This window comes from Galendromus occidentalis, unplaced genomic scaffold (genome assembly GCF_000255335.2).
Source record: "Galendromus occidentalis unplaced genomic scaffold, Mocc_1.1 scf7180000077458, whole genome shotgun sequence".
Taxonomy (NCBI): Eukaryota; Metazoa; Arthropoda; class Arachnida; order Mesostigmata; family Phytoseiidae; genus Galendromus; species Galendromus occidentalis.
The window spans coordinates 299150-368930 of NW_003805446.1; the positions used below are offsets into that span (position 1 = coordinate 299150).

The following is a 69781-nucleotide window of genomic DNA, read 5'->3' on the forward strand; positions in this document are numbered from 1 at the left end:
TACGCGAAAACAGCGGAGGTTGAATGAGTTCGTTGATGTTTTCGTAGTGTTCCGGAACACGGGGGACCCTGTCTCCCGGTGGGACTCAGTCGAGCCCTCTCTGGGATGAGATCCTGGCTTGGCTCACACGTCACGGGCCTATCGCTTCTTGGTTTTTGCATTTTCAAGGACTGACGAGCACCTTCGACGATCTCGACGTTGTTCGGGGCTCGAAATCTAGGCTCGTCGCGTTGGAGTTCGAATCGTGATTGGATATTCAGACGATGAGGAGTTTGATCAAGCCGGTACAGTCTGACGATGGGTGGCGCAACTCATCGATCGTGAATCATCAGGAATTTCTGATCAGATTGATCGTGGAATGTCATGCGGAAACCTCTTTGCTTAAGACCTATGCCCAGCACGAAACAATTTGACCCATGCGTACCTCTTCCAACTCCTTCGCTCCGTCGAACTCTTCACCAGAGAATCGGTCGAGGGATCGATTGCTCGGATCCTTACCAACCTCCATGGTTCTGGAAATACCGGGTGCAGCGAATCCAAATGATAGAATGTTACCGAGGGAAGAATGCGAACAATATGAGTCACGACCAGGTATTTCGTTGATCGAGCCGCACTGCAGCAAAGTACAATGAATTCTCTAGACTTGAGCATGACACATTTTCTCTCTCAAGGCCTTCCTTCCGAGCCTCCTCGAGGGCACGCTCGACGGTCGGATTATAACGGCGGGTCCCCCACTCGTCTCTCAACGTCTCTCATTTTCCCCGCGAGCCTGTCTCGAGCTTCCCTCTGGCCATCGAGTTTCCGCTGTGCTCCAAGCCATGTCGTCATCAGCATCCATTAAAAGTGATGTTCCCCCATCGGGAAACAGCGATGCCGTCGTCGACGAGAATCACATATGAGAGTCCTCAGCTTTCTGGAAACTACGCTGTCGATCTGGCGCTCGCCGTGATTGATCAATTGATAAATATGCCCTGCTTCATTCCTCTGATCCGTTCCATCGATGACACGAATGTTCGTTGATATTTTGTGCGACTCTCCCGCGGGATCCAAGGTGCTCATGGTTGTCGGTCTCCTCCCTCGTCCCATAATTCCCTGTCTGCGCTGGGCCTCCTTCTGCGACACGGAGCGGATGAGTCGGTTCACGCCTCTCCCCAACCTGATCCGGGCGTAAGGACATGGGCGTAAGGAACGATTGAGAGCCGCCAGATCCACTGCGGAGAGTATCGGGATGAACGAAAGGTATCTCGGCCGGCTGAGCTGACAAGGATAAATTCGAGGCACGCAAGCGAGCAACCATATGAAGTCGAGGACGACGTCTGAGTCCCCTCGCGTTCACGCCGCAGCGTGCTATAAAGCGACGGTCTCGCCCGACTAATTGTGAGGCGTCATCAGAGATGCGACCCTGCGCGATCGATCTCATCAGCGAGCCATCTTGAGTCACGAGCGGAATGAATCTGCCCAGTAATGAGCTCGCTGCTCGATTTCGATCAAGAATATAAATTAGGGTCGAGTGCCTGGTCAGGGAATCTAATAGTTGGCGAAGCGCGAAGCTTCCGAACGATTTCCGCTCGGAGATCTCGTAGAGCTGTGCGGAGAGCTCAGCGATGTCCGGGTCGAGGCGCATCGCAAAATCACTGAGAGCAGTTGACCCAGTCCTATCTGGGACACCTTCCCCCATCAGTGAGCGGGATGCCTTCACGTCGAGGTTGAAAAAACTGCGACGCTCCTTCTCGTCTGGCCATCTAACTCAGTCGCTCTCTTGAATAAATTTTTATTCCAAGTCTCGAGCAGCGGCTGCTACGATTTGGCTCAGAGCCAGACGCACTTGAACAAGCTGACCGCCTGGCCACCCGGTCGCTCGCTTCTTTTGGATTTTCCTCTCAGTCGCCCGGATTGCCATCGCCGCCACCACAGCATTGGCAGCAGGAGCGGAGTGGCATACCCGGACTCGGTGGCCCTCCCCCCCGGCCTCCCTCACGAATCCCCATTCCTAGCTGTCTGTCTAGCTGTCGCCCTACTCGCGAAGATTCTTGACTTTTCTTCTTGACATCTTCGTCTCCAACGAGTGCCGCTGCTGCTGCTGCTGCCAGGGTGCAACATAGCTCACTCTGCGACGTTGTTGCCGGCGACGGCGGCGGGTGAGAAACGTGGGCTCAATTCCATTTATTCCTTGTTTTTGCCATTCTGTTTACCAGTCCGTCGTCCTGCTTCCTCCCGATGTCGTCACTCCGGCCGCCATTCCACGCAGCCCGCTCCTATCGGGAAACGAATGGCCTCCTTTCTAAATGAGACAGATTGTTCCTGCGAAAATTGTCAGCCCTTGGGGCTCTGCTCGTCTTCCTCGACTTGTTTCTGTACGCTCACTTGTGTTTCGTCTCGATTCGTTCGGGGGTAGTCATCCTCGGCTAGATGCCCTCGATCAGAGACTACAATTTATTTAGAGGGGTTGCAGGGCGATTCGTTGCTTGTTGGTGCTTGCTTCACCTCGGAATGATTTTCCTTCGGAAACACTTAATTCCAGGCGGACTGTGACCGTTGATGCTCAGGAATGAGAAAATATCGTCGAACGTTCTCCGGGCTTGTTCGACGATTGGGCCACCTCGTGAGGGGTGACTTGGAACCGTGGCGAAACTCCCAGAGACCTCACTGGTTCTCATCATATCTTACTTTTAGATTGGATTATGACCTGAACCATTCGAGTTGAACTCGGGCTCTGGGAAGAGAATTTCTCGGCTCTTGAAGGGTAACAGATGTTTGGCACTTTTCTCGACGTGGCTAAACGCTGCCGTTCTTCTCTAGGATATGCGGGGAGCAGATAGTGTTCGACGCTAGCGCAGAAATCGCCAAGTATTCGACGTCTCCGCTTCTTCATTGCGGAGACATCACGGATAGAGTAGAGTAAAGCGACACGAATGTGTGCATGCGAGAGGTCGCTGATCACCTTCACGACTCGAATCGGGTCTGATTGAATCTAGTGTCTCCGATCAAGATGCCTAACCGCGGGTTCGTTTCGTTCAATCATTTCGAATCGGAAGTATGTACTTCAGAATAAGTTCCCGGACAGGCGGTTCCTCCAAGACGGGCACGCTGCAATCGATGACGGTGAAACAATCCGAGAGAGTTTTCCCGTCGATATTCATTTGAAGAAAGGCTGTGTTTGAAATTCAGCACGATCGGTAGCCGGCTCGGCGCGCAACGTGAGGGCATGATCGGGGGGTCTCCCGAATCTTTCAGAGAATAGCGAGAACCAAGTGAGTTGGAAAAAACGAAGCGAGAGGAGCTTCAGTATAGCCCTCTCTATTCGGTTCCAGCCGTCTTTCCCGTTCGCATTCCCTTCTGTCCCTCGATTCCCTCTTCGCCGCTCTTCTCGCTGCCCATCCTGTATACCCAGGAAGTCCATCGGCGTTTCTCTGCATCTCCTATGCTTCTCCACATGTACCTCGGTGTCACCCCTCTATGTCTCTGCCCGAGAGCACCCTTGCGTTCCGATTTACCCCCGGTTGGTTCGACGTCTTCCTCGACAATTCCCCTCGAAGACCCCTAGGTTACCCGAGGCTCTTTTCGTGCCTCAACGCACCGGGCGAGAACTCCAGACCCTTGGCCCAACACCTCCACGTTGTTCTTTTTTTAGTGCTGCGAACGTTTTTCGCACGTCTTACTTAAAAGACATCCAAGCGGTTCTAATTAAGAGGAGGGACTTTTCGGAGCGCACCTTCTCGAATCATTTCTCGGAACTTGTCCTGTCTGGAACTAAGTCTCACCATTTTTGTATTACGCCGATCCGACAAAAAATTGAATCGGAACCGGAGTGTGGCACCATCCTCCTCTTCCTCTAGTTCGATGCGCCGATGAATGAACGAGGATCGGAGGTCAGAGGAGGATTCCGGTTCCTCATCATTCTCGTCCTCCTCCTGCCGTTCCGCTGATCGGATTGGCCGAGGAAAGAAATACTGGGACTTGATTTATCGATGCCAGAATACTATCTTTCAACAGCGGCGTCACCTCTGTACCGCCTCATGGAGTCTCCCGCACAAATTGCAGCTGATGCCAAGTGAACACGACACGAGAGAAGGGTCGTCTACACCTCAGCAAGGTCAAGTCATGGAATGGATCGGCTGTGAACGATGCTCGCAGCTCGTGGAGGCAGAAGGGAATCGGACGGGCTAGGAACGAGAGCAAATGAAGACGAACGGAATGCTGAAGTGGGCCAAGTTCCCAATTGATAAAGCTTTCCTCGCAAGGGTTGTACATTCAACGCTCGTACAAACAGCGCTTGATCTCTGCTTCGGAAAGCGGGCTGTCAATCGACAGGAAAAGGATGAAAACCAAGTACTGGGGACAAGCGGCTGCTTTTGAAACCTAAGTATAACGAAGTGCCGCGGTGTCTAGAGTTCTCTGTCCTCCTTGGAAATTCTATCCGAGCCCTCCTGTCGCCTGAGCGGCTCGTTGTGATGACGCGCGCATCGCCAACCATATGCGCATCGATTTCGGGCATCACCGTGAGGGTAACGTCGACGACTCGATATCCGGTGAAAGCCTGCGAACGTGACTTACTCCTCCCGAGCTATGGAACATAGACGATTTATAGAGATCCTGAGTTTCTGACAGTTTGCTTTTCCGATTCCCAGATGCGGGTTCACCTGAATGCGGTATCTCGACTTCCGATGGCTGAAAAAACTCATCAAAGCCTTTCAACTGGAGACGTGGTGGGCGTTCCTCGCTCTCGCGAATCGGATAGAGATCACATGTCCGTTTGGAGTTGATTACCTTCTCGAGTAATCAGTCAAGAAGACTCTGGAACCGGTGACGCGAGCTTCTCGAGCGGTATGCCTTCTCGGAGCTTCCGAGACCAGAAGCTTTTCCAGAGTGATACTCGTATAAGTTCTTGGGTGTGACTCCCGAACTTACGAGTATCGCCGACCATTATACCATCGACCATCAGTCATTTTCCGCCATACGACGGAGATGGGAGACTGAATCTGTTGACTATAAGAAAAGTTTGACATCCTGCTCAGACACCTTAATCCGTCTAGTGACTGCGACGCCCTCTTCGGGAGATCTCATGCAACGGATGCACTAGCATCGTGAATTTGCGAATGAGTTGAGATTTGACTGCGGGCAGCGGTACTACAGCTGACTAGGATACGACAGCTGACTGAGCCAATTCTCGCCCAGGCTCTCGAGGATCGTCAATGCCAATCCTAGCTCTCGAGCAGAGATGTAGAGGGACATCAGCTCAACAAGGTCATAGTGAGTCAATGAGATTATGATACCAACGAGGATGCAATAACGTCTGAGGAGTTTGTATTCCGCCGAACCGATCACAACCGAGCTCATTCGTCAGCTCGGGCTTCAATCAGCCTTCGAACCGCTCTGGTTCCGTGTTCGCCGGGGAAAAACGCTGCAGTGATCCTTCAGGCTCGTCGACATCAGTCTGATCGTATGCGATCACATGCTAGGTCGAAGTCACCACGCATCCGCTTCGAGGCAGCTTTCCACTTCGACTCATCAATACGGCCGAGAGCTAGGACAATTTTTGACTCTCGTCCCCGATGCCTTTGCCACTCGTCGCTTAAGGTAAGGAAAGGTTTCCCCTATAATTCCTCCGATGACGAGACACTGAATGATCCTCAGACTACTGTAGCGGAAATTCATCCTCATTCCATTGTGCGATTACTTGCCACCGTTGTCTCATTCTTCCTAGCGGTGAGATCAGATGCGACTTCAATCGCCCGACCGGGAGAAGAACAAAAACGTCTCTTCGATTATGACAACTGAAGTTTTGATCGGAAGGGAACTTTTTTCTATCGACGGCGTGGCCTAATCGTCGCCCGAATGACCGTCAAGCGGCCAGCATTCACAGACCGTTGCGGACACCGCGATGGTGACGGTAGGGTCAAAGTACAGCCGGGTCCGTCGGCGATCCACATCATCTGGCTTCGGCAGCTCGATCGTTTCGCTGTGTAATTGAATGAAATTAAGTCTCACTGTGATGATGAGCGCTTGTTCCAGGAGAGCCGGCGTACAACAGGGGCTCAGTGGCAGCATTTAATTTACAATGAACGGTTGCCCATTGTCTTAGGTGAGTCGGTTCTAGGCGCTTCCACAGGCTCGCGCTGCACAGGAGGGAAGCCCGGGGGCCTCAAAGTTCCAGGGTCTCTTCCTGGAAATTCGATTGTGGGTGGGAGCGAATCCTGGGAAGCCGTAGAGATCGATAGGAGCCGTATTCCTCGGATCCAAGGAAGGAACGGATTCTTTTCCGTCAAGGTCCGACTCCTTCGAATAATTCGAACTCAAGACCCCGCGGTCAGGATTCACCGAGTACGACTAGGCTTGATGCGGCAATCAGCAATGCGTTCGCGGCCGTTGCATTCCGTTCCGACTGCATGTTCATCGACGTGTCCTGCGTGTTGACTCTGGACGTGAACAACCATCCATAGGTCAGCAGGATTCCTCTTCCTTTCCCTACAGACAGTATGAAAAAAGTACTCCTGCATCGAGCTCTGCTCGGAGAACATAGGTCCGACCGATGCTGACGCATGGAAAAAGGTCGCGAGCACCTCCTGCGGACGTTTTTGAATCCTCGAATGACTCCCATTACATCAGCGGGGGGCGATGTGATCCGATGTTTCGCGGTCTTTTCGGTCGGCAAGCACAGGGACTCGATAGCTCCGTTGTGCCCGATATCACGAATCATTTGTGAGGACTCCGTAACGAATCCTCCGTTTTGACCTGGTGGGCCGTACTATCGAATGAGCCTTTGATCATGCCCACGACCTTGAATCGACTACGTCCACCTCTCGGGCCAGATGGGTTTACTAAATCACCCTGAACGATGATTAATGATTATTGATCGTCGCTTTTTTCCGTCACCGATATAGAAACATGACACGTGCGGGAACTTCGAGAGGCAAGATCTCCTCGAGCTCATTCGACAGGACTCAGTGAATCAGAAATTAGGAACGTACGACAGCTTCGAGGACATCGATTGAGCCTAGCAGGCATTTCCAAATATTCAGTCGCAGACAGTGTTCTCGAACCGAATTTTGCGAGCCTCCAAGGGAATTGGCTATCGCATTCCAAAGTCGGATATCGCTTCTGGTGTGAGCATGGGGCTAGGGCGGGCTCATTTACCCAGCATGATCGGCAAGGAATTCGGAGGACATCCCTGGCCCAAATCATTTGCGAAAACTGTGAAGGGATAGCAGAGATACCAACGAACACCTCCCCGCATATCGGAACCTAAGCGCTGGAATCCGCTCCGGAGCTCAGGACCAGAAAGGTGATTTGTTCCCCGAAACATTCTAAAGCTTGTGTCAAACTGTCTAGGGATGGGAAGAGGATCGAACCAAGCTCAGAGATTGACGGACCTGACAATCTGGAGGAAGACTCCGCGTACATATCCTTCGCACTCCTGTCCATGGAGTTCGCCGGAGTAGCTATCGTTTGCCTCGTGGTATCCGGGCTTGATACACCCAAAATTGCGGTAAGCGTCCATCGATCCAAACATTTCGACTCATTTCACCGATTGGTTTTCATACCAGGCGGATCTCGGACTTCTTTCTGGACCGGTTCCGGCGTACCATTGTGCGAGGCTATATGTAGATGTATATGATCCGCGAACATTTCCTTGAGCCGAGCGCTCTCATCGACAGCCGTATGACGACGTTCGACTCCTCCATCGATTTCGGTCCGAATATTTCTCTCGAAGCCGATCGAAGTGATGCGCGTCCTCCGTTACGCCCCAAATAGACTTGAACACCTAGCAGATATGATCCATTGTGAAGCCTTCGTGAAGCCCACTTCATCGTCTGCAGGAGCTCTAATCTGCATCGGTGCCCTTTTAGGAGTCGCTCGCGGGGACCCCACGGAGCTTCGTATTTGCCCAGGTCTTTCAATCCTCCGAGCTTGCCCTGGATTTCTCGAATCCGGTCCGGACTGCCGCTGCATCAACTGGAGCCGAGACTACGATGAATGATGATGAGCTCCCGTCTCGCCGAAGACGTCGGTCGATAGATGAGCACGTACCGAACCAATCTCTCCATGAGTCACAGACTTTCGTTTTTCACGTTTTCGCGCGGCAATGCGTCGGATACTAATTAGCTCGCTAATTCTCAGTGCTCATTTCTCCCAAATTATTTCCTCAGCTGCTGAACCCTTTTCTAAGAAGGGAAGCGTCTTTCCTGAGACGCGCGCGTTGTCTCAGACGTCCATTGTCTTACGCTTCGGAAGTACACAATAATTCAACATTATCATTTAGAAAATTCCTGCTCATCAGAGAAGCCATGAGTGTTAACGGACATGTTGTCTCAGCCGCAGACCTCGACTCTGGAAGGAAATGTGCTTTTTCGGCGGTCACGGAAGTTTTTTTGGAATGTCCGCGATTTGTGTGTTCTAAATTTCTCGACTGATGCTCCCGATTCTAATCAACGGGGACCTCCCTCCAATCATTACACTTCCCAAGCTTGACTCTACAAACCTTCGTTGATGCTCCTTACTTATAAGTCTCGGAATGCTTGGCAGACTAGTTGAGGTTTCGGAAAAAGGATAGGGACCTTACAAGCGAGCCTTATACCCTGGGAATAGTTGGTTCCGGTTCTACGTCGGATCTAGAGAGCAATTATAACCGGACGGGTTACGACACGAGTTTTTTGAAGTCTCCGGACTACATTGTATTCGATGGCACCGACATTTCTCCTTTCCGCGACCGCCTGTGCAAGACACATGAATTATGAGCGATTTGAGCAATAAGATTTCGATACATTGTATACAAGATTGAAGGACATCAGGACTTCCGTTATCCGGAGCAAACCTCCGCACAGTGGTGTCTCAACATCAGGGTAAGTCAGAATTCAGTTATTCCGAAAAAGGAGATCGCCCGAAATGAATGATGCAAAGACTGTGCACGTGCAACGCTCAGGCAGCTCTAACCGTAGCGCGACTGCGAGACTGATCCCCGCCAATTCGAATACGTTCGACGTTCGAATAATTTACCCACACGTTACGCTCCCTGAGACTGCCCGGGAACCGGACGACACCGTGAGGGAAACTGTGTGAGAACGTTCCTCACACCCTGCTACATGGGCAGAGAGAGAATGGTAGCAAGAGGAGCAAATGTGGCGGGCTCTCGAAGAGTTTTTCTATTTAGCGCTTGGAGAGAGGGGAGAAGCTCTATTCGGGCCCTCTTGGTATTGAAACAAGAAGCTGATGGACCTAAGCATCCAGAAAAAAGAAAAGAAAACCAGCATGCGAAGCGCTCTCGTCATATTATATCACTGCGAGCGGCGTCAGCGGCAGCGAAAAAGTCGTCAACAGCGAGTGCCACCGCAGCGGGGCAAGCGATATCGCTTGAGGCTGACCGCAGGGAATCCCTCTAGTCTATTCTCAGGTGGTCCATGCAAACACTTTCCCCTGGAAACCCTCGCCCGCTTCAAAGAAGACAACTTCACGAAAGACGAAGCGTACAAGATACGACAATTGTGACGCGGTCGCACTCCTTGATCATCCGGCTCTTGCATTTGTGTCTCAATTTCTGGGGACGAAGACGATGGCACGTGTTAGCACGGGGTGAGTGAACGCGCCCCTGATTGCATTTGATTACGACATTTTCTTTTTTGAGAAGTCGACCCCCGCCATGAGTTCTGAACCTTCGGTGGGTCCCCGATATCAGCCCAATGAGGCGACGTACCCACATTCGATTCCAGACATCAAATAATTTCTGATTCAGATTCTTTCTTCCATCGATCTCTCTGTCTGCGATGGACTCCGACGAGCTTTTTGAAAGACGATTAATTCCATGGCACACCTGAGAACGCTGCACTTTTTTTTCCAAGGGTCCTCGCCGTGCTCGGTTTTGTGATCTGCGCTTGCTTGTTGACTCTGGCTCAGTTCGACATTAATTCTATCGACACTGCACTCAGTGTAGCGAAGATGAAAATTGCAAAACGTCAGCAAGAGATCAAAGGTTTCGCAGCGAGAAGCATCGGCAGTAAGTAGGAGATACCGTCGACTGTTCGGGGAGAAATATATCCGTTCTATTCGCCTCATGTATATGTATGAGGACGAAAAACGTGCAGCGCATATAAGCCAAGTCTATCCCGAGCCTTATCAGCCGTCTCTGCAATCCATCGTCCTGGCAAGCCGTCCACCTTCTTCCGTTTGTCCCGATCATATGCTTGACGTCGAAATGCTCCCAGGAGTTTCAAGCTCCGCATGTAGGGTCAATAATCTCGGCCTGGGGCAATGATTTGTCATTGTGATTAGTGTCCTTATTCCCAATGGTGATGTCAATGGGTACGAATCGGAGTCTGACGACTTCCCAAGGAATGAGATGCCTCTCCATAGTAAATCTATCTCGGAATAAGGGAGCAATACAAAATACATAATGCGGTCGGGATTGCTGTGAATGACAGGGAGGCATAGTCACGACTCAAGCTTCAATTGAAACGATCCCCTCCGTGGTTTACAGAGTGTCCTGTGAGCTCTCCCAGATGTCCCTTCGCGAGCGGTCAGCATTTCCAGTCGAGGCCCTCTACGAGGGTCTCCCGGGAAATAGCCGAGAACGCTCGGATCCTAGAAGAAGCAACCAAAGCTCTGCTATTCCGGTGAGTCAGGATGCGTTGCATGACTGCTGACTCTTCTCTGGTAGCTACCCATCTGAAAAAAAACAGTCCTGCAAACTGAATGCTTGCTTCGGTGAATCACTGGGGTGCTGAAGTAGCCGATTGGGCCGTTTATCGGTGAGCGTTACGAATGAACTCCGAAGTGGCGGGAAGTGTCTCCCGTGCACGGCTTCGCCCACAGGGACTTGTTTCTCTCTCGTCGAGTGGCCCTAAATTTTCTGGCACGGTCTCAATCTTTGGCTCATTCACAATCACTTCGACCGGTTTCGAATATTACAGAATGTGACGCTTCCGAGCGGAACGCGCCGAAGACGCGCTCCCGTTCTCCTCGCGATAACTTCGCGAAAGACTCTTCTCTCCGTTGTTTCTGCGAGAGAGCCTTATCCCCATAATACCTATCGAATGTTTTGGACTCCCTAGCTTGACAGGGTTTCCTGATCAAAGGCTCCCTTTTGTCATACGATCAAGAGATAGGCGTAATGCTGCTGAAAAATCAATGGTGTTCCGGGGTTTGAAAACGTTCGAAACGTGCTTGGTGTTAGGTGAGCTTCTCTAACCAAAAACTTTCCTCACAACAATCTTTCCGCGCTTCCCCTATGCTGCTTGGCCTGCCTCTTCCGCTTCCGTCGAAAACGTAGTAAATACGGAATTGTGATCAGGGATGCGCCGTCGGAGCCCGGCACGACTTCTCGCGCTTCGTATGACCAGATCAATCAGGTGAACACTATCAACTTGGGTCAGACACAACTAGCCGAACATGAAGCTCAGTGCAGGGAACGACGGAGAGCGAAATGCAACCCCCAGCTGCCATGGAGATCGGGCGACGGCCGTTGCAATAATCTTCAGAACACTCATTGGGGAAGGGCAAACTTTTGCATGACTCGACTCCTTGAACCAGCCTACGAAGATGGCGTTTCTGAGCCGCGAGGAGGTCGCTTCAATAGCCGACTACCGAATCCACGCGTAGTCTCCGCGACCGTCAACGCGTTCCGTAACGTCACGGCTCCCAACTTTACGCATATGCTGATGCAGATCGGTCAGTTCCTCGACCATGACATCGCCTTAGCGCCGATGGAGGAAGATCCCGGCGAAATCATCAATTTAGGAAGTAAGGGAATTTCGAACCGGGCTCCTGAAATGTTTTTTCCTCTTCATTTTAAGTAGGCGGGTCCGAACATTCTGAGAGTCTCGGAGGAATAATACGTCTCCATCCCAGATCCGAACAATCCCATCGATTGCTGCAGCGAGGATCGACGAGACGGGCCGGAATGCTTCTCTTTCGGAATTCCCGGAAACGACCCTTTCTTCTCCGCTTTCAATCAAGAATGCATGAACATGCCCCGCAGCGCTCCTTGCAGCAACTGTCACCTCGGTCATCGAGAACAGCAAGACTCTCTCACCTCGTACATCGACGGGTCTCAGATCTATGGCAGCAGTGACGAGGACAATCAGAGACTCCGCTCCAAAGTCAAAGGACTGCTGAAATATCAGGTTAGCTCTCTGAGCAGCCCGATACCCCATGGAATATCTCATACTGAATTTTTCGTGTCATTCATCTCCCCCTGCGACGGAGCGGTCAAAGTTTTGATCCGCAGGTGGTCAGCGATCGACAGATGCTGCCTCGATCGTTTCATCCTAATGAAGATCGCTGCTCGAAACCATCAGCGGGACAGTTTTGTTTCCGCGCCGGTGACGAGAGGGTCAACGAACAACCAGGCCTGACGGCTATGCATATCATCTGGCTCCGGCAGCACAATCTCATCGCTGTGAAATTGAATGAAATCAACCCACACTGGGACGATGAGCGTGTTTTCCAGGAGACCCGACGGATAGTAGCAGCTCAGTGGCAGCACATAATTTACAATGAATGGTTGCCCATTGTCTTAGGTGAGTCGGTCGGTGGTGCTACAGCACGTGGCTTGATCGGCAGAGAGGGGACAAGGGCAGTGTTATGCTTGTCCGGCCCTCCGTCGAAAGTGAAAATTTCCGCATCGAACATGACTGAATGCAAACACTGGGGAAACTAAGGAAATCAGTCGAATATGATTTGCGAATATTTTCACAATTAAGAGATCCGTTTTCCCTTGACAGGACCTGACTACTCGGAGGCTTTCAAGATCAAGACCCTCCAGACTGGATTCAGTCAATACGATCCCACGGTCGATGCGACAATAAGCAACGCGTTTGCCGCCGCTGCATTCCGTTTCGGGCACACGATCATCGACGGCAATTTCCTGCTCATCAACAGTCGAGGGGAGACGGGATCCATTCGTTTGCAAGATTTCTTTTTCTCCCCCTTCGGATACTACGAGTACGTACCCGAACCTCGGGCGCTTACCGTGAACGGCGTTATGGCTGATCTACATCCTAAAGCCAAGCGTGTGCTCACCCCATGCAGTTGCGTTGAGAATCGAGGATCGATCGTTGCAGGGGGAAACTCGACCCGATGCTCCGAGGTCTTTATAATCAGCCAGGACAACAATTCGATAGATTCGTCGTCACCGATGTCACGAATCACTTATACCGGCTGCGTAACGACTCTTTCGGCTTGGACTTGATAGCTTTGAATATCCAACGGGGCCGCGATCATGGATTGCGACCTTACATCGACTACGTCCGCTTCTGTACAGGCCGAGTGAGTACGGGTTGTAAGCTCTCAGTAATTTCCCATAGAGAGAGTTCGCCGAAGGAGTCCAGAACGAGTTCGACTCAAACGAATGACTCGTACCCTGACAGGCGATCTCGGACTGGAACGATCTGCTCACTTTCATGCCGCAGGATGCGGTTCAGCAATTGTCGCGAGTCTACGCTAGAATCGAGGATATCGATCTCTTCCCGGCCGGCGTCGCTGAGTATTCGGTGGCAGGAGGCGTCCTAGGACCGACTTTCGCTTGTATTCAGGGCAACCAGTTCATGCGTTCTAAATTCGGAGATCGTTTCTATTACGAGCATGGGAATCAAGCCGGCTCATTCAGTGAGCAACAGCTGCAAGAAATCCGAAAGATCTCTTTGGCGAAGATCATCTGCGACAACTCTGACAGTATAAAGGAGATACCTGTAAATGTTTTCCGCCCTATCGGAAGGTTAGTTTCGAGCTTCGGCGTGAAAATTTTCCGCGGTAGAATAAGTTGGGGAGAGACCGTCATTGAGGCACAGATGGAGCTCGTGTTCCATCATTCAACACCAACGAGAGCCCCAACAATGATGTAATTATTTATTTTCAATGTTTTCGACATACCTTCCAGGGACGGAAACACGGTCCAACCGTGCTCTGAGATCGATCGCAGCAACATCCGGGCTTGGGCAGAACAATAGGATCAAACAAGGCAACTTCTAGTCAAATCTTCCGAGAGCAATCGAATGATCGAGGTTCTTTAGGAAATACAGGTTATTTGATACGCAAGGTTTTCTTCGAGCAGTCATGCGTTCGCTCTTCCACCAAACGCACGTCATTTCAAATAAAATAATTCTGAGAATTGCCGTGACCACCTGCGCATACTTATCACTATTGGACGAATTCGACTTTCGTTCCAAGCGAAAATCATTCCGCCACACAACACTGCGAAATCTCACGGATCCTCAACCGTCTCGGAGCATCCTTCAAAATCGCGCAGATGCCACGGAATGCTATAACACCAGGAGAATTTCGGGCTTGGAAATAATTCTTGCAACAGACGAGATCCTTGAAAAATCGACAGACTTCACTGATTTGCTTCGAGAAAGAGGAGCTCGAGGTGAACCTATCACACTTGTCCACGCTTGAGTTCGAAGGTGGATTGGCACTCATAGGAGAGCAAGTAGTTCAGGGATCATCGTCTGATGAGCATTCGGCGGCATTAGCTTCGGTGTGCCTCCCGCTGATGCACAGAGGAACTCCTTCACTGTTCCGCGAAGGAGCGCATTTTCCGCGAAGTTTCCTCGTCACGACGACATGGCATTCTTTGCGATTCCTCTCGTCCCACTTTCGGAGGAGCTCACCCGTTTCATCCGGAGATTTCTTCTCGCCAATCAACACGCTGCCGGCATCGTCGATCATCCTCTTGAAATTGAGGAAGGCCTTCCGGAATTGAGATTATCGTTAGTGTAACGTCAGCGGTCGTACAAACTATAATAGTAGGAAGACAGCCGAATATACGTAAATATGTACTCAGAGGGAATGAATTCCGAAGGATTTCATACCATGTAGTCACGGGGATCTCCCTGACTGTTGACTCGAACGGGCCCCGTGGGCTCGAGCATCCTGCTCTGGGCTTGATGCGCCAGAACGCAGATGACAGTCACCAAGGCGACGACAGAGAGCATGGCGATCACGACGGCGAATCTCGCACAGAAAACGTTCCGACGATCGCGACTCTTCTCTCGGGGATATTGACAGTGTAGATCCTCAGAGAGACACCGGTCGCGCTTCGACTTCGGCGAAGTCGCTGCCATCTACGCGCACCGGTCTCCTTTTATAAGCTCGTCTCCCGCGATGATGTTCGAGATATGAATGATGAGGCTGATGCAACGAAGCCTCAGCCACTCAGCTCGAGCCACCGGCTATTCGTCTGTTCATCCGAATGACTGACCAACTCACTGAGTGGGCACGAGATGAGATCTGGCAAGAAAGCGGCGGTCATAGTTCTCGATGCGGTTCGCAATTCGCAAGAAACGCACCAGTGGCTAAATTAAGCTCCAGGGGGCGCTCCAGCTCCATTTCCCATTTCGAGATGGGAACCAAACAGCTGAGATGGCTCTTGTCCAGATAGCTCTGAAACAGTCTGATGAAACCTACGAAATTAGCATCGCGAAAGCCATGAGTCCGATGATGTAGCATCCCGAGCGGATCCTTGCTGCCTTCCGATGGAGAAAAAACGGAGCACATGCTCCGAAGCTGTAACCGTCGCCGAGAGGAGACGAGCTCCGAGCCGAAACTCACTAGAGGCGGTTCCAGGGAAAATCCGCGCTCGACCATCTGAGTTGAGCAGGGCTGCAGCATCCGATCTTCATCTCGAAAAAATATGCTCCGAATCGAATTCTGCCGGAGATCAGATGAGCGGGACTCGCGTCTCATTTCTCTCGCGATTGACCTGCTTACTGGTGCTGTGTGGTAATTCGAAGGCATAGCCACGGAAAACTCATTTCCCGCACGAGCTCATCCAGTCCTGTCGCGGAATTTCCATTTCGACGTGGCTCGTTGACGACCGCTTTACAGAAAACGCGAAAACACAGCAGAGCATTCGTATTTCTGGGAAGGAACGTCTGAGGGAGATTCCGGCGGCAGTTCAAAATTCAATGGCACTGAAGTTAGAGAAGATGCTGTGCATGTTTCTGGGCGACCGGTTCGAGGGCTCTCGCGGACAGGTCCCTTGAGCTAAACGGAACTTTCTGGTTTTTCCCTTTATTTGTCGACGGTCTGCTCCGCTTCGGCACATTATCTCATAACTCGTAATATATCGATCGATTAGGGATAGCTTGCAATAATTCACGGAGGTTATTCGAGATCTCCGGAGAGAACACAGCCACCTGGAAGGGAATAGTCGGCTCCGGACCGCGGCTCGTGATTGTTGGAGCTTCTCTACCGTTCGGGCTCCTGAAAACTTCCGACATGTTCCGCCGTCCGAGATAGTTGATTGGAAACTTGACACTCACTCAGACTCCATGTCGAGTTCATCTCTGTTGCATTCAAAAGCGGTGTGGAAAGGTGCGAGAAAAAGTCACACGCGGAAGTGATCCTCATAGACGAGATAAGCGCGAAGGCCAGGTGACCAACTCGCGGTTTGTCCCGCGCCGCGGTTCACCCAGAAAACGGCGACAGTCGACCATGTCGCCAGAATGACATCACAACGTCCGCGTGGAGAGAGCGCAAACTTCTTTCTTAGCTACTCATTTTACGTCTCGTACACGCTCCCGGTCTCGTCTCATTGTTGCCGTTTGTCCCCGGAGGCGGCAACGTGCTCATCTCCGAGGTAAGACGGGTTCCTGATCCGTAGCATCGTATGTGTCAGAACGGGCACTCTGACGCAAGACGCTCCGAGCATCCGAGCGAAAATCAGCCGGCACGCCGCTCTGAGTGCTCCTGTATTCCTCCTCCTGACCGTGACGCGATGAGATGCATAACGACCGAAGTCCTCCTTTCAGACAGGGACCACCTGGAAAACCGCATCGACTCGCACGGCAGAAGCGGAACCAGAATATTCTCCGGCTCCCTTGCACCGAACGGCGTTTGGCTCTACCGAGCGACGGCCATGTTATCGCCATCTACGCTGTGGTGTTGCGCGGTCGCGTCGTGTTTGTTGCCGGGTGTCGTGAGAGCCCAGTTCGGCTTCACGTTCCAAGACAGCCGTCTCGCTCCCCAGCCTCAAAGCTTCCAGAATGTCGCGAGCAGGTCCAGCGTCGACCAGAGACGCGACGATCCGAACGATCCCTATCCAACAGGTGGTAGCCTGCCAACCAACGGACCGATCTACAATGGGGGACTCTCGAGAGATCCTCCGGCTCCCGGTGAAACCGCACCCGGCCAGTGCATCTGTGTGCCGTTCTATCAATGCAGTGATGGATACATAAACGAAGACGGTTCGGGAATTCTCGACGCCCGAACGAAGAACCCGCCCAAGGAGGAGATCCCCCTCGATTCTGCACAAGGCGGCGATCCCAACTGTCCCGGGATCGATCAGCTCTGCTGTAAAGAACCGAGCGCTGTCACTCAACGACCGGTGATCTTCAGCTGCGGCATCCGGAACGACAACGGTATCAACAGTCGAATTCTTCAGAAGAACATGAAGGGCGAAGCCGAGTTCGGCGAATGGCCATGGCAAGCGGCCATACTGAAAGCCGAGAACGGACAAGTTCGCTTCGAGTGCGGCGGAACTCTGGTCAGTGAACGCCACATTCTCACCGTGGGACACTGTGTCTACCGATCGAAATCCACGGGGGCGCCGCTGGTCGTACGTCTTGGAGAGTGGGACACGAAAAACAACAATGAGTTCTATCCGCATGAAGATTATGAGGTCTCCAACATAGTCGTTCATCCTAACTTCAGGAACAATTCCCTCTGGAACGACCTGGCAATCCTAGAATTGGCGACACCGGTTACGTTCCGGCCTCATATTTCACCGATATGTCTGCCCAGACCAGGCGAATCTTACGAAGGTCATGAGTGCGTTGTGACCGGCTGGGGCAAGAATTCATACCGTACCGGTGGCTACTCGAATATAATGAAGGAGGTCAAGGTGCCGGTGATCGAGCGCGTCAACTGCTTGGAGAAACTACGCCGAACACGGCTCGGTCCGCGCTTCCAGCTGCATGAAGGCTTCATGTGCGCGGGCTCGATCGAAGGCGAAGATTCGTGCAAGGGCGATGGCGGAGGTCCACTGTCCTGCTATCGGAACGACGGTCGGTACAGTTTAGCTGGTCTCGTTTCGTGGGGAATCGACTGCGGAGCGAGTGACGTTCCGGGAGTCTACGTTCGTATTGTTAATTACCTCGACTGGATTTCGTACACGACTGGGAGACCGCTCTCTGATTTCTCTCCGAAGTGAAACGTACGACGAGATTATCTGGAAAATGGATCGATTGGCCTGTCAGCGTGGAGTGTGGAGCCCCGAGAGACGTGGTGTGTTCGCTTCGAGTTCTCCCTGAGGGGATATTTTGTTCTCACAATAAAGCTGAACTTATGTACAAACGTGCCACATGAGTGCCCCATCTCTTTCGGCGCAGCAAGGTATTCTGACACATTCTCCCGTACAGGAGGGTTGTCGGCCCAGCTCATACGCGTCTTGCTCCAGATCTGAAGACACTGCGCTCGCTCTTCGACCCCTTTGCAGAACTCGGTGGCCATCCGTGGGACCGGTTTCGGCTTCTCCCATTTGTGGGACCGGTTTCGGCTTCTCCCATTTGTGACCGGCGAATGCGGACGTGAGCTTCTTGACCACGAGTCTTCCCTGTGGCGATGGTCACAGGAATACATTCCGACCACGTGTTCCAAGTTCAACAATTCTCTCCGCAACTCTAAACTTTCTTAACCGGTTTTCTAATTTTCGCGAATTGAAGCCGCTCAACGTCGCGGCGCTGACAGATCAGCGAGAGTCGCCGACGCGCATCGATGACGTCATGTGTGGATTCGATTCGAAACCGGGAAGACGTACGGAAAGGAATCGAATCGACCCCCTCCACATCCTCAGCATCAGTAGCGAAGAGGGATTCCTGCGTCACAGACAGGCAAATTCCAAACGGGATGACATTAGAATACATCAGCTGATGTCGGATTGTCTTTTCTTAGCTGCTTGTCTCTAACGAACGCGTGTTCAGTATCATACGGCATCATCAGACCGCTAAGCGCGATGTGACTAGCGCAAACGAGTTTTTGTTCCTAAGGCTGCGTCTCATCCCCTCGAACGAGACGTTTCTCCTATATGAGCCTTCAGAAAGAGCGGGGAAGCAAAAAAATCTGTCCGAGGTCGCGAGGATCGTCGGGTCCCCGCAACCTCCGGAATTCAACGAAGACAAGATCGTTTTTGGTTCAAAACCAACATTATGAGTTTTATTCAGTCATGTCAATGTGTAATCATAGCAGAGATGTCCTATACCAACAGAGTACCGGCGGCGTATCTTCGATATACTCATGTTGTGTAGTCCACGATTTCGTGAATACACACGTGGATGAACAGCACGGTACAGAATGCGAACCGCTCCCTCGTCGCCTCGTATCCAAGACAAAGAAGAGCGCCGGAAAAGACGCCCACTATTTTACACGTATACTGGGCAAGCGTAGACTCGGCTCAAATTCGTGCGAGTCGTGTGTTCATGTATACTCGGAGCCGCCGTCGGCACTTCGAGTTAAAACTAGAATAAGCACCAAAGGGCCAACAGTTCACTCCACTGAATTCAGATATTTCTAGGTGAGGGTCGAGGAGACTCCTGTCAGTCGCGTGGCTCACCCCGCAATAGTGGGAGGTTGGATGAATCAGTATCGAACATCGCAATTTCAAGAGTGACTCCTCCGCTTCGGAGATTTTCCAGCGGAGAGGAGGCGAGGGAGGTGACTTTTCACATATTCGGAAGAGTCGGTGCTCGACTCGTGGTTGAGGGCATAGAAATCGATCCCGCGTAATTGCGCAACACGATTGAGCAGCAGATCCTCAGACTTCGCGCCTGTCGCCTGAGGACTGCAATCATGCAATCGCGGTCGTGCATTCAATGGAAGGAACATTTGTTCGGCAGAGCTCTGTCCCCTGTCTGGCTCAGCAAGCAGATCGATAGGGATTTGCAGCCCGTCACGCACTCGGACGTGGGGGCGAGCTAGCAGCAAGAGTTCCGGCAAATTCCTCCACGGGGACGGGAGTCGAATTGATCCACGTCGATCCCGCCCTCGCCATCCGATTCTATACAGTTTAGCTTTCCTCGAGATTCTCCCAGCCATTTCTCTACAAACCGGAAAAGGGAAGGTGCGGAAGAGGAATGATTTCGAGAAGGTTAGCCCAATGCTCATCATTCATCATCCTCGGGGAGATCCTCACGCTCATTCTCAGGAGTTCGCGGAGCTGCTGGTTTCTCCTGCCTCCATCGAAATTTCTTGATGGACTCTTCCGAGGTTTCAGGGAAATTTCAAAAATCGTGCAGAACGTCGTATGGGGATCCATCCTCGCCTTTTTCTTGGTTGTCTGTTCGATGACTCTGATAAATATCGTATGGCTCGATAACGAAAATATAAAATCGCAGCGCGATGCGCTGTCAGCGGAGTGCAGAGGACACGAAGATACAGGTATCACATCGAAGAAAATAAAAACTCTTCATCATCGGCCGCCGTTGCTACGATCATGATCATCGTCTTCAGCGAGATCGTCCTTGATGAGTATGCTGAGAATTATGCTCAATTTCATTGTTTCCGGTATCGGCATCACTATTTTCAGATTAACTTAGCTAGGATAAGATAAGTTATAATAGTCAGTATCGCTTTCGTCGCATCACTTGTAATAATGGTAATAAATATGCATCGGTTGCTTCACGTTGTGAATGTTTTCTCGATTTCGTATCGTACGTAAGCATCATTATGATCACCATCGTCGCCGACCTTGAGTGCTGCGTCTACGATGAATGTAGCTTCCAGCATGTATTGCCCCGCTCATTGCTCTATTCCGATCTGAGTTCCCCTAGAGAAGTTCACCTCTCCTCTCTATGAGCCCGCTACCAATCTAAGCGCTTATAAAGCAGCTTCACTTTCTGAGTGCGAATTTAATCGCGATTGCACCACTGCCAACCACAGAAATAACAACGACGACAACGACAGTGACGATAATGATTATCTCCGGGGCCAGAACGTATGAGTGTTCAAAACCTGAAGAGAGCTCCCCCGTGAACCATTCATCATAACAAGCAGGAGTCATTCTTCCTATTTCTCTCGTTCTTCTCGCCTCACCCTCTTTTCATCAATTACGTTCACATTCATACAGAGACCATGTACAGTGATTATTTACAAGACGGCCCTCAAATCCCTCGATTGAAGCGAATTTCTCACATGGTAGACAAAAGGTCGGCTGGTATAGACTCCATCGATTCCGAAATTTACCGGGAGGAATTCGCAGGCTAGGTGCGTCGACGTATGAATTCTCCAAGAATCCTAATGATCATGGTTGCCGTTCTTATTATAATCATGATGAGTCTTAATGATGTTTTCAATAAATTAATTTGACAGCGTTTGTGCCGCCTTAACTATTTGTGTTTGTGAATGTCTGTGTTCCTTAGATTCTTCTGTATTGGGATTTCAGCAGTCAGTTTTGTGAGTCGCTCAAACGGATTTGTGAACGGTCGTGAAAACGAACCGCTAGGTCTATTGACAGATGTCAAATGTCGGTCACTCATCTGTTCATCAAACCTGTGTCCTCCATCATCATTTTCGCATCAGCATCTCTATCATCAAACAATATAAGTCACCCTGTTGCTCCAGTTGATAGATAACCTCGTCGTCGCGGAAGATCGCGCCTGGCGACGCACGAGCTAACGATGTTACAGTGGTTGTTGGCAAACATGTGTCGAACGCTATGGTTCAGAGATCCCTCGATTACAATCGAGTCCGCTTGGGTGTGATCTTCTCGAAGTTTCCTTTTGCTTTCGTCGTCGAGTTCGGGCCTACGATCGGACCCATCCGTTGGGATGATCGCTGCAAAAGGAAATCAGTTAAGACTCAGTCTCCGTGGAATGCTGGAATAGTCGGTCGTCCACACGATTCAACTTCGACACAGGCCATTTCGAGAGTATTGAATTGAATCATCAAGACGAATATTCGAGTCTGTGATGGGGAAAAAATCTCACATCGACATGTTGAAGTCTTGGAGTGCTTGGCGCACGGTCGAAAACAGTAGTCGGTTGTCTTCTTTCGAAGTATCCATGCACAGAGACTGCAGCCTCGCGAGGTACGAGTCGAAATTTTCTGAAGTGGGCTTCTCGTCCAAGTTCGTACGGTCCAAAAGTTGGATGAAGTTTGTTTTCAGCGACTCGTAGTACTCGTGGAGGCCTTGAGTTTTTTCCTCAAGTGCTAGATTATCGGTTTCAGCCATGCGACACTGAGTTTCCGCGTTGTAAATCCCTGCCCGTATGCGCTGCATTTCTGACTCCATTTTGGCGTTGTATTCTTGAAGGTCGGCTATTTCTTCGTCGAGTGCCCTGATATCTTGTTGGTCCTGGTTTAGGATGCTTCCTGATCCGTCATCTTCGACCTCTTTGTTTTGAGTTCTGCTGGCGCGAGAACATCCTGAATGGCCTCTGTGGGAGAGAAAGGTGCCGTTTGCGTTCCCGTTGCCTTCAGATCCCGATGTTAGGCAATTAGGGTCCGGCCTGAACGAGGATGTCATGAAATCTCCTGTTGAGCAAAGAGCCGAAAATATTAGTTCAGCACCTCGGACCGAGAAATGCGAGGGACGAGATTTATCTATCAGAAATCGAAGTATATCGTGCGACAGCTATACGATGGATGGCATCGGAAGGTATGCCCAGGTAGCACTTCGCAAAAACTCTCACCCGAGAGAAAATATTCATGTCGGATCCTGTTCTTGTTGGCAATAGGACAGCCGGAAGCACTCCGATGCGTTTGAAATTTTCCCGTCACATGTCCAGATCCATCGCATCCAGGTACTGGACAACGGAGGGGCTCCATTCCTCCAGCATCCGCTTTGTCAGCAAACGAAGCCGTCTTATACAAGGCTCTGACTTGGCCGGGACCCACTCTCGGACAACCGGAAAGGGTTCGGTGCGTCGAGTAGTTACCGGTTATGTGGCCCGTGCCGTCGCAGCCCGGTGTGGGGCACTTCAGTTCGTTGGATCCTCCCTGGCTCTGGTTCAGATTAGGGAACGTTCCTGCGATTGATGTGACTGCTGGTGGTCCTGCGACGGCCAATGATCTACAGGAAGACAAGAGAATATCTTCGGCTCAGTCAGCATGAATACGCACTTCATAGAGTTCATGGGGAAGTTGCTTGGCCCGCGCAACTATTACCTCGATGCCATCAGCACTTGAATCTGGTTGATCGACATCTCAAAAATTCGCATTGAAATTTCGTCAGTCGCCGCCCACCGGTAGGGTCAGAGATAGGAGCGCGGACCAAGACATTGGCCGCGAATTTGGCACCTACCTGTCATGCTCAATGGCGGATATAAAGTGATTTGTTGGTGTGCTGGCTTCATAGTCGTAACCAGCGAACTCTCGGTGATGCCCGGGAGGCGCCGTGCTGAAATCAACCGGCTCTGTCTGCTCGGAACACCCCGTAGCCCCGAAGGGTTTGGATCCTCCTGGCAGGCAGTTAGGGGAGTTTCTGCAAGTCAAACGGAATCCGTGACAGACCGTTCTAGTAAAAGCGGAATTCCCTAGGGCCAGATTGGCGTTCCGATGGATCATAGGATGTTGGGGGTGGGGAATTCCGCCGGAGAGGCGGCGCAGAAACTTACGGAGGGGACGAATCGGGAGAAGTTGCTTGACTTTTACTAAGAATGCCGGGTGAGCCTTGTGGTAATCTCTGCGGAGGCGTCGAAGGATAATACCCGCCGCTCATCCCGCCCACTCCCATTACGCCCACGGGGGGCACGATATACTCAGGAGGCCGTGAGTACTTCTCCAATTCTTTCGCTAGTTGGGTCCTCGGTGTGGTCTGTGCCACGTAGCCAGGGTACTTGTAGTCACCGACATCTAGTTGCTTCACAAAACACATGGGGCGCAGTACTCGGTCCGATTGCGCTGCAGGATTCATGTTCGAAATTAAAACCAGAATAAAAGACCGAACTCGTCGATACCCTGCATCTGTCGGATCGATTTCGGAGACTCGATCGAATCGACTGAACTCTCACCAGTAGAAGGCAGCTGAGCGGACTGAGTTTGTTGATGGGCGGCTTGGTGCTGCTGATGCTTCGCCTGCGCGCCCTTCAGTTCCCGTTGAGCCAGCTTCTCCATAGCCGCTATTGGACAACCCGACAGACTCCGATGCGAGTTGCGGTTGCTGTTCACATGACCGCGGCCGTTGCAGCCTGGCGTAGGGCACCTGCTCAACGAATCGAGGCCGTTATTCCATCCGGTCAGGTACACTAAGCACTCATATTGAACAGAATGACCTCAGCCAAGAAAGTGATAATTCAAAAAAATGTGCATTCGCATTTCTCTGCCGAAAAAAAACAGCCCTAGCGATCCTGAAACCTGTATAACGCATTCAAGCGGAACACGGGGGAACTGAAAGAGCTTATTATTCTCGATGACCTAGCTTGATCGCTTACTTGAGTATCGTCTCATGTTGAGCCAGAACTGTTAGCATTATGGGAGAGCATGGAAATCGTTAACCATGATATCATTCTCCTTCTTGGACGACGTATGAAGTCCTCCAGGAAAATTCTTGGTGCAAAGAAATTCCAAGAAGAAACTCACTTTCAGGGGTAATTTTATCCTTCCTTGGACATCCAGACAGACTCCTGTGATGCGAGTATAAGCCAGTGACGTGGCCAGTCCCATCGCAGCCCGGAGTGGGGCACTTGCTATCCTTCATGGTTCCATCAGGTGTCCGTCGATTGGGCGACTCGGGTGTTCTAGTTCCACCCGAAATGAGATCGTCGTCTATAACGCCGCCGACAGTACCGAGCATTGAAGGCTGAGTTGAATGGATCGGGGAGCCTCCTTGACCGGTCACTAGAACGCTGTTGTGGCCAAGCACAGACCGGCTGGGTCCTTGGGGTCCTCCGGGGCCGCGGCCACCGTTGCCATTCCCTCCACTTGGCGGACCTCCGGTGCCCTGAGGACCCTGCTGACCGAGTCTCAAACCCTCGTCTATGACCAAAGGGGGCTCCTCTTCATCTCTCTCACCAGGCTGCGGGAACAGGAATCGTGATCAGGACAACGAACACACCCGGAGAGCGGTTCCGGTCCATATCGGTATTGGTCTAATGTATCAGGGGATTGGAGATCATCAGAGGATCATTCCAACTCACATATGTCAATGTTTTCAAGGTCTCGTTCGATTTGTTCATTTCGTTGTAAGCCGTGGCTGGATTGTCACAGTTGTTCTGCGCCGAAACGTGATGGGAGCCAACACTAGTGAGCTGTTGATAGGTTAGGCCTCCTACCGGAGGCTGGTTAAAGCCCGGACTCGACATGTGACCCAGCGATGTATATTCGGTGCTACATCGCGACGAGTGAGGAGGAAACCTGAAACCGAACAGTTCGAATTCAGTCGGGGGCGTCCTGAACGGGGGAGCGAGCAGCAAACAAAACGAGTAATTCGAGTGAATAGCACACCCTGGAACGTACTGGGGAAACAAACAAGAAATACGAACCTCATGTTCTCGAGCTTTGGCGAGTCCGTCGCCATTCGAGAAGTGTCTGAACCAGTGCTGCAGCACGAGTTTTCACCAACATCTTCTATCTTGACCGGTTGCAGTGTGGTTGCACCCGGGGTAACAGGAGGCAACGACGGATTCTGCGACATGGTATGGTACAGCGAAGGACTGCTGTACAGAGCGGATGACGCTAACGGTTGAAGACTCGGCTGGAGCTGGTGAAGACTCGGGAGCGGGCCCGAGTTGGACACCGGAGAACAACCGTTATATAACGATCGGTATGAGCTGTTGCTAGTTTGATATTGGTTCTGCAATGGAATGACAAGCATTTGACGAGGATGAAACTGACCGAGAGAAAATAAGGAAACATGGACAGAGGAGTCGAAGGAAGGGATGGAAAAACAGATTGCAGTAGTAAATGATGATCGAATAAACATTCGAAGAAGGGTGTTTAGCCTCGTTGGGGGGGGGCTCGCTTGGGGAACTCGTCAGGTCAACAATCAGTGGCTTTCTTTCAAAAAAAAATCCACAAGTGTGGCCGATTTTCTCCCCCGAGATGGGGTGTTTGGTGCATGGGGGCTTCTTTCTGGCGGGAAATTATGAAATATCCGAGAAATCACAGAGCCTAAACGGAGGAGCTCTTACCAAATATGAGGTCTGAGTGACTGAAAAATTGCTCAGATCGTCTTCATCGTCATCATCAGGGAGTTCCTGCTTAAATCGTTTGATGATCGGAGTGACTGGACCGCTTGGTGGTGTCGGTGCTGACGCTGAATTCTTCTGCTGTTGCTGCTGTTGTGGTTGCAGCTGTGGTTGAACGTTACCTGCCTCACTGGAACAACTCAAAGGCGCGACAGGGACGGGCGCTGCTGTCAAGGGTTGCTTGGAGGCGGGGTGTGGAGCGTTCGGAGAGCTTGTTGTGGTTTTAGTGTTAGACGTAGAAGAAGAAGTAGTAGTAGTAGTGGTACTTGTAGTAGTAGAAGCAGAAGAAGAAAAACACGAAGTAGTTGCTGGAAGATTCGAAGGCGCAGGACTTTCGCCCGAGGAGCCCGGCTCTGTTTTGATCTTCACTGTACAGTTGCTTGAAATAGACGAGGGACTCGCCTCGAAATTCTCACTGACTTTTGGAGCGTCTTCGATTCTCTGCTCTTCGGGTGATGCCTGAAAGGAAGAATTTCGGTTCCGTATTCTGCCCTCCTACACTAATTCCCAAGCTTGATTGGGATGAATTCTGACTCAAACAAAGGGCGACAGAAGTGGCGTGTGATTCATTGAGCCAAGAGACCAAAGAACCTGGATGGAGTATCGCGCAATCGATTAGGGAACTCGGAGCGGAACGGAATTCGACAGAGGAAACAGTGCTCACCGCGTTTGCTTGAGGCGTTGAGGGCGGTTCCTGTTTCACGCAGCTGAGGTCAAGTCTTGGAGAAGTGACGATATTTAACGCTGGGGATGGCGCAGACCCGTTCGAGGAACAAGATGATACGCTCACAACGTCTTTCCAGGCACTTGCGACGGCAGAAGGCGGCTTGTCTGCATGTGCCTCCTTTTCGAAGAGATCGACGAACGGTGTGTCGGCCGGATCGTCTCCGTTGCTCTGGAGGAACAATCCGGCGCCCGATAGAGATCTGAGCGCTTCTTCAGTTTCTTGGAGCTTCTTTGCGGTGTCCTCTTCGTCTTTGGGTTTTTTGACGACACCGTCACGTTCTTCGGACCGCTTCCGTTTTAGAGCTGTTTGGAGCTGCTGGTGTCTGTTCGCAGAACTATTAACGTTGCTCGGGAAGGCGGGCACGCGTTTTTTCACTTGGTTGTTGTTGCTTGTGTTGTTGTTGTTATTGTTGTTATTATTATTATTGATGTTGTTGTTGATGGTGTGATTCGAGCTTGTGCTCTGGTGAGCGTGCTTGCGAACCACGTTTTCCTCAAGCTGGAATACCAGAAAAAAAGACCGTTTTCAAAGCAGCATGACAGCACACAATAATCTTCGTCTATCGGTGCCGGGAACAATTAGTCAATGAGCCGCAGTCCAGGCCCTTTGTGTCGAGCGAGGCTCTTCGCTCGTATCGTGTGCTTCGCCACTTTGCTGAATCACTTCGTTCGAACACTGTGTTAAGGAAGCAGTGGCAGTAAAATAATTGATCACCTGCGGTCCCCCACAGCCTCCGATATACGGGAAGACCGTTGAGAGAATCGCTAATTAGGGTCCGAGCTTTCTCTCAGCAGATCGGCGGGAGCAGCAGCAGCATCGGCGACAGCGACTCACCGAAGTGGTTGCTTTCTCACCGGACGGCCCGGCCTGCACGCATGTTTAGCTCGTTCACCGTCTGGTCGGATGGCCACTGGCTGAAACGTCTTTCGCAAGTTGAACAATCGAACCTTACGCTCGAGCGCGGTCAGCTGAATGCATGCGTGCCCGACTCTTTCAAGGAGAACCGGACTCGCAAGGAGTTCGAGGGCGGTATCGCTGTGGGTGCAAGCCACATAGATGGATTAGGGGCGACTCGGATGGTCGCTCGCTCGGTCGTTCAGTCAGTCAGTCTGTCTGTGCTGCTACTGACTCCTCGGTTTGCAGTCAGGCTTGCTTTCTTGCACCTACTCCCTCTCTCTCCCTCAAGTCCCCCCGCCCCCCGGCACTACATGGGGAGTTGCATATTCAGCGGGGAGGAATCAGCTACCCAGCGCTTCGGCCCCGGCAACGACTGGCAAAGAGTCTCGGAACCGCTTCGGCAGTCAGCCGGTCGAGCGAGCCAGCCAGCCAGCGAACGCTCGAACGACATGAATCACCCGAATCTATCATAGGTGATCCATCAAAGTTTACACTAAAATACACCCCGCCACTCAGTGGGAAAAAGCCGTGGGCAACTAGGAATTTGGTACAGCGAGCCAGCACGGTCGAGCACGAGGCTTCGCCAGCCAGATATCTCGGCGATACTTATTATGCGAGTGTGCAAGAGGATGAAAAACGGAATCGCCGTCTCGATCGCCGTGCATCGAAGGGTCTCATCTGCTCAGGCCAGTCCCTTTCAGACTCCGAATTCTTGCGTCTGAGTCGCTCAGGCGCGATTTTGGACTGCGAGCGATTCGCTCCGATCCGAGTCCGAATCCCTGACCGAGAGTTAAAAGCATTTCCTAAAGATCTCCCCCCTGCTGATCAGAGTTCCTTATCTGATTCGTTCGTTCACCGCCGTCCTGCGACGGTCGAAGTGAACGCGGGCTCACTCGGTCAGCGGAGCCTATGATTTCGGCCTTCAAAGGCGAATATTGCAATATATGACGGGTCGCTCTCTCGACTCCTCAGCAGGACGACAAGCTCGTCATAATGGCCGCTGATCTCCACCCAGTTCAGGCCGTGGCTCGCAGAAGAAAAAACTTCGCGGGGAAGGCAGAGCAGCAGCAGCAGGCGGAGGAGGCGGCGGTGGTGGCAGGGTTGAGAATTCGTGCATCGAGACGCAAGATGGAGTGCCGCAGACAGGACAGCTGAATCCGCTCACGAAATCTTGCGATCAGACAACACTACCACCACCACCACCACCGATTCTCCGAGCAACGATGGGACGAGCTCTAGGGACAAGAAGTAGAGGTGAAGTCGTTCCAACCTGACACACTCCCCCTCGTGCTTGACCGGGAAAACTCGACGAGCAGATGCAAACTTCAAAATCTTCTGTTGTTGTCGCCTTTTCTCCACCTCACCTCGTGTTGGGTCGCCTGCCTGCCTGCCCACCCACCTACCCGCCTACCCATAGCACCGCCTGTCGAGCCGTATGTCTACTTGCCAGACGACGGCTCCTGCGGCAAACCACAGGCAATCTCTATCGAAAACGAAGCTGTGGTCAGATCGGAGAATGGCGTGGCGTTGCCGAGCGCGAGGAGGATACGTTGGCAAGCCAGGGGCGAGGGGGGAGTCCGGCAGACACCGGGGGAACGAGAAAGCTGCGTGAAGATGCGGATGCACCGCTGGAGGGACCGTTAAAAGTTTGCAGATGGCGGCGTTCGCAGGTGTCTCTTGAGGGCCGCCGTCGGGCTGTTCGGCAGGCCCGACGGACCGAGCGGCCAGCCGTTCGACCGTTTTGCAGACCAGCGAGCGATGGAACATGCGGACGAGCGGGAGAGGGAACGCTGGTCGGTCGAACAGGACCGCTAGGTGTAAAATGTTTTACGATAACTTTAGGGTAACAGATAGAAGACGAGGAAGCAAGTGGCTGAGAGAGGCCCAATGCCTCTCGTAATAAATGTTCGCGGTGGCTTCAAGCAGTTTGAAGCAGGTGGCGGTAATAGCCGCGCTACTACTGCTGCTCCTCCAGCAACGGAAAGGAGCAAACATACAGCCCGCAGAACCGATGGAGACGTACGCATCTACCGACAGAGTGCCGCGGCTGCGTCGACTGCGATCCGACCCGAACATCGAATCAAGAGGTATTTCGCGAGGAAAACCGGAGCCAAAAGGGATTAAGAAAAATCTACACCGACAATGTATTTGATGCTGCGGATCCTCGCACAGTCCCACTCACTGACTGAGTGAACAAACTTGCCGCCCGCCTGGCGGCATTCTTAGCGGCATCGCCAGCTTTCCCCCGACAATTTTTCATCATCCGCTGACGTACTAGGACGCCCGGATCATCAGAATCACACCAAGGGTTCCGATTCCTGATGAACAGATTCACGTGGGGGAGGGTGAAGAATTGGGCGCGACGCTCACATGACACCGTCACATGGTGACCGACAGCTGAATGCCGGACAAGAATCATCAGGTGGCCCTCATGGAAGCATTCCATTTTACAATGCCGTCACCTCTCGACGTGGGGTCATCGCGCCCCGGAACAAATGAATAAAATGTCCGAGCCGCGGGTTTTCCGACAAACAGAAATTTTCCGGTTCGGGAAAAAATGGCATCGGACTAGAAATACCTCGATTCCGAGCTGAGACGGGACGGCTCTTGGTTTTCGACTCGAGAATGGAACGATTCCATGACTTCTCCGACTTCACTGGAATGACTTTCGCGTCTCAGCTCGAGACATCGAGCTGGATCTCGAGCGCGCCTTCCGAGCTGAGTTAAAAGGAAGTTTTCAAACTTTTCGACCTCGGTGAGCACTCTGCATCCTCAGAGGGAAATAACGGAGATTAGGTTTTCCACCTTCGACATCGGACTTCGAGAGCTCGGCGAGCTCGTGATCAACAAGTGCAAGTAAGATCAGACTCATCCGAAGCGATGGGAACTCAACTGTCGGTAATCTCAAACTTTTCTCGGTGGAACAGATTAGCGAGTCGTCATGAGTCGGCTGCTGAGCACCTATCGGGAAGACGCCCGTGGATCAAGCCGAAACCGATCCCACTTACTTTTCGAAAGCTCTAGGAGCCGAGATCTCACAATATACGCGAGTGGTATGCACTTCGAGAGCGCACAGAACAATTCAACAAACACTTCTAAAGTTCACCCCTCATGGAAGTGGGGTTCATCCAAGATGGCCGCCGCGCAGACTCTGGCGAAAGAGCGGATCCCGGCCCGACTCAGCTGCAGCATGCAGAGGAGCAGCCGCGGCAGCACCTGCGATGGCGGTGCTTTCGTAGTTTCATCGAAGAGAGAATGATAGATCGGCAGACTTATCAATCGACCTGAAGCGACTTGGCTCCAAAAAACTAGATGTTCGTCGACAATGGGCGCGTGCTGACTCCGTTGAGCGATTCCGAAGTACTCTAGCTTCGGAATAGCTGCTCTCTGCACCCGTCAAAGGAAGACCGAGCGGAGCTGCATAGTCGTCCCATTCCATATCGCCGACATCCCTTCGAGGGCCACGGATTTGAAATCCACAGCGGAGGATCGGGAGTCGATGGTCGGGGAGGAGTAGATGAATGTCAGCCGAAAGAATCATCGATTTCAAATCGACGTTCATCAAGTGACGTCAACCTAAGGGTCTGCTGGCTCGCTACGTCTGGAAACTCCACGCTGACGGGTTTCGCGTCCGAATTCTCACCTTGCTCATCTCTCAGGTGCCTCCACGTCCCGGAATCTGGAAAGATCAGAAGAAACACGTTTGAGTATGAATGTAGGGAGTGGGGTCCTGTTGTCAGATCTGCGATTTTTTACAGAACTCGAGCCCTGTCCCTATGCTTTCGCCGCGCACTAGCGACAATTGTGCGTTCGACAGAAGCTCGGCCATGCGCCGTGGAAAGCAAGTCCACTGTCGGCAACAACAGGATCAAGTTACTCGGCGACTTAATTGCCGAGAAAAAGTTTATCTTGCTCGAAAGCCAGTCCTCGCAGTGCCATTTCTTACGAGAGCACAGCCGCGTGTACTGTGGTCTTGAGGCGACCCCTCTGGTGGCCCGCGAGAGGAAGAGAGGCATTCGAAGCCTCTGCTGTGGACACTTCACGACGAATGGTGTCATTAGTGGCTTGCAAGCAAGTCCATCCAACAGGTACTTGAAGACCGGTTCAGTATCCCACATCGTAGAGAACGACGGAGCCTCGAATTCGGAGCCACCGGAGCGTCAGGTCGGAGTGCTGTTCTTCGGAGGTCTTTTTCCTAGCCCGGGCGGCTCTGCAGCTGTCACTTGAGGCCGGATTCTTATCTGGACAAGCTCAGGGAATATTTCCCATGGAACTTCGGACGGAGACTTTTGGGGAAATCGATAGTTTCTGCTCATTATTCAGCCCTCTCGGGTTACCGAAAAGATCCGGGAGATCTCTCGCAGATCTGGAGCTCTGGAGTGGGAGCTTCCGGCCCGGCTTCGTCGGACTGGATCATTCTCGAATAATTTGTTGTTTGCTCCGGGATTCCCAGGCGTCGGACGTCGACTCCCCAATTCACACCTGCCCGCCGGCGCCGCCTGGCAGCAAGCAGGGAGTCAGGCTTCCGCACGGAAGCCTGACCAGAGCTGTGCGCCGCGTCACGAATTCGCCGGCGATCGCCGCCGCCGACCTCTGGAGTCCGCCGCCGCCGCCGGAACCCGAGCACGGCGTCCGACGGCGTGACGGAACGCCGGCGCGCCGTGCCCAATCCTCATGAAAAGTAACAGAAAACCACGGGAAAAAAAATTGGATTCGGTTCGAGGTACTGAGCTCGCACGAGGATGCGGGGACATAGCATTCGAATGAGACGGGATGTTTCGGACCGAAGCTCCGCGGTCATTGAGAGCCCTGACTGATCAATTAAACTTGAATTCATCGGAAGATCGCACGTGTCAGATAGTATTTCATCCCCGACAAATGAGGAGACGCAATCAAAAGACTTTCGAACGTGCGTTCCACCTATCCCGCGGCGCGCCGTGGGCTCATCGGTCCGCCGAAAATCGCCGCGGCGCCCGCCGCCGCCGCCCGTTTTCCAGCCCGCCGCCGCCGCCGACGAAAATCCCATGGCGCACAGCTCTGAGCCTGACTCGCGCACTGCAGCCTGTTCAAAGGATCGGTGTGATTTCTGCTCTGAATTTCGAAAGCTGGAAGATTCCGTATGCGATCACCACTCACCACCCATCAGGCGGTACGATTGACCGCCTTCTCGCAACTTGTCCGCGTCATAGAAGGTCCGCCTCGGCGCGCGAATTCGAAATTGTAAATCAGCTGTTTGGTGTTTGTTCTCCGGGAGCCATCGATGTGGCTCGTGGGGTGAGAGTACTCTTGCGTTGAAATAAAGCCTCAATTCGGGGAATCGTGTAAGCTCCGAGTGCCGAAACCTCCGAAAAGATCCGGAATGGTAAGTGGGAGGAGCGCTTTCAGATTGAGGCGCCCTCTAGCCACCGTGCGTTCGGTCAGGCCTCGGGCCCTCGAACATCCTCAGTGGGTAGCGGTCCGTCGGGGGAGCTGCCGCCGGAATTCTCTATTTCGATCATGCTCTAGCGTTCTACTACGGGCGGAAACCTTAAGAAAGTCATTGGGAGCGGGTTTAGAACTCGGACGGAATATCCGGACGATGTAGAATTTCCGGGCTCGGATTCTTTTCGTGCTCTCGCATCGGAAACATTGTTCATACGGCCTCGCTCCCGATCTGAACATCCGACTCATCATTGAATTCTCGGCTGACAGAACAAACAGACGCTCCTCAGCATAATGACATGAATGAGTGATAAGACGAGTTCGCCCACATTGGATGTTGCCAACATTTTCGGCGATATCCCGATTCGATGATCGATTGTCTCTGAATGTGGCTTCTGGGCGACGAATGCACGTTCGAACGCCGCTGTTCGGGAAATCTCGAAAGCGGATCGGATAAGTTTTGATCAATTTTTTATAGGCAACTCAAGAAGAACTCGACCGACAGTTTGCCGAGAGGCTCCACCAAGAGGAACTCGAATCACTCAACAATTCCTACCAGCCCACAGAGTACGACGTCGAGGAAGACAGATTGTTAGCCGAAAGGCTTCAGCGAGAAGAAGAGGCTGAATATGCCGAGTTGAAGCAAACGGACGTCGAGCCGGGGTCCACCGCAGGCGCGAGAGACAACGAATACGATTCTCCTTCGACTTCTACGGGTGTCAAAACAGGGTCGGGTTCCGCCATGGGAAACCTTCGGATGGATTTGCCTTCAACGTCGAAATTCAAAGAACGTCAGAAGCTATACGCCAAACACGAAAACCTCTCTCTAGTCGATCCTGTCTGGGAGCAGATCGATCCAACGCCGGACATTCATGCGCTGTTCATGGCGTTCGACAACCGTTTTTTCGGTGCATATCTGAAAAGTTGTGAAGTGCGTTGGAGTCCCAGGATGACTCTGTGCGCCGGTCTCTGCTGTTTCCAGCCCCGTTCCAGGTTCTGCTCCATTCGGTTATCGAAGCCATTGTTGTCGCTTAGACCGCGGTCGGATCTCGTCGAAACGCTTTTACACGAAATGATTCATGCGTTCCTATTCTTGACGAACAACAACCGGGACCGGGACGGCCACGGCCCGGAGTTTCATAAACACATGTACCGTATAAATGGAGAGGCCGGTACGAAGATTACGGTGTACCACTCATTCCACGACGAAGTGCGCCATTTTAAAGTTCATCATTGGAGATGCACGGGACCTTGCAAGGACAGAGGACCTTACTACGGCTGGGTGAAGCGATCGATGAATAGGGCGCCGTCAAAAAACGATTTTTGGTGGGCGGAGCATCAGAAACTCTGCGGTGGCGAGTTCATGAAGGTCAGCGGCCCGGACAAGCAGACTAAGGAGCCGAAAATGAAGAAATCACAAAAGGGAACGACGACTGGACCTCCCTCGCCGTTGAGAAAGTACTTCAAAACCGATAGCGTTGCTTCTACCTCGACGCAACCGGGAACGTCGGGCACTCAGAGCACTTTCGTCAAAAACAAAGGCCTAGCTGACAACACAAAAGCGGACCGCGGTGATGCTGGTGGAAAGGCCACCGGGAAGAACGCGGAAAGCGCTAAGGGGATCAGCTGGTCGACACCAAAGGAGGGAAAATCCAAAGGCGCTATTCCTCCGTCGCGAGCGAGCGGCACCGTGACCCGGGTCCCCGGAGTTCCCAGACCTTCACAAGGAACGGGGGGGCGAAAGACCTCGACGTCTGCTACCGGTCAGAATTCGCCAAGTAATCGGCCAACTGGGTTCGGGAGGATACCACCCACGCCACCCAGCCAGCCGGCGATAAGAAAATTACCGAAAACTGGCGGCGGCTTCGGTTCCCGCGTTGTCACAATCAATGGACCGGTGTCAAGGCAAAACGTTCCGACGAGCCCACGAATCAATCTATGGGGGGGGAATGATTCGCCGCCAGTAAGGGGAGTCGTCCCCGGCAATAGAGCTTTCGTACCTTTTGGTGGCCGAGGCAACGTTCTAGGAGGTTCTACGAGCGGATCACGAATGGGATCGAGTCAACGGTCGAATGACAGACCCCAATCATCACTTTTAGACATGTTGACCCGGACCGCTATCACAGAACTTCCGTGGAAAAAGATGAGCGAGCGGTTGCTCCATATTTTCAGCAGTGATGAAGAAGACGATACAATCCACCAAGATAAGAAGCCTCCGAAAGCTGAGATAAAAACTGAGCCCGCAGACAGGAATGCACCACGAAATGAAATTGATAGAGACAAAGCGCCTTCGAAACGGAAGTTCGACGGCGAGGCTTCGACATCACTACCACCCACGAAGCAGTTGAAACGTGAACCGGACAACGAACCTTCGACTTCCAGACAAACCACCGAATCTCAGTCAGCTCTCGTTATACCCGATTTCGATGTTGAAGTCGTTTGTCCCGTGTGTTCGTCAAAGGTCATGGAGTCGAGAATTAATTCGCACATTGATAGCTGTCTACAGAAGGAATCATAACCCAAATCGTGATTTTTCCTGAACAAGAATATGCCGCGGCTGCTTCACCAGGCCCATACGGAGCGTTGACTCGAGCCAGATGACGTCATCTGATCTGAGGAGAGATTCATGTGGTCAAAGCTCGGCTCTGAGTTGCCTCTTAGCGTGGTTCCTTCACCTCGGAAATGCTCGAGATACGAATAATACCGAAAGAAATGTTGAGCGGATAGGCTCGAGTTCGGGATTCGAGCACAAGAACTGTGATTACGAGTCGAGGTGCTTCATTATTCAATATAAAATAAAATATATATAAAAGACTGTCAATAAGTCGAGATCAGAAGTCGGAGTTTTTTTTTTCGTGCGGGGAATGCTCCCCGAGATCCGTACAAGACGTCCGGAGTCTGCCCCGAGCTAGTCGCGAGCGGCCGACGTTGGTCGCGTATCGAACGGGGATGCGATGTGGAGTGCGAAGAGCGCTCCGGCTCGAAATCCGATGTTTGGACTCGCTATCAGTTAGAGTGACTACATAGGCTCGAGGAACGCATTACCAAAAAGTAGAGCGGCGAACAACTACGGCAAATAGAGAAGGGGTGCGGCCATGAGTGCTGCTGTTGATGATGGGGGTGATTTTCCCATGGTTTGCGAGTGAGAGTGGGAGCGTCTGCTGACTCGAGGGAACCCCACAGATGCGATTCCCTATTTTGCCAATTTTAAAAAGTGTCTCCGGGGACCGCGGCGCAAGCCTACGGATTGGCGTGGCCAGCTCTGCTTCCCCCGACTTCTCTTCCGCCCTCTTGGTAGTCCTCGGCAGTGGTAGAGGATGGTTGGAACTGGTTGTTCTTTCTGACTCGGTCGCTCGTTCGCTCGCTCGCTCGTTCGTTCGGCGTATTGCGCGCTTGCCCACTACTCCTCTCCACGAGTTCTAATGGCGCGAATGTGGAGCCCGATAAGGAACCACCGACTCTCAAACAGCCTCATGTGTCGTCGCTTTGTGCGTGTAGCAGATAACTCTTTTTGTTCCAGATGACTTGCCTGAAGCCGTTCATTTCATTGAATCAGCGCAGAATCGCTGTTGCCACCACCTACCCTGCTCCGACTTTACTGTTTCCTCTCCATCACACCGGCGAGCGGCAGTTTATTCCCGGAATGATTAAGTTACCAAAAAAAATATACTTCCGCGCGATTTTTTCTCTCGTGTCGATTTCATGTACACATCCCTGGAGCGGGAACCTGATGAGGCACGAGCGAGGTCGACGGAACTCGACCGTTCTCCCGATGCGGAGGAGACCGACTCACTCAGACACCGGTCAGGAGTCGAATCGGTTCACGAGAAACAACGGAAGGATAGCGACGACGAGAAGGTCCAAGCACGTAGTATCTGTCGTCTCATCGAAAATCGAATCGAAACCCGATCAGAGTCCGTGCCTCGTAGCCGACAGCTATCGGCCGGCGACCCCGACGACAGGACCCCACATCCTGTCCTTCACTCTCCCGGCCAGGGAGATCGGTGTCAGCGACTTTCCAGCGATGAACTCACGGCAAGGAACCGTCGAGCGCTCAATCGGCCTGTAAGGTCAATTTAAGAAGGATCGCTACGGTGAGTATTTCGGCGTCTCGCGACGAGGAACAGGGTGAACGACAAGAGCAAACACACTAACGAATTCGTCGCCAGACGATATGCTCTGACTGTGGGAACAAGAGTCCCTTCATCAAGGCGTTGAAACTACCTGGTCGGACACCGCGCGGCCGAGCCCGATTGCTCAGATTGCATTTCCCCCGTCAACTCCCGGACATTGTGGAAATCTGAATCAATCGATCCGGGTGGGAGAAGGGAATTTACTCCACTGGTAGAAGCCACAGTCTGTCTTATACGAAGAAAAAAAAGAGATCGCTCTACTCGATTGGGAGCGGGGATTTCTGCTGGAGGATCGAAAGGTGGGCAATGAGGATTTCCCTCTTTACTTCGCGACCCCTGTTCGACTCAACGGACGGGTTAGAACCTTCGTCGACGCGAACGACAATGTACAGAGTCGAGCGCAAGAATCCGTGCCAGATAGATAGACACACCGACGAACGGCTGGAGGAACCGACGAACGGACATTCAGGACGGGAGAGTCTTTTAATGAGCAGATTAACACTGTTAAAATGGTTTTAGTTTCTGCTCGAACGAGCTAAGAATTACTAGAGCGAGCTAAAATGATCGCGAACGACGACGGCGGCGGCGATGGTAGCGAAACGGAGAGAGATCGACGGGAGTGAACCCCTTTGCCTGCATCCGTTCTTTTCCTGGCCCCTTCTTGCTTGCTCGCTCGGAAGACTGACTGGCTAGCCAGTCAGCCAGCCAGCCGGAGAATGCAATAGCGGCAGTGGAAGCAACAACAACAACAGCGATGACGGCGCCGCGGCGTCTCCAAAAACAACGGTTCACCACCCGACAGACTCGCGTTTCCTCAGTCGGCAGTGCGATGAACACGCACGCGAACAGGCAGACCGACCCAGTCAGCCGACTTGCAGGCAATTCCAACCCATCGGGATTATATTGCCGCCGCCGCTGTCGGCCGGCAGCTCAAGCGACTGTTCGCATAACATGGACACAGCGTCAGAAACGACAAAGCGTTTCGGCGTGCGGCCGAGAATGCAGACGTCGAGCGATAGACGAAATGAGCGGCATTGAACATCCTCGGCATTTTTGCGCCTCCGCCACAACAAGCGTCGAATCGGAGCCAACACTGGCCAACTGGCTCGCTGCCGGCTCACAGACGGGACAGGGTGGCTGTTTGGAATAGCAGCAGGAACCTCTCGCTATCGGAGAGTAGGCAGAGAAAACAGCCGGAGAGTTGCGACGGCTTCGAGTGCGCTAGCAGCAGAAACGACGACCTAATTGCATTAAGTTCGAAGAGTGAGGACACACAACGAGAACGCATGTGAGTGGCGCTGGCGCTCAACGGCTGCTCTCTGTTCGGCTGCGTCGAGCAGAAGTCGATAACGTCACGAACGGTTTCCGTGCGAGCTCGGTCGACCAGGCCTCGTCCAGATACCTTCTGTCGAAGCTGGGTGCCGCTCCGGAAGCGGCTCGGCCGCGGCTGTCGCTCGCGCCTGAGCTCACGGAAAAGCGCTGACAAGCCTTGAGAAAGCGTTGCACTGGATAGCTCGATTGCGGGATCCGAGATTGAGCCCAAGCCCTCGCGATGGGCTCGAGAGAACCGAAGCCATAGATTTTGAGGGGTCGAGTTCGAGATCGAACCGAGGAATGGTGTCGGAAAGCTCAACGCGGGTCGAGAGAAGCTTACAGAAAGTTGGGACTCGCTCAGATGGACGTCCGGAAAGGTGAGGAACGGTCGGCGATGGAGAGCGTACGACAGAAAAGGAACATCGAGGCGAAGTTGGGGACGGAAGGTCCCCAACAGGCCGGCACGCGGCACAGGCGCAAGCGGTTATCTCGTTCAGCAGAAGGAGCAGACAGACAAGTTGCTTCACCAGTTTGACCAACTGACTGACTGACTGGTTGGCCGGCTGGCTGGCTGGTTGGCCTTCTGCCCAAGCTCGCAGACACACGATAACCAGACGAGCGAACAGGAAAGCCGTCTGAAGTTCTTTTGATTCGTAAATCTCCTTCTTTAGGGCTCTACAGGGTGTTCTTGGAGGCCGGTGGCCGATGAACAAACGAGGGCTCCGAGCAGCCGGCCGAACAACAGCTCAACAACTTAACCACCCCGAGTGTGAAGCGTGAAAGGGAAGAGGCGACAAAAATATCTCTAGGAACAGCTTCCGCCTCCTTCTGCGCTCAACCGCTCGTCCTATTTTTTTGCGCTCTCGAAATCCTGAGACGCTGGCGTAGCCTCCTTTGCGTAGCTGCAGGTTGTCGGTCCGTCAGTTTTATGAGGGTAACGCAGTTCGTTGAAAAAATATGACGACAACAAATTACGACCGACGGGCGCTTCTGAAAGTTTTTAAGCCGCTTGGTAGGAAAGATTAAGAGGTGAACTCCGTGAAGAACAGACGAAGGACCGGAGAAGCCGCGAGGATTCCCAACGATGCGTTGCGATAGATCGAGTCGTCCGTTCGCTGTTAGCAAATCAAGGAAGACTCAGGATTCGAGCCAGCGGGCGGGGCCCGATTTCAGGGCCGAGCGGAGGAGCCGAATACGATCATGAGTGAGCTCTGCTCCATAAATGAAGTACCTCGAAGAATTGAGGGTCGGAAGATAGCGTCCACTCTTCCCGAGAAATTCTTGTGCCGCCTTCTGGCTATTTACACTTCGGCGCGAATCGCTTAACAATGTAAACTTCGTCTTCCCACCGATATTTCTTCGTCATCATCAGAGATCGAGGGAAACTTCTCGGAAGAGTCCGAACAGAAGAGAAAGGCGTTAGACTCTGGGCATACAACGGAAGATGAGAATCAGAAAACATATCGCACCGACCAACGGATTGGGTTTCTTTCGATTCTGGCTCCATTTCACTCCCGCTCCGTCTCCCCAAGCGAGATGGTCGCCCGATGGTTTTGAAGTCTTGCAATCAATTGGAAAACTCCTTTTCCCCCGCTACGAGCCTAAACTAAATCCCGTGGGTGCGCGAGACGACGCTTTTTAGAGCAAACACCTCAAAGCCGTATAAGAAATATATACGCTTCCAATCGGAATCAATCGAACCCTCGCTCGCTCGCTGCTGAGACACAGATAGACCGCTCGGACGAAGCCGCCGGCTGGTCGGTGGTGCTGTTTGCTCGGTAAGCTATCCATTGGCTGTTCCGTGCCTTCGTTTGTCCGTTCGCCCGCTCCGGCAGATGTTCCCCCGATCAGGATTAGATCAATGTCCTTTCGTTGCGACTCCCTCTCATGTTCTTTCCCTGTTGCCAGCCGTTCGCCGTCGTATACCCCGCTTTGACGAAAACGTACGCCTCTGCTGTCTTGCGGCCTCGCGCTCTCCGGGAATTTCGCGAGTTTTTCTCGAACACAGACGTATTGAATGACGTTTTGCCGCAGCTTGAAACGATTATCACGGGAAAGCTCGAAGTCGCTTCGGCAGATCGGAGTCTAATCGACAGTGTCGGATGTCTCGGTCGAATATGCTAATCAGGAATATTCTCGCCTCTCCGCCTGACTCGATACTCACCTTGGGTCTACAATCGGGTCTCATGGGTGTAAGGTGCTAGCCATCATGGTCTCTGGTGATGCCGCGATAAGCGATCTCCGCAGTGCGTCTTGATTCGATCATAATCGGTTCTCCTCGATGCCAATAATCAAGTATGCAAATTATTTGGCTAGACCAACCCCGGGATTCCTTCGAGGGATCTGATTTCCTGGAACAGAGGTCAAATCATTAGTATACATCAATACATTTGTGATGATTCTCGATGGAGGCAGTGCGCAACAAAGTGCCTTCAAAGACCAGGAGATGAACTTCGAGTCTCTAACGCACGGAAATGAAAAATTGCGATCGAAATTCCGAACGACTGAGATTGCAGGCTCTGACACCGTGATTCTCATTGAGTGGGTGCCGATGATTCGATATATCGCGTCGGGACGGTGTCATCCGAAAAGCTAAACCAGCCGGACAGCCTTCGGACAGACGAGCAGCATTAGAGATCGAATCGGACTCTGGAGGCAGATCCCTGCCCAGCTATTTGCTCCGTCCCTTGGGCTCCGAGCTCGGTGAGCGTGGACGAAGCTCTGCATCATTCCTCGTGCCACACCGGAGTCCTCCCCAAAAATGTCTCTGGTGACCGGGCGTTGTAATTACAATTTGATTGACTCAGTCCCTGTATCAGCTCGGGCGTGCTAGTGGGCCACACAGTGCGACTGACTCGTTGAGCACGAGAGCATCAAGCGCAAAAGTCAATCAGCCGGACACCGATCGCAGGCTCGCCTCGGGGAATCATTGTACGCTTTTGCACCTCCGTCTACTTCAGTTCATACACGGAAAACAAAGGGCTAAAATCAATCGTGGGCTAAAATTGTCTGGGCGAAAATTGTCTGCTCGTGACCGCGTTCAACAGCGTGCTGTACAGCCCGAATCGCGATGAGGTTGAAGAGCAACGACGATAGTGAATAGGGCGCAGAGAGAACATTCAATCAACAGTCTGGACGGACCCTGTTTCAGAAACTCGTCATCGTCGCTGTAGACTTGGAGCAGAGAACCCTCATAAGTGAAGCGAGCAATAATGAGAACAGCTTCATCACAGACTCCACGGATCCGTCCACGCGGCTCAGCTGACGAGTTTGTATCAACATCGCTCAACGCGTTCATCGTCACGTCGTCGTCTGTGATGAAAAATCTGACCGATACTTCATCATCATCACCATCGGACCTCGGTGTGGGTGGAACAGCGACGGCCAACAGTGGCGATGACAGTCACGAGAAAGATGACATCCCGTCATGTCCGGCGAAATATAGTCCGACGGGGGGCCGTGAAATTGAAAGGCAACGAAAGGCAGCAATCTGACGCCGATTGGGAAACCCGAATTCCGGTGTATCGTCCATGCAGCCCCCTTTCTAGATTCAGCACCCTCCGTGCACGATTCCACGAATGCGAGTGCCCCTCGAGCTGGGATTCCCCCCAATTTGAAACAAGGAGGTTGTGGTTCGGACGAGTATCTGATCGACACCGCGCTCGCCCTCGCTATCTATCCGCACTAAGTATGTCGTCGATCTTAGCTCGCCCGCTATTAGACGTAGTCTCTTCCGTCATCAACGAGCTACCGTCGTGGTGTATGTTGCCACGTAATTAATTCGAAGCTATGACCGACAGTCCCATCAGCACTGACCACCTCATCGTCGAGGGGTCCTCAGGACCAGGACGCCGACCGACCGTGCTGCTGGATGATGACGACGACGACCGGAGGTGCCATTTAAAATAGGCTTAGCCTCGTCGTGTTCGCGACTGAAAGCATGGGGCGTAAACCATCCGGAACTGGACGGACGAGAACGCTACGAGCTGCGTTCGACTTCGCGCCTTTTCAGGTAGCAGAACCATCGTCCAGTCTCTCTTTGACCGCAAACAAGCCTCGAATCGGAGCTCATCCAGGTTTGGTGAGTTTCCTTGAATTCCGCTGCTGACTCCAGCGATCCCCCGGAGCTCGGAGCGGAGTATCTCTACGCAGATCGTCGGTCTTGATCGATAAACATACAAAATCAATTTGACGATGCGGAGCCAATGTTACATGGAAGCAGCCGTTCCCTCCACGTCAATCCAGGATTTGCAGCCTCCTCGAGCTCTCGTCCAATCCAACAGGTCGCATTGGTCCGGCCTTGGGAGCGATACGAGGCATCCTGCCCGTGAATGCGGAGGATAAGCGTTCGAGCGCAAGTGAGGATGTTCGAATGGGATGTCGGTAACAAGCTCGACAGAGCGGTCCCGCAGCTCCAAACTTCCTCCAACTCCAAACGGGTGAGCGAGAAGCTTTTTATTCACTCGAATCCGCACGGAAGCAAAAAGGCCCTCGAGGTCAATTTGCCCGTCGAGACGAGGCGCATAGACGGCTGGGGTCGGGGGCTGGCGGGGGAGCGGGCAGGCGGAAAACGCCCCCACCGGTGGGAACGACGCCGATTCGACGGCGGCGGCGGTGGTGGCAGTGACGGTCGGAAGATCCGCTTTGAATGAGCAAAAAAGAAAAATCTGGTGATGCTCCGAGCATTTTTGGGCAAATGATGCGGTTAACCCCACATGTTCCGAGGCGGTGAAAACGACGCCGAGAGTGAAAGAGTCCCTCTCGGCATAAAAACGGAAACACTAAAAAGTCCATGAGTCAAGGGCACGGAACGCAATGCAAATACTCCGAGAAGCGGTCGGCCCCACATACGCAGTACGAGTCACAATGATACGCCACTTGGCTCGCAGGAGGCGGCGAAGTTTCGCTCTCGGTGAGAGATTGATTCAAGTGTAGCGTCGTCGTCGACGGCCGGCGCGACTCGTACGGCTCTGCTTCGGGTACGGGTTGGGGACGCGAGTCGAAGTTCAAGAACCAATGACGGCTCCAAGAGCGGAGTCGACATTCCATTGAATTATGAACACGCGCCCCACGCAAAATCGTCGCGGGACGATGTCTCGCGAGCGGGGAACGCCGAAGAGGCGATAACGAAACAAAAGGAAGCGCCGAGATCGCATCGATTGTTGCCTACGACGTTGATGGAGGCGACGGCGGCAGCGGCGAAGACGCAAGCTACGCGTAATAGTGCTGTTTAAGGCCACGAGGGGTGCTGGATACGCAGCATGTCGGTAGCTGACAGTGCAGCTGCTGCTCGAGCGCAGAGTTTGAAATCAAGATTTACGGAACGCTTTGCCGCCGAGCATGTCTCTCCGCAGCAGAACGTCGTCGTTGCTCGAAGCCTTTCACGATAGAATGATCTATGAAGCCACAGGTTTCGTTCCCCGGAGGCCTTCCCCCGTCCAAACTCCTCTTAACTTGGCCAACTCGGGCTTCCTTCAGACTCAGCGGCACCGCTTGAAGGTTTGCTGGAAATTCCCTGAAGGAAGCTCGGCTGGATGGAGCGTAGCAGGAAAAAAAATAAGACTCTTTTCCTATTACCCCCTCAATTTTACCATTCGGTCGAGAAACGAAAAAAATCTCCTCTCTCAGCTCTTCTCCCTCCGGTCTTTCTTCACACGCGCTGCCAACCAATTGTGATGCCAAGCAAGGTGGTGGTCTTCGTTCTTCTTCTATCTGTATGTTCGTTGGTGGGTTTGGAGATTCACCACAAACTACCGCCTTCGACGGCTCTCGTCGAGCGCGCCGCTCGCTCAAGTGGAAAACCTGTACGGAGATCGAGTAAGAAAGAGAGGACACTGGGAAAAGAAATTGGTTGAGGAAACCGCTGTACTCGGCCCGGTCATGGATCCGCATTGTTTCTCGGGCTCTGGTTTCAATCTTCACGTTTTGGAAGTCCGCCTGAACTGCCGTTGGAGACCGATTTCCCGCTTCCCATTCCCGACGCCCTACACGACACCTTCTGGATCGGTGGAGGCATGAGCAAGCAGCGATCTTTGGCTTAATTCTTCCCGCTCGAAGTACCACTATGTTGCTTCGTCCCGGAGCGAGTTCACGATGCAAGATATCATTACTGTACCAGAGGTTATAGATGAGCGTAATTTAAAGTTGAGTCGCTCGGTCTCTAAGCCAGCGAGAAAGTCAGCTGAAAACTCCCGAGTTTGACTTCGGTATGTCGACTTGGTAAATATTTAGCAACGGCTGTCTGCATCCTTTGAGCACACGAGGCGGCGCGACGACGACGACGACAACGACGACCACGTCAAGACTGGCTCGCGCGACGATATGTCGTTGTGAATTTGCATCGTGAAGCCAACTCGGAGCACGGGCATCTTCCGTCCTGAGGGGCTCATCCCCCCCCCTCTACCACTCGGAAACCACAGGCACCAAACGGGCCTTCCGTCGGCTCGGTCGTCCGTGCGTCCAGACAGACGGACGGACTGGCGGACAGACATTCCCACCGAGGGAGGCCAGACACGGCGGCCGAAGGTAAGAAGTTATCTTTACGGAGTCTGGTGCGGTGCCACGGCAAGGAGCTTATCAAGTGACAAGCAGAAGCTTAAACGGAGTTCAGCAGGCGTAAAGTCAAAGCGCAACTCGGTGAGCAGAATCCGCAAAATCCTCTCGCTGTCTGCTCCTTTTCCCTCGAACTTCTCCGCCGCCCGCTCACACTACGTGGGAAGGGCAGGCGGTGGCGGCGGCGGCGCGAGGAGCGGCGACTGCCAAATACCAGCATCCACTTCTCTCGTTGTTGGAACCCTGCGTGGAGGGTTTGAAAGAAAAATGAGACTTTCTCACGGGTGGATAAGACGAGCGAGGCTCGGGCGGGCGCGCAAACGGGCGATCGGAAGGAGCCGATCGGAAGCCGGGGGACCTGTGGTATCCTGAGGGTATTTTGTATGCACATATATCATTCAGAGGTAAATTGATCAACAGGAGGCGGAACTTGAGGGCTCCGATGTCGAAATAGCGAAGCTTCATCTTTGAGCACTCAACGAGAACAGCTGCACCCTTTTCTTGCGCTATCGCAGAGAGAATCAAAGTTTTCCCGCCCTATCACGGGTCAAGGATTCCCTCGAATTCCTCGGACCGAGCCCTGGAATGAAACGCAATCAAAAAATCGTGTAATCTCATTTGTCGCAATTTTCCAGTTCCCATCGGATGGGGAACGAGGTAGTGGGCGACACGAGACGAAAAAGTACCCATGTTCTTTCGTGTTCGTTTCGCATTCGAAAGAGCGAACTCAGGCGGCGGCATCCACCGCTCCTGACTGAGTGGAACATAATGCGACTCCGGATCGAGCTCACTTCTCGAAGCTGGATCGCGTCGGGTCATCAGTCAAAGAGGGGCGGCGGCGGCGAGTACCCGACGCTGTTCGTTCTTTCGTTCGTTCGTTCGTTCGTTCGTTCGTTCGTCTGATTGTCAGAGTCTCGGTTTCTTGCTTACTGGCTTGGACGGTCGTTCGGTGTGGCCAATCGTGAACATTGTAACTTTTCATAAGGAAACCAAAAGACCGAAACCGGCGCTTCCTTCTCGACACCGATCCGTCTTCATCAGACTACCTGCCCCCGAGACCCTTGCTCCCCAGCCTCCATTCCCTCCACGCGCCCATCTGAAGTGCAGACCAAGCTTTCTCCAGTCAGTCAGCAAGCCAGCCCGCTCGCTCGCTCGTTCGTTCTTAGCTCACTCAGGGTCGCCGGGCGGATACAAAAAGCCGCTTGAACCTTGCCGCATACCTGGAGCTGCTCAGCCACTTGCTCAGCCGATCTCCGACCCCGGAGTTAAGTGCTCGCCCCGTGGAGGAGGCGCCAATGTTGGATGACTTGGCGGCCGTTTCCGAAGCGCTCGAAACTATGGGCCGCCACAAGAGCGGCCGTGTCACTCTTCCTCTCTCTCTGCTCGTATCTATTCGTTCGTCCGTCCGTTCCTCCCATCGGTGTCCTCTGTCGTCCCCAGCCGCCGTCCGTATTCACCCAACGCCGGGCCGTATTCACCCAATGACTGCGGCCCATGCAGACGCTGACCAACTTCCTCTCTCCTCGGTCATCTCCGACTGGGAGTTGTCGCCTCGGACCTGCAATGTCGACTTCTCGGCCTGGATTCGTGAATCTCTGCCTGGCGTGACGTTTCGCAGTCACCCCCATTCGACGAGACGTCTCTAACAGCGAATCCGAGAGAATAGACATCGGCGGAAGCACGGGCGGGCGAACGAACGCACAGAGGCACGACGAGCCGCACAAGACAAAGTGGGGAATAATGGTTCCAGTAGTCGTTCGTTCGTACCTTCCGCCGTTCAGAAATCCCGAGAGGGAAGCAGAGCCGGCTCTCCGACCGCTCCTCCAAAGCCGAGGCTAAATCTGCTGCATCGTTTGCCGAGATTAACCTGCGCGGAGTTCTCGCCCGGGTCTCTCAGCGAGGAATCAACAGACCCGTCCCGGACGTCGTCGTGGCTCCGTTCGCCTGCCGGCAGGTCCGTTCGCTCGTCACAGCTTGTACTTGATTCACTTCTGAAGGGCTTGCCTCGCTCGGTTTCTGAGAACGCAATCCGAGTCCGCGTGGTGAGGCGAGCCGCGGAAGAAGAACCCTAGCGGGCTCCTTCCAGGAATGAACCCGAGCCTGCTCGGCACCTCCACGATGGACAACTCGGTTTCTCGGTCATTTGTTCACCTGACGCGCAGAGGGCTGTTGCTCCGAGTCCCCGGGTCGGAGAGATTTAAACTCCGGCGGAAATCTCCTCGTCACGCCAAGGCTGATAGACGATCGCAGTTATTTGATTTCGTTCAGAAGCGCGGGATGTCTCCGTTGCAGTCGTGGACAGCTTGCGACGCGGCACGGATTCAGGGTGGCGAACTAGTCGCTCCGAGCTCGTAATGATGACGCTTCCATTTGTCATACAGGACTCTTCCCTTGCGTTTCCTCGATCGCCGACAGACACTTGTGAGAGAAAGAGAGATAATGCTTTGCGCGGAAGAGAAACACAGAGAGAACGCATCCTTCTTCGCCCTCATTAACGTCTATTATCCCCACGACCTGCTTGCGAGCCCAGTCCTGATGCTGCGTCGTGGTATCACAGTTTGACAAAGTGTGATACCACGCTGTCGATTCGCGCATCCTGACGCGGGTGTCTCCCGAGAGGTACAGCTCGTGTCATTCCTGTCGTTTATCGCTGCTGTTATGACTCCGAATCTTCAGCCGTTCAGTTGGTTTCGAATAGCGAGAGCGTTGGTCTTCCACCCACCCTCGTCTGTTCCCGTCGGTAGGGAAGCTGCGAAACTGTGGCGTTCGCTGGGGGAATTCAAGCCGGGTTGGGATTCGGAATTCTAAACAGCCCGTTTCAGCGCTTTCTCGTGTCTCGAACGACGAGACACGCACTCGCTGCTGCATCTACGTTTCCGATACGTTTCGGGTTGTTGTCGACCCCAGTAATCGAAGGAATCGGAGCGAGCGAGCGAGCTAACGAATGGACGACGCCGACGTATAAAGAATGTACTCCCTCGAGAGGCTTTCGCCGAGGGAGAGACCCCTCTGTTTCTATTAATTTCTCGCAATATTCGCTTCGAACGTCTGCTGCTCTTAGTCGCCGGGCTGCAGCTGCAGTTCCTGATGGCAGACGCGCGAGCAGTCGGCAAGCAGACTCCTGATGTCTCGATGGCTCATTTCACCCAACACAGTTCACGATGTATGATGTTTTCCGAGCCAATGCGGCCGCGAATGCATCCTCTCGGCCCGGTGCAGCTGCAGACGGCATCACCATTAACGGAGATGGGCTTCACAACAACAACAACAACAACAGCAGCAGCAGCATCCGAAACAACACCGACAACAATAACGAGCCGACTCGCAGTTCAGCGATCTTCATACGCTTGATGGCGGCGGCCTCGACGACAACGATAGCAACAACGACCGCCTCGGATGCTCGGAAACCGAACACGCAATAATACCTCTCATTCAGTCAGCCATCAAGACTTCATTGTGAAAAGCTTCGGGAGCAGGATCCCTGCCCCCATCAGCCAGAAAGATACAGACCGGGAGGGATATAATTCATCCTATATAATTCACCCTATGGTCGTTTAGAACATCTGGGCAAGAGAAGGATTCTGGTCTCTATGACGAGTCAAATACTGCGACAAGATTCCAATATGTGTTTGTGCCGAATAGAACTCTCGCGGCTTGAACGGATACATAATCGAGTTTATTCTCACTAAGGCCGAAGCATGGGTATTTTGGAGTTTTGTAGCCGATACATGGGTAATTCAAACTCGCGTGAGAGCGAAAACCGTTCCAAACATCAGAGGTTCGGTTCGACATAGGATGGAAATGCCCGGATCGATGCTTCCCGTGAGATTCTGATTCTTATTTTGCAGAGATTGCTATCCGAAAACTCAACTTCGGTCGGAACCCAAGATTACCCGCCCCGAGTCCGTCGCTACGGCTCTAGTGCAGGCGCTCCTCGAACGTAGAGACTAGTAGACGAGCAGCAAACCAGTCAGCAGGCACAAGCAAGGAAGCAAGCGAAGAACAGGATATCCTCCTGGGTGTTCAATTAAGCGTCTTCAAATTGAGGAGAAACTGGGGAGACTCCTTCTCTCCTCATTTCCCCACCAGAACCATTCCCTTTTTATTTTCCCCAATTCCACGGGAGCCGAGCAAAGGCTAAGAAAGAGGGAGAGATGAAGCGCGTGGCGGAGGAGAGCTTCAGGGGGTTAGCTTTAGGCCTACCGAAGGCCCAACAATGGGGACCGACGAAGGGCACTGCTTTGCACATCGAGTCTCTCTGCCACGCGGGTCCAGTGGGAATGATTAGGACGTGAATAGACCAATTGCCTTCCTGTCCCGAAAGCAGGCAACAGGATTTCCAGCTTTCGGTCTAACCGCTCGTCTATCTCTCGGCAGTTGCCTCAGTAGATCAGGACCTCGGTCGCCTCAGGACTTGAAGCTTCGTGCGAAAAGTACGTGACTCCGCCGTTAACTCCACTGTGCGTCTTCGGCGTCGTGCTCTTCGTTCGTTGGATGAATGAGGCAACGAGGCTTCGAGCGGAACCCTTTCTGACTGGCATCACGCCGATCACCGCACAAGCCGCTGACGGTGGGCAGGCTGGTTGGCGGGCACGCTTGTAGGCAAAAGAGCAAGCAAAACTATAATCCTCCGTAAACACCCAACCCCAGCAGGTCGGAGGCCTTAGGCCTGCTCGAAAAGCAACAGCGGCTTTCACCATTCGCTGCAACAGAACAGCCGCATATCCGGCTTGAAGGGATATGCCTTCGAGTAAAGAGGATTTGACCCCCAACTCCCCCGCTCTACGTCGGGGCGCCTCCGCTGGTCCGGGGCCGACTGTCATACCGGTCGTCTCTTCGTGAGAAGTGTCCCAGGCTTGTCATTGAAGAAGCCCTCTCCGAAGCACCATTGGTTATAATTGAGTTCACGTTCGGTCATATGATCACTTTCTTTTTTCTATAGTTTTAGGAGAAATGACACTACGTCTGATGCGGCATGCTTCGTCGGAACCGAGGCGTTCCAGAGCCGATCGAGCCCTTCCGCGTGTTCAATAAAACGATGTCCAACTGTTCATGAACCTGCTCGCTCGTTCTCCCGCCGGTTCGTGGCTCACTCAGACTGACAAACAGGCTGCTGGCCCGGTCGATTGGACAGACGGAGGAACGGTTGCACAGATGACTCGGGAAGACTAAGCAACGAGAGGAAGAGGTGATGACGCCTCATCCCTGCGCTCTCCGTATTCGGGTCATGTCGCTCGTGAGTGAAAGACGCTTTGCCCGCCCGAGTTCTGGTGTGCATTTCAAATAGCCACAATCATCAGCTGGAGCTCCAACGACGACGGCGGCGGTCGCAACCCGGAAACAACGACGATGACGGCTGCGAACCCCGAGTTCATTTTCTCGAGCCGCTGTGAATGCTTAACTGACTGACTTCTTTGCTGTCTCTCTTCGTCATTCTTTCGGACGGTCTGATCTGAGCTCTCAACGGAGGCCGCTATACTGGGTCGCGAGCGGCTTGGAAAATGTCTGGTTCCTAGTTCCTACGGGAGCCGACACTCTCCTAGAGAGAGTACGTTACCATTGAAATACGCGAATTCAAGCCGATTGGATCCCTGAAGAGGAGAAATGCTCAAATCTTCGGGACTTGTCCGGTCAGTTACTTCCCGTTTCCACGAGCGTCTCAGTCGATGCCGATGTGTAAATTGGTGGACATGATTGGTCGGCTGCCTTTGTTGACATTGGTCAAACAAAAAGTTCCCCCTAGAGAGGGTTGCCGCGACCGCCACCGCCGCGTCTTACTCAGAGGGCCTGTCTCCGCTGCCCCCACTCTGACGGCGCCCACTGTGTCGTCCTGTCTGTCGTACAGCCGTGTGTTCCTCCATGAATTAAAATGCCACCAGAGCATCCATGTCCCGTGTTCCCTTGGCTCGTTCTCGACTACGCCTATGACGATGCTGTTGGTGATGACGATGTGGCGTCGGCGGCGGCTGCTGCTGATGGTGATGATCAATGCACTGGAGCATCAGTTGAAGTGCAGAGCAAATAACAACTTTTCAAAAGGCGTGCGCTTGTCTGTCTCTTCCTATCCCGGTCTCGCTGGCTCCTACAGACGCACACACACCCGCTCACTCACTTAAATACACGCACATGCACGCACAGACGCACGGACACGCAGAGCTTCTCGTTGCTCCGCTCGCCCGCCAGCCAGCCAGCCAGCTCAGAGATAGGGCGGTGTCACCAATGCTTCTGCTCTATGGGATTAGCAATGGTAATTAGAAGGCGAAGAGGCGCTCTCCTCGACGGAAGGCAGCGAGGCCGCTCGGCTCAACGGAGTAGACTCAGAGCCCACGAGGAAATGCACCGACGTGACCCGGCTCCATTCGGAATGTTCTCGAAGCCGGAATTCACGGCCACAGCCACTGCAGCGTCTAGGAGGGCGTCATCCACATATTTAGGTATATGTACATAAATGCAAAATATGACCGGTCCACCGCGAATACAAACGCGTCTAATGTCGATCGACGAGGGCGATGCTCGCGGCCCGATGACCGACGCGACGGTGGAGTCCGAGCGCCGCAGCGGATGGGCGAATGGAAAGAACGAAGGATGATGTTGACATTTTTGCATACAGATTACGCGGGCGAGGAAGAAGCCTCAGCCATATATTCAGCGGCCTGCATCAGTCCGCTGCTGCTGCTGCCAGCACCGCGAGTTAGTGAGTGCTGATGTTGCTGCTGATGGCCAAACTACTCGCGTAGCCCTTCGCAGTTTTGGGCGAAGCCAACCGGCGGACCAACGAGCGGCAAATTGCACGACCAGTATTCTGCCTGCTTTACCGCCCGCGCCACCATCGGACCCACCAGGCACACTCTCCCGCGTTCACCGATCGTGAATTGTTGATCAGGGCAATTTCCAACTTCGGCCACCCGGCTGGGCGCTTACGCGGGAGATCTTTCTTCCGCCGAAGCACTGACGTTTCCACACGTCCGGAATCGTCGTCGTCGTCATCGTCCTCTCTCCGCCCAGCTCGCCAGGGAAGGGCATGGGGAATCTCCTGCTGCGGCAACCGCATCGAGCGATTCGGATCAAATCAGCTGCGCAGCATCACCAATTGCAGCCATGACGGAAATTCGGGGATGTTCTGAAGAGCAGGCGGGCCGTCGGTCGGCGTAATGATTGAGAGGATGAGGGCGAACCGATTTTAACCCCTAGGGTCAGACTGGCTGCCGGCAAGCAAGCGAAAGCAAAACGAGAGCAGGCACAACACAACAGAATACGGCGTCACGCCAGCTCGGATCAATTAAACATTTTTCATTAAAGCGCCTCGTCCCCGGAATTCCCTTAATTTATCCCAGCGAGCTCCCGATCGCTGTTTCGTGCATTTTGAGAGCTCTGTGGAACCCGTTCCGCAACCACCGATAGATTCACAAAGGCACAAGAAGCGAGGCACGACATGATTAGACTTTGTTCCTCCGACGCGAGCCGCGCCCAGTCTTTAATTCGATCGAATAAGGAAAGATTCAGATTGAACGCTTCGCCCGACGAGGTTGTCGAGCGGTCAGTGCGTTCGGTTCCCAAAATGCAAAACCTGCGTTTCTCTCGAAGGTTCAGCCCCACCGTCCCTCCCGCGGGATTCCCGACGGACGAATCCGAGTCCCTGGACCCGCCGATATTCTGAGTGTACAATCAAGAATGCGAAGCCTCACAGGCATTCACGGTCATTTTCACGGGGCAGTGGAACCCCTTGATTCCAGTCCCGATTGGTGGAGGCTCGTCTCCCCACGCAACGGGAGTCAGTTCACAGAACTCCGGTCCTTCCGCGGAGGGGTTCCCCATGGAACTCTCGCTCTGAAGTATTCCTAGCGTGAATTATTTCCTGCACAAGAGAGTCGTAAAGAACGATTATCGTCATTATCGCTCAGCATTATGGCGAAGAGCTCGCGTACTCGAAGACGAGCAGTGATTTTGAGTGCTCGATGTTCTTCGACAGATCGAGTGATCGTCCGATTCGCGTTCACTCCGCCTGCGGCTCCACAGCTATCGAGCGACAGGTCGGCACCGCGTAAAGAGCTCGGAACTTCACCGAGGCCATGGGAGAATAAGAAGCTCTGTCGACTCGTATTACAAATGTCGTTAAAGCATCATTAAACTGAGCCGGCATGTATCAAGTGGCTTCGTGCGCTGGAGGAAGCGTTCCGTGGAAGAGGAGCGTCGTTCAGGACTCCTCCGACTTCTTCTTCTCCCTTCGGAGTTGCGCTCGCTACCGTCCTCGGGTCGACCGGCCTGCCGGCGGAACTGCCTGCCGGCATCGAGTTTCAGAAACCGCTATGAAGTGTTTGTGAAACGTGAGGCTCTCTAGCGGGCTACGGCCGGCTGCGCGCAATCCTTCCCGTCCCGGGCGCAGGTTGCTCCTGAATTCGGGTTTTCCTGACTGCTGGAAGGCTTCTGTGTGTTGAAGCGTCCCAGGGCAGCAGCTGAGCGAAGTCAACTCGAACATGGCGAGTCAAACGCAGGGAGGCACGTCAGGGGTTCGAGGCGCCAACGTTGAAATCTGAGCCCTCATTAAAATTTGCCTTTTGCACTCGACTCCCTCAGCCGTTCCGCCACAATGCGGGGGGACTGACTGAGGGAGCAGAACCTGTCATTAGGTCACTTCATCGACATTGAATCTCTCTACGGTCAACGCACAAATCGGGACTCTGGAGCTTGCTCTGATTCCAGCGGTTTTCCCGTTAAATCTCCAGCAATGTTCGATTTCGGTCCGATACCCGACGGCGTGCGACGACGAGTTGTACCAGTCGCCCTCAGACGCGGATTCCCGTCTTTCCGCTGTATCTGCGCCGATCCGAGTTGTTCTTCCGCATCTTGTTGTACCACGTTGTAGGGTTCGCGGTGAAGGGCGCACTGACTGTCGCTGCTGTAAAAAGCGGAAGCCATCGGAGACACATGCACATCAGATGCAGTATACAGTCATCTATCAAGATATCCGCGCCCCTTGCCCGATTCTGTTCGTCTTCTCTCCAAGTTTTCCCCATTCTACCACCAACGCCGCCGCCGCCGCCGCCACCACCACCACCACTAGCCCAACGACGACGACTGCTGCCACTACTGACGCTGCTCTCATCCAAAAGGTCGTCCATCATTCCCCTCACTCTCATTTCCTCATCTACCCCCTCGTCGTTGCTCAGTCGACGGCCCCAGTTGTCCTCCCCGAGCCCTTTTCTCTTCCTTACCCAGCGTCACCCCGTGCTCACTACCCTCTGGCCCCGCTAAGCGCCTCAACCCTGCCCCCATACACTCAAGCTCGTTCAGTCACCGTTTTAGCCTCAGAAGTTGCGCCAACCTCAGAGCCGATCACCATACGCGTTTGACGGGTGATTCTCCGCTGGGCGAGCCCTTGATCGTTCCCTGCAGGGCGGATCGGACAACAGAACAAGCGTGGAAGAAAACCGTGATGATTCCGACCATGGAAATTCTATCGATCCAACAATTGAAGCGGAAGCCGACGAGTGGGCCCAAACAGACACGGTAGAATCGAGCCCGATCGTCAGATTTTGGCGACCCAGAAAGTAACCGATTATTATCCAGGCGATGGACGCATGGCCGAATCGAGATTTCAAATGACGTTGTGAAAAACGGGAGAAAATTCTCAAATAAGTGAAGATGAAACCTTTCAGCATTGAATCGGTCTTCGTCCCGACAAGCGTTCCGTGCAGAATAAATCGTTCCGTTTCCTTTCAATATCAGAGTTCTTCTCGTTATCAGCACGGAGCTTGAAGCGTCCAATGAAATTCGGGCTTGCGATCCCTTCTGATCATCGTACCGCAGGTCTGATTTGGCGTTGCCGACAGAGTCCGCAAGCACGACCACAAAGAAGAAAAGGAGGGTATCAGTCTCTGAGTTCTTTGCGCCCTCGACGAGAATCGGGTTAGATGCGGGCATCAAGCGGATGGAAAGCGAGTCGCGAGCGGCCGAGCATCACATTGAATCCGACTCATCGGATTAGCCTTTTCTGTCATCATCGTCGCTGCCGCTGCCAGCCCGAGCCTTCCCGAGGCGAGGAGATGCTGACAGGAAAAGCGTTCTCAAAGGAAATGTCGTCAATTGACGATACGTGCTCGCTCGCCCGGCGAAATCATCGTTCGTTTCCAGTTGTCTGTGAGCTCCCGCTAGCATTGCTGCCGCTGCCGAGCTTAATCTCAGGGTCAGGGGAAATTGAAGGGAATCTGTGAGACCGGGGACGGCTCCGAGGGGTGTGAGGGACGGGGGCGGATCGCAGTGCAAGCTGAGGCTGGCTGATCGCTGGATGGTTTGCTCGCAGGCTGCTCGGAGCTTGCTAGATCGCTGGATCGCGGGAGTAGTCTGAGACAGTGATGGATCGTCGCATCAAAGAGAAATTAGCTCATCAGTGACTCAGATCTCTTCTTTCGTTCGTTCTTCTGCTTCTGGGCAGCCGGTCGGTGCCAGATCCTCGCTCGCCTGTGCCTCGTCCCGCTAACGCTTGCTTTCTCGCTTACCAGTGTGACCGTCGTCGCCACCACCACCACCACCACCACCACCACAACCACTGAACCCGGTCCCATATTCGTCCTGCTCCCGTTTCCGATCCGACGCCGAAGATCAATCCAAGCTCACGATCTCGGGAGCGTGTCTCCTCATTCTCCCAATGCAACCCCCGTCCGACTTCGAATCATCCCTAATCCTAGAGAATCCGATCGCTCCTTACTGGAGATGACTCCTGCCCCGGCGCCCATACCAATTGACACTCCGGCTGGCCGTAGAAATCGGGACGGCGTCGGTGACCTCATCAACGGTGACCTCCCTCACCGTCCGGCGAACTCCGTCTTGAGATATGTCGGATCCTTTCAGACCTCAGGAGATTTTTGAAGGAAATAATGATTGTGCCAAGATGCTCCGGTCGCGCTGACTGTCGGCTGGTTGGTTTAGTCATCTCGTCGTGAGGGTTGCTCGGCTGGCTGGCTGTTTGCTGGCTGACTTTGATGGATCGGTCAGTGTGTAGTAATAATAGCGGCGGCATCAGCAGCAGCAGCAGCATATTAACCCTTCTGCTTTCACTCGACCGGCTTCCTTTTGAAAGCGTCGCTCTCACACACCCACGGTAGCAGCGACGGGCACTTCTCTCTCTTCCTGCTACTTTGTCAGCTTCTTCGCGCTCATCCCGTGTGGCCGTTCGAGCTACAAATTCCACCGCCCGCTTGTTCGCTATTTGAATTTTTCTTTCTGACCAAGAACGCGAGCGATTGCACGAACTGCCAGATTCGACACTCCAGACCTCCGTTGCTGAGCTCAAACTGTCGGCTCCAATGTCGGCAGCGATTCTCGAAGATGATCATCGGGACGACTTTGGAGTATTATTTTAATTTATTCAGAGCTTGCATTCGTCCTCATAAGCGAGACGCGGCTTCACGATTCGCCCAACCAGCTCGAAACCGAGGGAAATCGATAAGCGTTCTTCCACAAAAATCCTCTGTCTATTCGCTAAGTTTGTGAATAAGGCGAGCCCTCTCGAAGAACTTCAGAGATCTTTCATGATACTTCCAGTTACTGACGTCTCCTCCATGATACTCGCTTCAATCTCATCATGGCTGTAGCACGGACGACCGCGGGCACAGCACTTGCTGCACCGGACGGATCGGATATCATCATTGAAAACGTCCATCCGAGCATCGAGAATGTCTCGGTTGGCTCGGTGAGCTCGTTTTTTGACTGAATGCTTCCTCGGCTAGCAGTCTGAGCACGCGTTCCGATCGAAGACGCTGGATGGCTTTTTCTTGTAGTGTGCATATGATCAAGTTTTGGGAGATGCGGCTCAATCTCGCTGCTCGCTCGTTTCCTTGCTCTTTCGGCATTTTTTCCGTGTGTGCAACCGACTCCAGCCAAAGCCTCCATGCAGCCAGGAGGCAGGACTGACTTTCCTCTTCCGTTGCTGCTGCTGCTACAGGCTCCCGAGGGCCATCCATCATGTCCGTGCGCTCAGCCTCAAACTATGCCAAGAACTACATGCTTGTTTGAACAACAGTTTTTTTCTCGTTCTTCGGTCGCTGAGTCTGCCTCGCCGTCCGTTAGTCCGGTGAGATGTCTCTGACTTGGCTGAGGAGTTCCATGTTCCTCCGAGCTTTGACCTCCGAATTTCCGAATTCGTCCTTGTCAACCCCATTGAACCAGTCCTCTGCCGAGCGCATCCAGACCCCAGAGACATGCTACTCGTGGTTTGCGGGCCGCAACCTTCCCCGACTGAAAACCAATCCAAGATGTTTCCCGTCGGGAAAATCGATCCGACCACTGTTGGATGGCACGCTCGAACACGCAGTCGGTTAGAGCAGGTAATCGAGTGCGCTCGCGGCGAAACTGTCTTTGTCATCTCGATATTCGTGTAGAGGAAAACTCGGTCGAGAATTATTCTTTTCTCCCTCGTTCCTCGTCCGCGCTACGGACTAGCGTAGACTTCAGCCTCGATGTTGGGCACCTCCCTCACACGCGATCCTAGCGACTGAAGCTGTGGCGGAATGAGAAATGATCTCAATATGTTTTGAATCGTCTTTCGCCGATTTTCTTCTCTTTTTCTCAACTCTCGTGGAGCCGTCGACGTTTCCTCCCGCTTCCGCTTGGCCCTGTTTTGCCCTTTTCGTTCGTTCGTTCGTTCGTCGAGTATAGTCGTCTCTCTCTCCTTTTCTATCGCTTCTCTCGCTATTTCTCTCCCACAAGCCGGAGACCCTTCCTTCCCCGTTCTTGCCCCTTACGCCCCCTCCGCAAAACATTTTCACTCCGCCGTTCGTTCCATCTGTGCGTTCTCTTCTCGGCACCGCTGCTTCTGCTGCCGCCACACCACCACCGCCACTCGCAGCTCTCGGCGCTCTCTCTTCCAGCTTCCCCGCCAGCTCCCTCCCGACTCTGCCCTTGCGATTCCGCGTCCTCCCAGCCGGGGCCCTTCTCCAAAGCAGCAGCAGAGAGCCGCCTCGCTCTCAGCACAAGGTGCCGCTATTCCAGCGGTTGGAGCTCGCTGACCAGCTCGGACGACAGACCGCACAATGCTGCAGCAGCGGCGGCATCAAATAATGAGCGAAGTTGAATCGCACCTCATCGCGCGTTCGGACCCTGCGATGAGCTCAATCGTCGGAACTGCTCGCACCGGCACGAATGAGTTCCGACGGTTGAAATCTGAGCAAGTGCGTTATTGTTCGGGCACTATGCGATATCCAACGACAGGAACCTTGAGAAGGGATATAATTGTCGACATAGCCATTCCTTCCTGCCTTCGTAGGATCCTCCCGTTATAAGCCTCAGAGGAATCACTCATTCGTCTGCTCTGACCCTTGCCTCCGTGATTGACTAAGTGGGGCTGACAGCGGCAAGGTCAGATCGATAGACCCGCTCGGCGTATGTCGGGCGGCCTCTGACTCCGAGTGGCCCGTTTCGATACACCCTCTACAAAAACGACGTCTCTCCACCGGATCAGCCAACCAGCCGTCAAGGCAAGTGAGCAGGCATGCAGGTTGTGAGGCATACAAGCTTTTTATGCCGGCCGTATAAGCGAGGAACACTCTCCTCTACCGCCGCCGCCACCACCGCCATCATGATCGGCCCGAACGACACGGCGTTCGTGGCTGCTCCCGCCGCGTGTTTGGGTCGACGAGCCACCTTGACCAACTCGTCGAAAGGAACATCGTTACGCAGAGCTTGAAACACCGAGGTCGCTCTTCCCGGAGACCGAATGAGGTCGCTCTCGCATCCATCGCGCCCCCTTTATCCCGCGATACGCGTCGACCATATGATGATTTCCTCCGTATTCCTCTCAGAGATGACGTTGATCGACCCACGGAAGATCGCACCTGATTTCCGAGACCGAGAGGTCGGCGGAATGCCGTCCGGAAATCTCGGATCCAGCACTCGGGTCTGGCGACATGGTCGAGGAATCGTCCACTATATTCGGCTCGAGAAATGGGTGTCCCTATCGACTTGATCATCGTTTCTAGGGATGATGGCCTTGCGGAATATCGCATCATGATGGTGAGTTGCGGTCGACGACTGTTGTGATGGCTGGAGTCGATCGGAGGCTCGGGTGTTCGGATCCTCGGATCTCAATGGATGTTCGGACGAACGGCTCTCTCTCCCGCTCGCTCATGTTCGAATTGACGGCGCGGCGATATGAAATCTCAGATATAGTGGGTGTTCGTAGTTTCTTCTCGTTTCCAATGAACGGACGACCGTCCGGTCGGGCGGGCGGGTCGGCGAGCGACCGGGACCGGTCTCCCTCGCTCCTTCCCTTAGTGGCTTACCCGCTCGCCCGCTCTGAAACCATTAGGCGTTGAACGGGCCAATTTTTATAGGAGTTGAGGTTGGTTCACTGCAGTCTTTCCTCATTCCCGTTCTTCTTCCTCCAGCGTGAGTCCATCTCCCCGCTTGTCATGGTCATAGAGGTCCTTGTGAGATTTCCGCGTACCCCTTCGCGGCACGCCATCGCTCGCGTCGTGGATAACCGCACCGTTCCACAGGAGCGGTGGTTGAAGGTGCGGATACGCACAGTCTTCCAGTTGAAGCTCTCCGGGGGAATTCCAGGCGGGAACGAGGAAATGTTATTTCGTCTCAGTCAGTCGAACTCCGCAGAGAGGGACTGCGGACAGGGATCAGACTCGATGGCGGATCAGATTGACTGATAGGAAAAAAGGGAGGAGATAGAATGAAACAACATTGGAGGCGCCGAGGAATTTCCAGCAGAGCTCAAGACAGCAATCGCTATCTATCGGGCGACTACGACTCCTATAAATCCCACATTTTTCTTTTCGTCTGATTCCTCTCTCTAATTGGCTTCTGGCATCCTGGTGGGATGGCATCAGCGGCTCAGAATCTCTCATCCTCAGATCGGCATCGGACTCACAAGTTGTGTTTCTATTTTTTTTTGGCCCTCCACTCGGATCCCGGAGCCGCGACGGCTGCTCGCTCGCTTCGTTGGATCTTTGCTCCGGTCGATCTTCTTCTCTTCAACCTCATCGTCGTTGGCAGCGGCAGCCGCGTCCTCGTCTCGATTCGATTCTTCTCGGTTTCATCATGGATCATGGAGAAGAAATGAGGAACAAGGCGAGCAAGAGAGCCCTCGAACGACGACGGCGGCGGCGGCGGCAGAACAGAGCGAGATAGATCCATCTCTGCAACCCTGGTGACCTCTCTCGTGCCATCTGAAAGAGGGGAGCAATCCGCGCGTTCGTACGTCCATCCGTCGGTCGGTTCGTCGGTCCCTCCGTCCGTCCGTCTCTTGAAGACAGCCCGCACTGCGAGCCTCGCAAGCAGTCAGTGGAGCAACGCGGCAGCCAGTGTGGCGATAAGCCCTTTTAATTCGGACCAACAGTGGCAGCTTCGGTTCGTCTGTGTATCCGAACGCCCCGTCGAGCGAGTTGGTTTGGTAGGTGGGTGGGTGGTGGAATGGTGGGTGAGTGGTCGACTGGCAGAATGTTTGACTGACTCGAGAGTGGGTGGAAGAGTCGTCCGGTCGGTCGGTTCGTCCGTACGTCCGTCTGTCTGTCAGGGAGGTCACGCGTCGCCACCCCATCAACTCATCCGTTATCGCCGACTGACTGTCGGAGCCGTTGAGCAGTTCATTTTCGCGGATCCTTCCACGTTCGACTGTCGAGCTCGCTCTGCCTCATCTACGTTTTCTCCTCTCTGGACGCTCCGAGCGGAGGTTACTTGGCGACCTTGAGTACGGTTATCCTCGGAATGTTTCACCTGTTTGTATTTGGACCCTGGACTCCGGCTCCGGACGAGTCTTCGAAAAGCTCCTCGAGGGGCTCCAAAAATTCAGATCGTTCATAGTCCATAGTCCGTGGAAGAGAACGTATATCCAGAGAGAAGCCGAGATATTCCTCTCGAGAAGATAGGCTGACCGATGCCTCATCCCCCGCAGGGTCTCTACCCAGCTCCAAACATCGAATCCGAACGGCTGACCGCCTCGGCAGTTCGGTGGAGAAATAGCGGAAAGACAGATAGACTCGAGGTGGGACCATGGGTGAGCGGGGCCGCGATATCTGTTCGTTGTTCGTTGAAATTGATTTTCCCCAAATGAAGATGGTCACTGAATTTCGATTCCTCCCGGTGCGCTTCCTCTCGCACTCCTTCCTTCTTCTTCATCTTTAACGATGGCGATGAGGTGGTCGGTGCAAGAATCTGAAATCTGGGAATCCCTCTGACTGTAGAGTGCTACGAGCTCCATCTTTTCTCCTTCCCGCTTTCCCGCTTGCCTTGATTTTCTGTCTCATTTTCGGCCAATTTCCCATCAGAAGTCGGGAAGTCCCTGGAATGGCCGACGAATATAATCGTGCCGGCTTCTTTTCCATTCTCATGGAAGGACAAGTTTTGGTCTCTCCAGGAGTTCCCGAGCGAGTTCCATAGAACTTCAATGCGGGTTGAGGGTCCCGCGGCTTGATCCGTCCTGCTCTCTGGAATCTCGAGGTTCACTCAGTTCTCCAGGCATGCAGGCTGTCGCTCCCTAGTCTCATTTTTCTTTTTCCCGGACGAAACCACCGTGGCGAGCGGACGAGCTCGGGCGATGCGAGAGGAGGGTTAAGGCGAGACGACGAGCAAGGCTGGAGACGAAACACAGAATTGTCTTGACCCCATCTGTGGCACATCTGGACAGACCTGGTCGTTCCTTATCGATTTCAGCCTCAGAAGAAGAAGGAGCAGCAGCAGGCTTGGAGAGAACGGATACCTTTGCCTTCGTTCGTCCGCTCGCTCCTGCTTTCGTTCATTCCCGATTCGCCTTCTGTGTCCCCGTTCCCATACCGCTGCCGCCGAGGATTGGCCACTCGTCAGTCTTCTCAACAGCCCGGCAGACCCGCCGAGAAGACCACCCACAAGCCCAGCGGGCACCGCTCCGCGTAGGTATCGGAATGTAGGACGGCGATTCCCTTCTGGAGAAGTGTTTTTTCCCTCGAGCTTTCCCGCTTTCGTTGCCGTTTTTGCCGCTGCCGGATTCCATCCGCAAGCCGGGGTCCCCGACTCGGGACCCGTCGCGTCGTCGTCCCCCGAATCGTTGCGAATCCAAGCGCTCTCAGAGGCCGGAACATCTTTAAACGTCTCCCTTTCCGGAACGTACTCGAATAATCCGAATGCGATGTCAATGAGAACGCTCAATCCGTCATTCCCCCCAAGGGTGGGAAGGCTTGCGTACGCAAACTCCCCACAAACACGGATGGGAAAACGGGCGAGCGCCTATCCCGCGAACAGAACGTGTCCCGCATAACATAGTGCCTATCTGTCGGTCGATCCAACGGATGGTTCCTCTGTCGTCCGCGTACGTCTGTTAGTCTCTCCGCTGCGGCTCCTTGTAGGCCCCGTGGATCCTGCTGTGGCTAATTGTACTCGCAGCAGCAACGGATATTGGTGGCAATAGAAATGAACGTGAGGATACCCTACTTACCATAGGAAGCCAGTTTGTGAGCACACGGACCCGCTCCGAGTGATCCGCCGACGGCTCACCACTGAGCCAGTCCCCCGTCCGGAGGCTCGGTACTCGCTCCAAAAGGCCCCGTAGTCGTAAGGCTCGAACATGGCTCATGGAAAGCACCGAATGAACGGTCAGTGAGCTCGGAGCTCCGGCTACGCTCAAGTGGATGGCTCGGCTTTCCCTTCGTGACTCAGTACTTTTCCCCACGGCGGCGGCCCTTCGCCCTCAGCCTCGCCGAGAACACTTCTACCGCCTTCCCCAGTTCTTACGCTTACACGACCCACGCGCCGCGATGAGACCGGTCAGTAGCGTCGTGGCCCGAGCCGGAGAACGTGCAAGGGGTGGTAAGTGCAAAAAGAAAAAAAATAAACTAAAAACACTCCCGCAAGCGTTCGGGAAGCGAGTCGTCCGGAGCCAGCTGGGCGGCCTACTCCGATTTCTCGAGCGCGATTTCCACCTTGAGGGTAATACGCCTCCTCGCGCTCCTGTCTGCCGTCTTGCGGATCGAAGCGGCAGACTTGTTGCTGCGAGATTTCCTCGGGTTAGAGGGGGGAATGGGGGGGGGGAGTCGGAGACTGCGCGGTCTTTTTCTGGCGAGAGTCGGAGGCGTACCTCCTACTAGGGCCTGACCGGGAGATCCATAGCTCGAAGATCAGGATACCTCACCCCAGGATGGGAAGAGGCGGGTGAGGGGGGCATTCGCGTGATGACCACTCGGGGAGGGGGGCTCCGTTGAGTGCGGACGCGTGAACAATTCAGGCAAGACATCTACCGCTCAATGCACCGACTTGACAAGTTCCCGTCGACCCATTTTCTTCCCTTTTCTTTTCACGAAACGGGACCGCGGTCGGGCTGTGCGGAAAAAGGACGCACGCTAGAGACGCAACGGGAATGGAGGAAACAAGGAAATGAAGGGAGCGGCAGAACAGGACTCTCCGAGGAAGCAGTGGTATCAAAGCGGGCAATTAACGCTCTCTTGTTGGCTGCTTGCGGTGGCGGTGCCAGTGAATCGTAGTCGTTCGTGGTGGTGGTGGTTGTGCTGCTAGTACTAGTAGTAATCCCCCTCCGCCCCCCCCCTCCCCTCGTCCATTCTTCCGTCTCTTACGCTTTCTCGTTGTGCTGTGCGTAAATCACAAAAGAATCACAGGAGCCGCTCCTCCACCTTTGTCCCGCTTCCTCCCGACTGGTGTCGCTTAACGCTCGGACTGCGGGTCCGTATATTCTGTTTCTCGAAAGAAGCTCCCGTGTCGGGAGCCGCGGCTGCCCGAGCAGACTACATCGTGTACGTTCCCGCTGGCGTTTGATTCCCGTGAATCAAGGACTAATACTACGCTCGGCGGCAGCGGCGGCGACGTGTCTGCGGATGGGACAGAATGAAAAAAGTTTTCCGGGGTCTCGCGTAGGTTTCCCATGTGCCCGTTGATTATTTTCCGTGGCTCGTTCATCGTACCAGGCTATCGTCTCCTGGCCGAAGTCGGTCAAGAAGAAAGACGCATTGATTAAGGAATGGAAGCACGGCGCCGACGCTGCTGCTGCCTACGTTACTCGTGAAGTAACGGGGAAGCAAAGCAAATCTTCCCTCATCTGCGTCTCCGTTAATTGCTCGCTCGACCACTCAGCCGAGCTGAGCGCCTCCTTCACCCCAAGCTAATCTAGCCCGTTCCCGCTCGCTCGACGGACAGACGGACGGACGCACAGACCGGTTCGCTGCGAGCTCCCGTAGAGACTTTATGACGTTAGCGACCGTCAGCAACTCAGACAGTCAGCACCCGTTGAGGGGTACACCGTCGGGAGATGCACAATTCGCTTAGCGCGATATCTTGACGCTAGAGTCCATCGTCTCGTGTTCCTCCTCTCCGATTTCCCTCACCGTCGCGCCGGTTCTGCTGTCGTTGTTGTTGCGGGTTAGCTTTGGAGAGTCTCTCCGAAACCGAACAGCTGAGACTGAAATGGCCTCGTGTTTGTCACGATTCCAGACCCTGTTCCAAGTGCGGTCGCGTTGTGCCGTGATCGGCGTCATTCACGTGAAAGCTCTTCCCGGAACGCCGTTCAACGAGAAATCCATCGATGAAATCGTGGACCACGCCGTGCACGAGGCCTCGATATACAGAGACTGCGGAATCGATGGACTCATCGTAGAAAACATGAACGATGTTCCGTATACTCTGCGCGAAAGTCCCGAGATAACGGCCTCAATGACTCGAATATGTTCGAGGGTTCGCGACACCGTCGGTCGGCGGATGCCTTGTGGAGTGCAAATCCTCGCAGCGCAGAATAAGTCGGCTCTCGCTGTAGCGGCGGCGTCAAATTTCAATTTCGTCCGCGCGGAGGGCTTCGTGTTTGGCCACGTCGCTGATGAAGGTCTCATCCAGTCGTGTGCCGGAGAACTTCTCCGGTATCGGAAATCTCTCGGAGACTTCGCTCAGCGAATCGCCGTATTCTGTGACATCAAAAAGAAACATTCCTCGCACGCGATAACCGCCGATGTCTCCGTAGGCGAAACCGCTCGCGCAGCTGATTTTTTCGCCAGCGACGGCATCATTGTCACGGGTTCCGCAACAGGTTCCGAGCCGAGTCCCGCGGATATCGAACAGGTGTCGGGAGCGGTGCCGCATCAACCTCTTCTTCTCGGATCCGGTGTAACGATCGAGAATTTCGCAAGGCTGAGCGAAAACTGTCATGGAGTGATCGTCGGTTCACATTTCAAGGAAGGCGGTTACTGGAAGAACGATCTGGATCCATCCAAGGTCCGAGCCTTCATGGACAAAATAAAGGAAGCTTGATATCGAAAACAACAACTTTCCAAATATACATAGTATGTAGTAGGTGGGTGGGTACTCGTGGTGGGTTCTCAGGGCTTGAATCAAACCATAGGCTATGAGCAGTAATGCAGATTCCGGCAGGTTTCCTCCATTCGATGATCGAGAGATCGGAACGGAGGGTTCTTGCTGACTTGTCACGCTTCCGCGAAATAATGACGGGACGACAAGCTCCACGCAAACGCACAAGGGGGAAGACCGGATGAATTGACAGACGCATACACGGTCAGCAGCATCAGGGATTCTCGATTCGGTGGCTCAGGATCCGGCGGATTGCTTGGACCCGGAGAGTCGGGCAGCGGAAGTGCCGGATGCGAAATGCTATGCAACGAGGAAACAGTCAGCCGATAATTTGCTATGCGCCCACCGGTCCCTCTGCCCTGCTTGGCTGTGCCCGTCCTGCTTCCCGGCCCCTGAACCGCTCGCAAGCTTGCCCTTCTCCAGCATCTCCGCTTGCTTGCTCTGCCCCTAGAGAGCAAGTGAGTGCCGCTGCAACGATCCCTCAAAGTACGAACATCGACTCGGAGGATACCTCACGAGCTTGGGAGCTCACTGTGCTCTGGTGTGCATAAGAGAGTATCCGCTGCCGGACTCAGAGTCTCACTCACAGCACAGAAATCCGCTTTCTCCGGATTTTCGTCTGTAGACCTTTGACCATAGCAGAAAACCGTGGCCGAACAAACAGCACGTTGACAGGGAGAAGCTTGATCCCTATCTGCACGCGTTTCGTTTGCTGCTGCTGCTGGCTTCTCCTTCGAATCCGCTACCCTCCGGCGGCAACCCAACTTCCGCCCTCGGCGGAAGTGTTCCCAGAGCCAAATGCCGTGTCGTCATCATCGTTGCTGTTGTCGTCGTGTGTTTATGATTAAGCTGAGCTCTTGACAACCGAAACACCACACCCTGTCAGAGCGACCAGGGGCACCGACCGGGAAAAGGGTTACCGATGATTTGGTCCGAACGGGTCGGCTGATTTCCAACAGCCGTGAAATGTCAACAAACCAAGGGGCGTCAGGTCTCCCACAAGAACGCGCGAGGGGTGAACATCGAAGACGTAGGTAACGATGATTCACCAGGCGGACGAGCAGAAGAATTGTATCCATTTCCCCCAGCAGACAACTAAACGGCGAGTGGGGAGATGTGTCGATTGACTGCGGTAGCAACCGAGAGGGTTGCGACGATAGGGCGGCAAGTGGCAAGGGAAACGAGCGCGCGGATTGCCCACGAGCCGACAGAGGAACGACGACGAACGGAGGCGTTTTTTTTTGTTCATCGTTCCGAACAATTCTCTGAGGGAACAGGCACGGATCTGAGATAAACAGAAAATAAATGGAAACAACGAACATCGTCCTGTTTCGTCTGACGCTCTTCTCCGCTCCTGGGCCGTCGGGCGCGCCGGGTTGCTGGCTGCCGGACGGTTGTTGGGTCGGCCTGAGTTGGGTCTGTCCGTCCGTCCGTCTGTCTGCCTGCCGACTAACTCGTCTGGTCTCCATTGTTGCTTCGAAAAATAACGCCTCCGTGAACAACAAGCCAGTCACTCACATGCGCCGTCAGGAGAACACTGATAAGGACGCAGAAGACAGACGGCACGACCGAACCTATGGTGTAGGGTTCCTCCATGGGGCTCGTATTCCGAGAGTGAATTATTCCATCTGGGGGTCCGATGCAGCCTCCCTCCTCGTTCTCAGACCAACCTCAATAAGGGCTGAGTTCCGGGGAAATCGAAAGGCCGCGCGGGAATCCCTCAAGGCTTCCAGGAGGCGCCAGCATAGTCGAGCAGCGATAGCTTTGCTAAACTGTCTTCTCGAGCCGGAACGATGTTGACGTTTTGTTTCCGTTTGTTTTCGGTTTTCTTACCCTGTCCGTGCATCTGCTTGCTCATTAATCAAGGATTGTTTTCTCGTCTGATAGTTCGCGGGCCGGTGAGAAACGAAGGCGTCCGTGTGTTTACGTGGGCGGTTACCGTCTGTCGGGCTAACTAATTTTTTCTTCTTCCTCCTCCACGTCCCAGCGCACAGTCCCCTCAGAGCTGCCGAATACTCGGGAGCCAGCAGCCCTTCTCCTGTGGTTCCTTTTTAACTTTGTTATTCTTTTGGCTCGTGCGGCCGACGATAATTTGTTTTTTCAATGTTGTTCGCAGACGAGGTGGTCGTATGGGGGAGTCGCTAGCGTTGTCAGAAGAGAACTCCCGAGTTTCGGCCACGTTCTGGGAGAGAGGAAAGGCAAGAGAGGGTCCGAAGTCTGAGAGAACGATTGAATGATACGAGATGAATTGAATGAGCCGATGGCGTCGCGGACGTAGCAGCGATTCCGAATCAAACAATCGACGTAAGAGGAGAGGCGACAGACTCGAGAGGGCAGGAGAATGAAAGGCTTAGTCATTCGACTGGCTGATCCGAGTCGGCAGCAGATGCTTGGGTCAAACGAGCCACCTGCTCTCGAGTTCACTGCGGTTCCCGCTCGGAGCTGCAGATGTACGAATCACTCGCAGTCCGAGCGTCGAGCGGCACTCGTGCGGTTGAGAAACGAAAAGACGTTCGGAGTCCGTGAGGTCCGTGCTGTTCGCGCGCAAAACCTGTGTGGCGATTCGTAGATCAGAACGTTTTCGCTCCGGAATCCGTCAGCCGGAGGTGCTCTCTGAGCGGAGATGTCTCGAATCGAGTTCCTCAAAGAGAAACTATTCCCCGCATTCCCCGGGGCATTTTGATCGAAACCTCGAAGCTGGCCGTCGTCGGCAAGGTCACAGGGGATATGAATGATTTTCTCGATGAGCTTATTGGCACCGGTGCGGCAATGCGTGGATGTCGACAGCCTCGGTGGTGAACGGCAACTCACATGTGCGGTTCGCCCCCCGAATCTCCGATAATTCCATATTCAGTGGTCAAGCTCGATACCGTGCTGGAGCTCGGATGCTCTTCGTTCGGATCTGCCCCTGACCCCGATGCCATCTGTGAATCAGAAGCAATCTCTTCACCATGTAGTATGTGCCTGTAGGTAAGACAAATGCATATTTTATTGGCCGCTCTTTCCATTTGCCGAGCAACCCGCCTTCCTGCATTGCTTCGAGTTCTCGTCCCGAGCGGCCCTATGCCGTCACTGCTTCTGTGGTGGGGTCAATAAGAAATAAATGGAGTGGCTTTTGCTCCTGCTTCCCGCTCACTCGCTTCCTCATTCGTTCGTTTCTTGCTTTTTTTTTCTTTTGGGCTCCTTCATCTTGTTTCGGGAGGTCGACCGCTGCTTCCATTTGAGGCGAGCCCCCTCGCGCTCGTTGATTCTCCTTCTTTGTGGCGCGCTCTCTCGCGAGGGACTATCTCGAAGACATCACCGCACCATCCTTCTTTTTGTCCGTGGTTTCACCAAGAAGCGAACTTGGCGCATGCGACGAACTTTCGGTCTCTTTCCAGTCTCGGAGGGACCGCGAGCGTTCCCCGTTCCTCGCCGCTTCGCTCGTTTACGGGCTTCGGAGAATGACGAATGTTCCGCTGCCATTGCTTACAGGGTCGGAGACGAGTCTGTTTGTGCGTGTGCAGGACTCAGTCACTCAGTGAACAACTTTGAACCCCTCGACCGACAGTTCAAACAGACACGAATGGATCAATAGACTTAGACACGCGAAGAGGAACGCTTGCTGTTGACGTTTCGCGCTCGTTTTCATTCGCGCAGAAGCGTGTCGACTTTCGACTCGCTCGCGCATCTCGTAGCAGCTTCGACGGGGGGTGCTGAGTTGCGTGTTGACCTCAAGAAAAAATAACCGCAGGTCACCGCGGAAACGGGAGTCATGTCAGACCACTTGTTGAATCGGGAAATATAGCTAATTATCCCTTCAATGATAATGATTGATTTCCGATCGAATCAGAAATGATATCGAGAGAGGAACTCCGAGACCGGAGCGTCGTCCGACCTGTCGGAGGACGCGGCATGACGACGGCTCGTTGAAGCCTCGACTTTCTCGCTCGATCGAAGTCGAGGCAGATCCGATATCTCCTCACGCGATCCAAAGTCCCCATTGCCCCGTCCAACATAAACGGCCAATGTCGCCCATGCGAGTTCGTTAATGAATCACGGAACGACATTTTCGGCTCGGAATCTCTCCTCGTACTTAGTCCGTCGAATCCGCTGTCGGTCCCTCGATAATAAGCGTCCGATCACAAATAGAACCGAGATTTGGCCCTCCCGTCCTCGCTGGTGTTGCTGTTGTCGATCGTATAATACGTCGATAGAGGCACAAACTATCGACGAGAGACGTACCACTCATGCATGTTGGGAAGGAATCACAGTGGGACCCACTCATTGTTCGTTGTGCCTGCTCCCCGGTCATGGTCGTTGAGTGCTTCGATTCAGAGCTCCGGTGCCTCCTTTCTCACCGTTCC

At 53.4% G+C, this 69781-nt stretch overlaps 5 protein-coding genes across 5 annotated transcripts; 4 read left to right on the forward strand and 1 right to left on the reverse strand.

Moving 5' to 3' along the window:
• Nucleotides 1-9460: 9460 nt before the first annotated feature.
• Nucleotides 9461-14423, forward strand: LOC100905828 (chorion peroxidase). Its single transcript, XM_029111647.1, has 10 exons — nt 9461-9567; nt 9834-9988; nt 10469-10604; nt 11261-11730; nt 11839-12113; nt 12218-12509; nt 12714-12933; nt 13053-13257; nt 13359-13705; nt 13868-14423. The coding sequence occupies exons 1-10, from the start codon at nt 9548-9550 to the stop codon at nt 13935-13937; spliced, it is 2190 nt and encodes a 729-aa protein (XP_028967480.1). The 5' UTR covers nt 9461-9547; the 3' UTR covers nt 13938-14423.
• Nucleotides 14424-16511: 2088 nt separating this feature from the next.
• Nucleotides 16512-18289, forward strand: LOC100905977 (phenoloxidase-activating factor 2). Its single transcript, XM_003744015.1, has 2 exons — nt 16512-16570; nt 16743-18289. The coding sequence occupies exon 2, from the start codon at nt 16850-16852 to the stop codon at nt 18140-18142; it is 1293 nt and encodes a 430-aa protein (XP_003744063.1). The 5' UTR covers nt 16512-16570; nt 16743-16849; the 3' UTR covers nt 18143-18289.
• A 3439-nt stretch (nt 18290-21728) lies between these two features.
• On the reverse strand, nt 21729-27715 carry LOC100897255 (uncharacterized). The gene is made up of 15 exons (XM_029111651.1): nt 27693-27715; nt 26776-27160; nt 26532-26570; nt 26347-26490; nt 26055-26216; nt 25407-25717; nt 25062-25278; nt 24505-24940; nt 24357-24384; nt 23937-24127; nt 23541-23826; nt 23228-23407; nt 22617-22996; nt 21912-22458; nt 21729-21759 (listed from the first exon to the last, which is right to left on the reverse strand). Exons 1-15 carry the CDS (start codon nt 27713-27715, stop codon nt 21729-21731), a joined length of 3360 nt encoding a protein of 1119 aa, XP_028967484.1.
• A 5262-nt stretch (nt 27716-32977) lies between these two features.
• mh (DNA-dependent metalloprotease SPRTN) lies at nt 32978-35674 on the forward strand. The gene is made up of 3 exons (XM_018639791.1): nt 32978-33097; nt 33635-34934; nt 35256-35674. The coding sequence occupies exons 1-3, from the start codon at nt 33095-33097 to the stop codon at nt 35672-35674; spliced, it is 1722 nt and encodes a 573-aa protein (XP_018495307.1). The 5' UTR covers nt 32978-33094.
• Nucleotides 35675-64537: 28863 nt separating this feature from the next.
• Nucleotides 64538-65411, forward strand: LOC100897545 (uncharacterized protein F13E9.13, mitochondrial). Its single transcript, XM_018639792.1, is given in 1 exon segment — nt 64538-65411. A coding segment is annotated over 1 exon segment (867 nt). The 5' UTR covers nt 64538-64544.
• The last annotated feature ends 4370 nt before the right edge of the window (nt 65412-69781 follow it).

Bases quoted from the DNA above. Each gene is read 5' to 3' on its own strand.
- LOC100897255 (XM_029111651.1), bottom strand. From the start codon at position 27,715: ATGCGTGCAGGCCGGGCCGTCCG. The intron at 24,385-24,504 runs GTGAGTTTCTTC...TAATGCTAACAG, and splicing joins GGATAAAATTACCCCTGAAA to TTCTGGCTCAACATGAGACG. The intron at 22,459-22,616 runs GTGAGAGTTTTT...TTTGCTCAACAG, and splicing joins ACATGAATATTTTCTCTCGG to GAGATTTCATGACATCCTCG.
- mh (XM_018639791.1), top strand. The intron at 34,935-35,255 runs GTAATCGGCCAA...CATCACTTTTAG, and splicing joins TACCGGTCAGAATTCGCCAA to ACATGTTGACCCGGACCGCT.
- LOC100905828 (XM_029111647.1), top strand. From the start codon at position 9,548: ATGGCACGTGTTAGCACGGG. The intron at 9,568-9,833 runs GTGAGTGAACGC...TTTTTTTCCAAG, and splicing joins ATGGCACGTGTTAGCACGGG to GGTCCTCGCCGTGCTCGGTT. The intron at 13,706-13,867 runs GTTAGTTTCGAG...CATACCTTCCAG, and splicing joins GTTTTCCGCCCTATCGGAAG to GGACGGAAACACGGTCCAAC.
- LOC100905977 (XM_003744015.1), top strand. From the start codon at position 16,850: ATGTTATCGCCATCTACGCTGTGGTGTTGCGCGGTCGCGTCGTGTTTG.